Source organism: Semicossyphus pulcher, unplaced genomic scaffold (assembly GCF_022749685.1).
Source record: "Semicossyphus pulcher isolate SPU_LCO1_2020_fin unplaced genomic scaffold, fSemPul1.0.p SCAF_8, whole genome shotgun sequence".
Classification (NCBI taxonomy): Eukaryota; Metazoa; Chordata; class Actinopteri; order Labriformes; family Labridae; genus Semicossyphus; species Semicossyphus pulcher.
The window spans coordinates 11,408,874-11,460,563 of record NW_027211759.1 but is presented as its reverse complement, the minus strand read 5'-3'; the positions used below and the strand labels follow the sequence as shown (position 1 = coordinate 11,460,563).

Here is a 51,690-nt window from a genome sequence, read left to right as displayed (position 1 = left end):
TTCATACTGTTTCATAACTAGTGGAATGTGCATTGGACGCCAACCGATCCTAAACAGTATTTAGGCCAATATAATAAAACAAATCAAATGACAATATGGTGAAAGTTGTTTTGGATGTTGCATTCAAGAACATCAAGTTCTTTTCAACGGCTCTTTGGTACACACAAAGAGAAGGAGACAAATTTGGAGCCCTTATTTATAATTTGTGTCCAAATATCACTTCCTGTCGTACACCTGCTCCCCCTGTTCCACTCCAGTCCAGTTGGTGGTGGTATTGCATCTGTAAGCTGGTTTGCCAACCACTAAAAACACAAGATAAGATCATCCTTTATTGATCCCCGGGGGGAATTCGGGTGTTGCAGCAGTACAAAGACATCATAATCATAAGAAGAAGAAGAAATCCATTATGTTACATTTTATGAGAACAATCCGCCTTGTGTTTGGGTAAATAAAATGACCTTAACTTGCAGCTGAAAACAGTAGAAAGATGAGGTTGAAGGCCTCTCTGAAAAGAATAGAGCCTTAAGATCCGGATAAATTCAAAGATCTTTAATTACCATCACTAGAAAGGAGTCTGTGATAATTAAATAGAGAATAATCACCTGAATCTACAGCTCCTCTCGCCTTTAATTAGCTGCATATTGAGTTCCAGCTCATTGTTATATTGTAATATAATTTTACTGTTCGCTCTCTCTCTCTAATAGTGTCATTTTTGGCCACAGTAGTTTTTGTTTTTTACTGCTAGCTCTTAAAAGCTGCTGTATACTACCTGCTCAGCACTGAAGAGCTGACTGACAGTTAGCGACGGAAGGAAATAATATTGACTTGACAAGTAAAAAACAATGATGGTTGATTTTCCTGACTGACCTCTTCAAATACCCGACCACTTAACTAAAACCTTGTGGACAGAACAGCAGCATACTTTTCCTTTAGAGTACACAGTTTTGCTCGGACTTAATTGCAGCTATTTCAGTCAGTAGATTTCCTGATAGCTGTGTTAATTTCATCCAGACTTTGTTTGTTTGTTTGTTTGTGCTGATTGTGGCTTTGGCAGACTTAGATACCAATCTCAGTCCCACTACAAGGGAACTGGCTTACACTGAGAATATCTTATTTAAAAAGAAGACGTTTTACGGGACTCAAAACTCTCGATTTAGACACAAAAAAGACAAGTTTGAGGAAGAGTAACTTCACCACAACGGAAACAAGTGAAGTGACTCTATCCAAAAATATCAGACGGTCAGAAGGGTCTTCAATATAATGCCATTAGTTCTCAAAGTTGTTGAACACTGATTGAATAAATATCTTTAAGTGAAACACAAATTGATGACTTAACACTTGAATATAATACTGAAAAATACAAATGTACTTTTAATTAGCTTAAACCACTAAAGGTAATGTTATGTCTCTATAATGATCTTAAGATCCACACTGACCAACGAAAACATAAATTAAGAGAAGATAACTTACTGCACATGTGAAAATAAGTTGTATAAAGCATGTTGAAGCTCAAGAGGGAACTGTATCCTCAAATGGCCTCAAGTGATGTCACTTGAGTCAGCGTTGATTGGAGCCGATGATTACGAGTTACTCTGGATGTAGAGTCAGACCTCTGTAGCTCGATCCTTATCCCTGCCTGAAGGTGTTAAAGAGCATCAAGAATGTACAAAAACTATGAATGTAAGAAAACAGCTCGAGTGATCCTATTTTAAACACACATACAAGCCCAAGTGAACAGGTGTGTCGGCTCTTATAGGGGCATTAAATCAGCAGCAGAAAAGAAACACGATGCATAAACTTGAAAATAGATTTATTTGAAAATATTTCAATTTTCATCTTCTGATTTGGTTTATTAACATCAGCCCTTCAATGCCTTTATTGTCAATTCAACTCTTGGCTTAAACTATGAGTAAATAAGGATGATGATCAGTACTTTTGGCCTAAATTTGTACCAAAAAATGTCCAAATGCATCAAACTCAAGCTTGGATAAACGTTTATGTTAAAATGGTAACAGCTCCCTTTGTCCGTTCAGAAATCCACTTACTTGTACCACCATTCTTTCCCCAAGATAATATGTTTTGGGCTATTTAACCCGGCTCGCTGCAGTAAAGACATGGCTTTAGTACAAAGTACACCCTCGACCCAGGAGGTCGCTCCTGGACTCACATGCTTACATTAGTATTTCAAGGATAATGCTCAGAGATTTCCATCAGCTTAAACTGATGTTTTCTGTTCAGAACAGTACAAAAGTGACAACTCATGCACACTTAAAGTAATAATTTCGAAGATGTTCATTTAAATAAATGTCTGTTAAGTCGCTATATATCGCTGAATGAGGCACCACAATGGTGACTGAGCCTACGGCCCACTGATTAAAGCCTTTGCATTTGCAGTATTACAGACTGGGTGTCTGGGGCGACTTTCGCAGAAAAATTCACAAGCGGCGCCCAGTTAGTGACGCGTTTTCCATCAGCCAGCAGTGGTTGGTCTGCCAGAGAGGGTAGGCGGAGCTAAGCGGCTGCTTTTCCGGTCTCTGCAAGTGTTGCGAGTAAACAGTAATCTACTATGGCTGAACAAACAAAGAAAAGATCGATGACTACAGATACAACTTCAAAAATAAGTGAAAATCCAAAGAAAAAGAAACAAATTCGACGCTCAGATGAAGCAAACAGTCTAAAAAGAAAGCGACCGTCAGCGAGGAAAATCAAGAGTTACAACCGGAGCCAACCGAGGACGTCACACATGCGACACTGTCTGGATATCTGGGAAGTGTGCTCCCGCAATTACTGTATATCACCATAGGTGCCGCCAAAGAGAACGAACCTGAGATCTTCGAGATTATAACTTTAAGAATGACATGAATAAACAGTGTTCATGAATTGTTCTTACAGGTTTCACAGAGTTAAGATAAAGTTCCCAGTGCTACAAACACAATGGCTATAAGTGCTTCTTCACTACAATTACATTGTAAACATCGTCTCTAAGGCCTCCATTCAGATTAAACCACATTAGAAGTTGTGTTTTTTTGACCCTCGCGCCTTGTAAATGAGCACATGAAGGATTCAGTCAGAGTAAATGAGAGGAAGGGGCAGACAGGAGTTCAGGACTTGTCTTCAAACCTTAAACATAATAATTAAAACCTTTTCGACTACGAGAATATAAATATATAATTATCAAAACTATTCTCTTTAGCGCTTTTTTTTTTTATATAACCGACCAATCTAATTTTAAAACTGCACGTTCACATCATCAAAGGTCCCGTGTACCTGCCGCGCAGCAGCCCTGCACATTTAGTGAGCGTGGTGTGAAGACCACAGCAGATACAGAGTGTAGTGTGGTTATTGGTTATTTTTGGTTCCCAGTCTTGCTCAGTGTTAAGAGAAGGTAGCGGTGAGGATGGACTCTTGTTGCTGGTGATGGAGGGTCCCAATGCCGACAGCAGGGGCGGGAAGAGCAGGTCGGCTCACTAGCCGGAGCTGAGGAGGACAGAGGAGACAGTCGAGTATTTGTGATGTCATCATTTAATTACAGAGCTGTTTGGCTTTACGCTGATCATCTGCTCACCTTGCAGGCCAGCTGCTTCTCAAACCTGGGAGCCACAAACGACCAGGGACCCATGTTCTGAGGCTCCTCCTGACTCCATACAAACTCTGTGGAGGAATTTATTTTAATTTATTTAATCAAAAGTTAAAAAAAAGGGCACGATACACAGTGTTTAACAAGGCAAGCTCTCAACAAACAAACGTGCACGTTGTTCAAACAGTTTCGGGTCGTAGCTTCTTCTCTTTTATGACAGAGATGAGAGGTTCCAGATCACTGTGAAACTGGACTTACGTCCGTGTGTTTCAGGAGGGGGGAACAGTGAAATCAGAGAGGTTGAAGTGAAACCTGAACTTTCAGGATTTTGTTTGAGAAGTGAGAAAGCCTCATTCCTCGCAATGACCTCTGTAACAATGCAGATTACTAAACAGCCCAGCCTCGGAACAAACCTTCATAACAAGAGCATTTAAAGAACTTCAATCCGTATTTTGCTTCTCATATGTGAACATTGCAGGTTTTCTTGGTCTTCTTTTAAAGTCAGCTGAATATATTCTTTTGTTGAACAGTTGGTTGGACTATATATACTTTGTCACCTTCGGCACGGTAAAATTCTGGTTGTTTTTGCACAAAATTTTTGACTGATCCACAAAACAAAAGCCTACTTTACATTATTGACAATATCACAAACATCTAACAGCTTGGGAGACTGAAACAGGGATATATGAATGAATAGGAGGGGCTTACATGAGACCTGCATGATATGATATGAGAAAACTCTGATGTGAGATTACATTGATCAATAATGATATGAAATGCGATAAACAAATACTAGCTGTAACTCTTCTTCTCTCTGTCTATCTGTTGTTCTGCATGTTTTACATAGTATCTCTGTTTGCAACACTGCTTTACATAAATAATTTTTACATAAAATGATTTTTTTTATACAGTGCAATAAATTCAGACTTCTTTAATGTGTTTATGGTGAATGCTCATATTGAGATACAGGTGAAATTGCGATTTATGCGCAGACAGATGGGGCTATTTTTAAACAGTGAAGATCATAGCTGAAAGCTGGAAAGACGACATTTAAATAGAGTGTTGAAAAATATCAGTGATGCATGTATGGATGCTGCCATGCTTATAAAACTTAATAGTAATTTTTTTTAATACCATCACGTTTATTTTTGTGAACCCTTCTTCTGCCAGTGAGAGGAAAAACCCGCCTGCTTAAAGCTTCTTCTTTTGACCTTACAGTGATTTCCGAAGAGGAACAGCTTCACAAATAGTTATCTTTCTTCGTCACGTTACCTTTGAGTTTCTCTGTTGTTCTGAGAATCAGAAACTTTTGCTTTGCTTTCTTTACATTTTAAAAACCCACAAACAAAGAATGTTTGGGTTTGGGGAAGGATGTAGAGGCTGAAGCCAGTAGTTCCTCATTCGTGAAAAGTTTTGCATAACAAAATGAAGCAATCACAGTCAAAGTGTGGATTGACATTCACTTTGTTCCCCCTCTGTAGCTGACTAACAAAAACACTTAGTACAGCCGCCCTGCAGTGAATTCCAGTCTGCTGAGGTTCATGCTTCAGATTTCAGTTTGTCAGACACACTGTTTCATTAGCATTAACTGGTTTCTTTACAACATGTCTGATGTTGTCTTGAGAACTCACTAATCAAAGAGGTGACTGTCAGACTTCTATTGAAGCTGCCTCATGCAGCTGAACAGCATTCAGCTAACTATGACTCACAGCTGTGGCTGCTCTTCTAAATGTTTTTTTCGGCACGACACACAAAGTGAGGAGGATGTTTCGACTCTACAAAAAATCCTTCTCGTCTCTACTAATCAAGCTAAAAAATGTGGTCAATAAAAGGTCAAAGGTCACTGCGCACTCTCACTGAAGACTAAAAACTAAATCTTGTACAAATGTCTATTAATAGTTGAACGAGTGTCTCACTGGGTAACATGGCCAAAATCTAAGGAAATATGTCTCGGCTGGAATCAAAACATGTCCAAGAATGTATTTTTTATTGAGCCAGAATACTGAGATGGTAGCCCCTCATAGGCAAGATTATTACGCCTCTGTTACGTTCCGTCTCTATGTCAAAAGCACGGAGGCGGAATGGTGGGGTGAAGTCGTTCCACCTCTGAGCCGGCATCGCAGTTTCACCTCTGTTAGAAGCCTTACAGGGCCAAAAGTCATCATTAACAGCAGAGCCTGCAGGGCAGAACAGCGCCGTGTGTATTTGAACTATGTGCTGTTTGATTACACCTTGCACATGTTTTGCTTCCGCAACGCTGGAACGCTATGTAAAAACACACTGGAGCAGCTTCGTGCTGCCGTTGCGTGGTACAATGTAAAATGGCAAAGGCTGCATGATGGCGGAGCTACGTTACGGCGCAGAGGCGGAACCGCAGTGTAAAAAGGGCTGGTGTCAAACAAAAGCATGGAGACCTTTTTGTTTCTCTGCACCTCATTCAGACCTTCCAGAGAATCTAAAGCTCAAGATCTCGAGTCAAATCATCGGCTTTTTATGACATTTGGGTTTTTATACTTCTGCAATATGACTTTAATATATATTTTTTTCTGTTGTCATTTATGTTATTACATTTTAAGTTGAACTTGGCCAGCTCTTAACCTTATCTCTATCTGTCTAAATCAAAACCAAATGTATAATTGACTCATTATTGTCTAATGCAACAATATATGAGCCTGGGCACATTTGTTTTCACTGGGGGAACATTGTTGTTGCTGCGTCCTGTTCTGTGCTTTCTTTGTTTTTTAAGTGATATGATGAATGACAACGTATCATAAGGAGCACCTTTCAGTCATTCATAAGGAAATGTGAATTAGTCCAAGAGTTCAATTGGATTTGTGAAAGTGTTCATTTGATCATAAACAAGCCCTTTTTAAAATGTAAAATAGTAGGACAAGCAAAAACCTCGACAAAATATGCAGATATTTTTCACAATTTCTGAACTACTGTTATAAACTCAGTGTGTCTGCAGACTGTGACAGGCTGCCACGCGTACCTTTGGCGTTGGGGTATTTTTTGAGCTCCTGCTGCAGAGCCTCCAGAGGGAACGGACACAGCTCCTCCACACGGATGAGCGCAGTGTTCTGGTTGGCTGCTGATGCCTCCCTCTGCTTCAGCAGGGCATAATAATGCTTCCCAGAGCACAGCACCACCTTCTGGACACTGCGTGGATTACAAGAAAAAAACAGGATTCATGTCTGGATTACTTAGCTTCTGAAGATTTGTCCAAGTTGAAACAAGGTTTATTGAGGGTTATTCAAAACAACAAATAAAAAAGCTTTTCTTTCCATGAACAAAATGTTTCGCCACATCGAGGACCATCACAGGACGATAAAAAGGATCATGAAATGTTGTGATGTTGTACCTTTCTGCTGTGGCAGAACTATCGCCTAACACCGGTCTGAAAGATGTTCCTGGAGCCAGTTCAGCCAGACTGGACACTGCACCCTGCCAAGAGAACAAACATTACTCAGCCTCTGACATCAACAACCATATCTGTACAAAGTAGCTGGAAAAGTTTCTTATTTATAGTAACTAATAGAGTCACAATTCGAACACTTTTGAAGCACAGGCAGCTCTGCTCGTGATTACATTTATTACACTCAACGAATCTTGATTATTCAGTTAAATCCTCCTTAGTAAGAAGGATATAAAATCGGGTACTACAGATGTAAAATCAATATCCGTGTTAAAACAGTAACCGAGATGTAAAGCCTGTCAAGCCTGTCACATGGGCAGTAAAAAGGACAAGCATTATTCTTGTTTGCAGAGCGTATTCTGTTTGTTATCCCTATAACATTAAGCATTTTCTGATGTATCACTAATATTATTCGGATTTGTGTGTTCAGGGTCAGCTCTATGGGCTTAGGCTCGGGTTACTAGGAGTATACAAACCTGCCAAGAAAGCAGCTTAGTATGAAAATCACCTTTTTCAGAGTAAGGGCAATTTGAATTAAACACAAGATACTTGTGGCCAAGTGATAAGGATGAACACTCAGTGAAGAAACCTCTCCCCTTGTGCCCTCAATTTCATTGCATCTACCTTTCCTTCTCTCCATATTGGAGGACGGTTCCATACAAACGTTAAAATCAGTCCCTGATCCCAAGTATTGGAATAGAAATGCACGTTGTTTTTATGTCGTATGCTGTTTGTGAAAATTGTTAATTTGTATTGTTTTGATTGTTTGGATTGTAACGTGTGTTTTTTAGATCTTCCTGCCCAGGGACCACAGATATAAATTAGCTATATAGCTAACTCTGGCCAAACAGCTGTGTTGTGCACGGCCCCTGTCAAATAACTAAACTAAACTTATACTTAACGTACCACATGACCCTTAGTGGTCACCGCAACCCATTGCCAACTTCAACTGCCAACTGCCACCTATCACCGCCCGTAAGATCCTTAAGGAAACAATGCAACTATTCTTGGTGGCAACGTAATTTACGAAAAAGGGACGGCGTAGAATAAAAGATTACTATTACATTTGTTTTTGCCCCCAGCTGACATTAAATCCACTGACTTGTTTTAACTTCTTTGTCTGACATCTCCTTTTCTGCCTTTCATCAACTCTGTCCACGCACTCCCAGCTCTCCCAGTAATGAGATAGCTGCTCGTGCTACCGCTGCCGTCCAAACGCTAACCGCATTTACTACATGTTTTGTCGACATTGAGTTATAACTAACTTATAATTATCTACATCAGCCATCATGGTTTGTGGCACATACATTACCTCATGAATACATGAACAATTAGTACAGTTTCACTCATGTACCTATAACACATTTGGCCAGTTAAAAAACATTGAAGCCATCCTCACTGTTCAGCTTCTGCTCCCAAATCTGCATATCTAAGCTTTTTCCTTTCATACGCTTCCTCCTCTGAGACCTCCCAGGGCAGCGTCAGCTTTATAAACAAAAACATGCAACACTTTGTGCAGGACATTGAAGCCAAAACGTGACCGTTAGACCATTTAGCATCATGAGGAACTAGTTTTATGTTTATTTCTATCATGTCTGAGACTGGCAATGAACTTGGTGTCTCTTTAAAAATGCATATGCAGGTGACTGGTTGTGTCACTTGTGTTTTCCCCCCCCATTGGATTGTCACAAAAATGAGGGGTGGAGAGAAAAGATACAGAGAGAACTGCCCATCCTGCTTTTAGAGTTTAAAAAACGGAAGCTCTTTTTCATCAGTTTTCGATTTAGAATATAAAATCGTGACACCCCTGGTGTCGTCAGTGCTTACAGAGAATCTGAGCAGCGTCTTTGGTCCAACCACGATGAGAGGTTTGCGGAAGTTGCGGATCATTTGTCTCCTCAGCAGGTGGAAGTACTGAGCAGGTGTGGTGGGGTTAACGATGGCCATGTTCACACTGTCACTGTCCACACCCTCCACGTTACTGTCACACATCTACGAGGCAGAAGGGGAAAAGTCAGAAATCATTAACAACACAGGTAATGTGTGACACGACAGAGAGAACAGACAGTAAAACACAACTTGTTGGATATTCCTTCGAGTGAACAATAACAGCAGAGCTTGAAGACGATGTTCCTCTGAAGCCAGGTGGGCTGAAAAGTTCTACATCAGCAAACGGGGATGGCAGGCTGGGAATTTAAAAAACAAAGGCCCCATCCTTCTTTGAAGTATTAACAAATTATGTGTCGGTGCAGAGCATGAGTCAACACTTCTTTTTTTATGTGGCTGTGTGGAATAATGAGTCCACTGCACAGGTTAGAACAAATCCTACTTTAAATTCAGACATTTAAAAAGTTGTTCACACTTTTATCCCACTCTATTTACTACCTATTCAACTATAATTCCCCTCCATGATTTTTTCAAAGTGTTTTTAATTCTGAATGTGAAATGTACGCTCTCTATAGTGTCCTCAAAGCGTCCCCTTGTTGCGATGAGTCACATGTAACGATCAAACAATTACAGCTGCATGATGCTAAAGAAAATGACTATGATTCTCCCGGGTCTAAAAATCTACTACGATATTCACTGCTCACAATAGTGTAAACTACAGAGCGCCTATTATGAGGGTGTGCTGAATAAGGAGGTGATTTCAGACAGATTCAATCTGATGTCCTTTGTCTGCTGATTGCTGCTGGACAGTTAAGAAATCTCTGTGGATTTGATATTGATTTCAGCCTGTAAATAACCTCCTCTGTGCTGCGTCGTGTTCCTCTGTACTGAACACAGCTGACATGGACTGACATGTTTGTTTCATGACGTATTTTGAACTATTTCTGCTTGGTAAAGTGATCATCTCGAAGTCTTTCATTTAAATAAATGTCTGTTAAGTCTCCATCTATCGCCGAATGAGGTAACACAATGGTGATTGAGCCTATGGCCCACTGATGAAAGCCTTTGCATTTGCAGTATTACAGACTGGGTGTCTGTGGCGACATTCGTGGAAAAAATCACAAGTGGCGCCCAGTTAGTGACGCGTTTTCCATCAGCCAGCAGTGGTTGGTCTGCCAGAGAGGGTAGGCGGAGCTAAGCGGCTGCTTTTCCGGTCTCTGCAAGTGTTGCGAGTAAACAGTAATCTACTATGGCTGAACAAACAAAGAAAAGATCGATGACTACAGATACAACTTCAAAAATAAGTGAAAATCCAAAGAAGAAGAAACAAATTGGACGCTCAGATGAAGGCAAACAGTCTAAAAAGGAAAGCGACCGTCAGCGAGGAAAATCAAGAGTTACAACCGGAGCCAACCGAGGACGTCACACATGCAACACTGTCTGGATATCTGGGAAGTGTGCTCCCACAATTACCGTTTATCGCTGTAGGTGAACGAAACTGAAATCTTCGAGATTAGCACAAATACAAAGCATTTCACTAAGTATTACTCCTCAGTTCATTTCTAACTTCCCAGTATACAGGTGCTATTTTGCTCATGTAGATCTTTACATCGGCACGTAAACACACATGTAATAGTTTTGTCTACATTTAAAGGGGTCAAGGAGCACTGGTTTACATGTTTCAGTAATAAGTCTTTTCATGTTAAAAGTGCAAAAGACCTCAAAGCTACAAAACTTCACCTCTGCACTAGCTCAGGTTAAACATTAACACCCATGAGCATCTCTACTGTGGATTTGGTGTAACATTAAGCAACAATCAATAAACCTGCAGGACTTTAACGTGTAGTTAAGTGGCATTCACATTATACCAGCTGCAGGTTTTTCAGAACTGGGAAGACCTGCTAATAGATGCCGATTGTCTCTGTTCCCATTTCCAGTGGAGTATACTGCTTTAGGTCTCTTTTCTGCTGCGTCACTGTCTGACGTCACAAACGTGCCCAAAACAGAGTTAGTAAACAGTGAGGATGTTTCGGTGGTTGGGTCTTTATTGTATCTTTTACTCATTCAGTCTGTTTATCAAACTCGGCGCGACAAATTTGGAATGATGTTTGAGCGCTGCTCGGACGGAGATGGGTGGAATTTGTAGCTGAGTTGACGAGGAGTCGAAGAAGTTACAGACGGAGCATAGCATCGCGCCGGAAAGGGGGCGGAGGTTAGCGTGTCGACACAGGTTTTGTGTTCCCATCAATGCCGATTGGAGCTTAGGAGATAATTATCCAGGTCTACTGCAGAGTCATTTGACCCGTGTATGAATGCCGATAGTAACCTTTCCCATTAAGCTAAAAAGCCGGGTGTTAGCAAGTTTTTTGACCAGTGTGAAAGGGGCTCTAATGTGTGTTGACAATATCGCCCCATAGCTGCTAAATTTGAATTTGAATGACTTTCACGGCCATGTCTGTTTGATTTTCAGGCAGCTATGTACATGTTGGAGCTTTCAGAATCAGGGATGTTACATTTAATCAGAAATGATGAACTTTGTTTGACATGGATGTCACATGACAGTCCCACAGACCTGCAGGAAGCGCTCCATACGGCAGGACGAGTGTTCAGGTCCGGCTCCATCGTAGCCGTGAGGCAGCAGGATCACCATCCCACACTGCAGCAGCCATTTGGCTTCACCTGGGGACAGAGCAGGATCTTCTTCTGATGTTCGGAACTTATAGAAAAACTTTAATCTAACGACCCTGATCGTGAATCTGTTGAAAGTGTCAGAGTGGTCACAAGTTTACCTCCAGAGAGGAAGGTATCAAAGATGATCTGTGCGCCATTAAAGAAATCTCCAAACTGAGCCTCCCAGATGGGGAGCAGCTTCGGCTGTGCGATGCTCATACCATATTCAAATCCAAGCACTGCCTCCTCAGACAGCGGACTGTTACACACCTAAACACACACAAAAAACCTCTGTTAATACGCCATTATTTAGTTATATTCACACTGATGTTTTATCTGGCTTATGAGGAGTTTACCTCCAAGAAACCGGTCTGCTGGGGGCTGATGTGGTTCAGAGGAATGTACATGTCGTTCGTTTCTTGACACACCACCATGGCGTGTCTCTGACTGAACGTGCCTCTTCCAACATCCTGTCCGCTGATTCGAATATCAAAGCCTGCAACCACAAGAATATGAAATATATAAATACATTTCTTGACAGCAATAAAAATGATTGATTTCTTAATATGATTCGATGTATTTTCTGCTGACCTTGTGAGAGGAGAGAGCCGAAAGCCAAAGCCTCTGCTGTGGACCAGTCCAGTTTGGTTCCGTCTTCCAACTTCTGCAACCGAGCCTGAAAAATAATCACTATGTAGCTGCAGCCATGTCAACAAAAGACAATCTCATAGGAAGGGACAGAGTCAATAACCCTACCTGTACATGTGTCTTTCCTAAGTGGCTGTGCAGCTGGATCTCCTCGGGGATGTCCACAGATTTTGCTCCCACAAACTGCAGCAGGGGAACGGGCACACCCGTGTCCCAGGTGGTGACTCTGGTCTGGGGTTCGACCAGGTCCCCCCAGCGGCCCTGCAGGTTGGTGGGTGGCGGGCTGTACAGGGTCATGTTGGACAGCTTGTCGTTGAGAGCGCCGTAGTATGTGGACTTGATCTGGTCTCGCTCGGCTTCAGTCATCAGTCCCTCAGAGATCAGCTGGTCTGAGTAGGAGTCAGGGACGCTCTTACGGGATCTGTGAGGATGCAACAAAGTGACATTGTCTGTTTTATTAAAGACAACACAATGTATGCACACAATATATCTGAAAATCTCCACAAATTATGAAAACGGTTTCAGAAGTTACCGAATTTTCAAAACCAACTGTCTTGGTTTAATTGTCTCACAAGCTGAGCTAGAGATGCTTATCCATGCTTTTGTTTCTTCCCGGCTCGACTCCTGCAATGCCCTTTTCACCTGCCTCAGTAAGCCCTCCCTCGATCATCAACAAATGGTCAAGAACGCTGCTGCAAGGCTGTTGACCAGGTCCAGCAGGTGAAGTCACATTACACCCATCTTATTTTCCTTACATTGGCTTCCAGTTAAATTCATTTTAAGGTCCTTGTTTTCATTTAAAAAGCCCTGCATGATCAGGCACCTGTGTACATCTCTGACCTGCTCCATCCCTACATCATCATCTACGTCCCTCGTGTCCAACTGAAAACAAAAGGAGACCGTGCCTTTGAATTTGTAGCTCCAACACTTTTGAACACCCTACCTGCGCACATACGCTCTGCATTTTCTACAGACGCTTTGAACTTTACCTCTTCGATGAGAGCATGAATGGGTAACTTCTGTACATAACATGAAAAAAGCATGATGCATTGTTGCTTACTTTGCAGCAGTTGTTTTTGGGGTTAAATTTAAGAGTTAAACCATTTTTGATGTCTTTAAATACTGTTTGGACATCGAAGCAAAAACAAATGTGATGTTTTTCTTATGTGAACAAGCTTTCCAAGCAACATAAGAGAAGGAACTTAGGCAGACAATGTTATAGTGTTTGGAGCTTAGACACATGTCTAGTATTGTTAGTATAGTTAATGATTATATCAATATGCTTACTGTGAGATATTTGACGCCTTTCATACAAAAGGCATTGGCTAATACCTTCTGATACATTAGTTTCTAAGAATTTAATTTGATTACAGAGAATTGCTTTATGTGTTACAGTAAAATGGTAAAAAGGAGCTGTGATATTCCACTGACCGGATGATCTTGTACATGGCCGGGTTGGTGAAGAAAGGCTCATCCAGCTCGTTGTGGCCCCACTGCCGGTAGCAGATCAGATCCAGGATGACGTCTTTCCTGAAGAGCCGCTGGTACTCCACAGCCAGCCGAGTGGCCCGCAGCACCTCCTCTGCATCATCGCCGTTAACATGGATCACAGCACAGTTCACCATCTTACCTGTGACACACGTGTGAGTCAGATTAAAGGAGAGTACATGACGCCTTTGTGAAGTTGTATTTCGCACATAAGCACGTGTGTACAAGATTTAACAGAGGTTTTTATCCTTTAATAGAAAGAAAGAAAATATTTAATACTGCTGTTAACGTGTTTGACTGACCGACATCACTGCAGTACAAAGAGGATCTCGCTCTCTCGGACGGAGTGGTGTATCCCACTTGGTTGTTCACAATGAGGTGGATGCTCCCACCGACTCTGTAGTGAGGCAGGTTTGAAATGGTCAAAGTCTCTGGAACGATCCCCTGGCCAGTAAAAGAGCCGTCACCGTGGACCTGAGGAGGAGGAGGAGAAGTAGAAGAAAGAAATTGTGTTTTAGTAACTTTACAGGAAGGTTTGATATGGACCGGTATAACTTCATTAAGGTGAAGGCCCAGAGGGGTTTAGTGTCTTTGTCTCCCGCAGAGTCTGAGCCCTGGGTCAAGAGTACAGAGAGCTGACATATGGTAGAGGTCCACAGCTTTGGGACGACAGTGTATGTGGACACATTTTTAGATCTCTGCGTGTTTTGGCAGCAAACACACTTGAGCCACTGCTGCATCTGATACATTTGTTTAAAGAGGAAAACGTCAGCTTGTTTCTCAGCAACGCAAGATTTAATTATAGGCTGAAAATGTTTTTTAAAAAGCTGAACAGGTTTGTTAGCTGTAGTCATTCCTCCTGGTTCTGTGTAAATATACTTTCCAAAGTGAACTTATGGTAATATCTTTAGAAGTTTGTTTTAAGACACACGTGACAAATTGTGATCCTTTCCTTTATCTTGAGAAAGAAAGAAAATAACAAGGGAACTATTTTACCTTATAACAGCTTCAGAATCATTTTGGCATTACATTCACCTGAAATAGGCAGAGGGACGCCTCTTTATCACTCTTACCCCTTTTTGACCAATGCAAACCTGGTTCTAGTTCTGCGCTGGTGCTAGTGCTGGTTCGGAGCTGGTTCAACTTGCGAACCAACTCAGCACCAGTTTGTTTTTCCACCTTCAAGAGCCACATGCTCTGAACACCTGTTCTTGCACTATGTAACATGGCATGAGGGAGTATAGTTTCCATCAAGAGGTGCTTGACACTTTAAGGCACTGCTCTCTGTCAGAGGGCCCTGATAGCAAACACTTCCCATTACCAATCTTAGCTCATATTCTCTGAGTGTACATCATAGCAGAGGCAAAGGGACTGAAGAGGACGTGGGAGGAGGAAGACAAAAGAGAGAGTGACAAAGACAATGGCTAGGCAGAGTCAATCTCTGACTCACGTTAGTGAGATAGTGAACTTTCCAAGCCAAGTCGCAAAAAACATCAAATCTGGCAAAATGTCGCTTTAAAATAAAATCAATCCTTAAAATTTGTAACTTTATTTATAGAAATTTTCCAAAATGTGTTAACTGGATCACTCAAAAAAATAAAGGTGAGAATACTTCCTACTACTACTTTACTTGTTGTGACATGTACCTGCAGACAGACGACCTGGTCCCCCGGCTGTGCGTTGTCTTCAGGTGAATAGTCTCCCTCCCTCCTCAGCTGCTGCCTGGCTCTGGCCTTGCCCTGAGCCACGGGGTTGATCGCCTCCAGGTGAGACGGGTTGGGCAGCATGGTCACGTGAAGAGGGTGTGCGGCTCCGAAATCCAACTGCACTGAGGAGGTGAGGTGGGAGAGGACATCACCGATGGCGGGCGACGTGTCGGGGAACTCGCTGAGGCCGCGCATCTTGCGGAACATGAGCTACAGAGGAAGATTATGGAAGAAAGGCACGGTTTGACCCTTTGTTCTGAGACTGTCTACACATGCTGCTGATAACAGTAGTGCAAAATAAACAGTGTGATCTTGTCACATCATGGATAATTAGAAAGTATTCATGTGCGGGATTAACCTCTGGCGGGAACTTCAGCAGGCCTGTGAGGAGGTTGAGGCGGCCTCTGTGCGGCATGCCGATGATAATATCAGTGACTCCGCTGTGGGCAAACTGGTAGAAAAGCTCGTGGAAGAATCCCATCATGCTCTCTGCTCCTTCTCCTCCATAACGTTTCACAGTAGCAAACTTAGTGGCCAGAAAGTGGTCAAATTCCTTCAGGTTGGAAGAGAAAAGAAAAGAAGCTGATGGATTACAAATGCATCACATTAGAAAAGAAATGTGACAACATGTGACATCTTTCTTCTTCGACCTACCTGGGACTCCAGCATGATCTTGGCCAGCTGCCTTCTTTCCTCGATGGAGAAACTGTTCTTCTTGAGTTCCTCGAAGCGGTCGGCTAACCACTCCTTCTCCTCCAGGCTGCTCAGCTGGCTGGTCTCCACTGACAGGTGGCCACAGTACACTTCTTTCAGGTAGGCCTGAACCTCCTCTACCGAAGCCTCCGCTTTGCCAAAGTTTCGTAGACCTGCAGAAGTGCATTGTTGGAACACAGACGTGTGAGGTTTTAAATGTTTTTAATGTGCAAGTCATTGGTCTTAAAGGGGCCATATCTTTTAAATGGATATTCTCATATTTTGCATGGGTTTCACGTTTTAGTTTTTTTTTTGTTCACATTAAAAAAGGGAAAACTGCATAATTCAGTGTTTTTCCACAATTACATTTTTAAAAAGGTCGCCTCTGAAATGGGCTGTTCAGAACAGCTGCAGGTTTCTACATAGAACCTTGCTTTTGCTGAAATCAACCAATCGCGGTTAAAATGTTCCCTGTGATTACATATCATATAATTTGATTATTATTACTCATGTATTCATAATAAAGCAGTATCTAAATGTGTAGTTTGATGAGGTGGAGTGAATTTTTGAACCTATTTGTAAAGGACTGCAGCTAATTAATATTTACACTCTACATTAAGCTTTTTTTGGTTAATCAGTTAATTGTTTGGTTTGTGGTTTGTTCTGGTAATAGCGTAAAATGCTGTCACATTTACTCCAAAGTCCAAAGTGACACGTTTACGAAGCTTGTTTTTTGCCTCCAAATATGCTGAACTTCAAAGTTATTGAACATAAAGTCACACAATTAAAGACAGTCCACTCATGTTTGAACCTGGAAGCTAGAAATCCTATTTCTTTGGTGACTGACTTGAACATAATATTGTTTCAGCTGTAATTGTTTACATTACACTGTTGGACTGTTAAAATGTTTAACACAATATCAGACTTAAAAGCTCTTAATATGTTATTTTAACAATCAAACGTCAAATACATTTGTTTCCCCAATTTCCCCTCGAACTGTAGTGAAAAGTAGTAGAGAGTGGCAAGAAAAGAAAAGGCTCAAGTATAGTGCAGGTACCTTGAATTAGTACTCGAGTAAATGGTCTTTGTAACAAATAAACATGTTAAGAAGGAGCAGACTTTGTCATTGTTGTGATGTTCATTGTTGTGATGTTTTCATCCACAGATGTCACCTACCTGAGGTGTTCAGTTGTCCTCTGATGGTGCCAGTCAACATGTCTATTTCCGGGACGGTGTCAGCAACAGGCTTTTGAGGTAGTAAGGGGTTAATTTTAGCAGCCTTGTGCCCGTGTGCTCTGTATGCCTCCACCAGACGGGCAAGACCATGATCTGATCACAAAGCCAAACAGGATCTGCTGTTAGGATGAGCTGTACTAAATCACACACCTGCCACTGGATGCAACTTAGGCTCAAATAAACATTCCTCCACATTAACAATATACCAAGTGACAACTAAGTTGGGAAGGGCACATTTTACACAGGTATAATGAGGGGTAGAATAACCAAACAAATAAGACTGGCCGTATATTTAACAAAAACATTTTTGTCGTGTGTAGTTGTGTTGTCCGTACAGTGAATTAACCCCATACTGACCTTGGTTCAGCGCCGCGATGCGATCATTCTGCAACTTGTGCTGGCTCTCGGTCTGTTTGGGTCGGTAACCGTAAACACCTTTCTCTGTGTGATAGCAGCAGCTGACAACCTGTCGAGCGACACTCGGTGGCAGTCTTCTCAGTGACTTTTTCAACAACAGTACGGCCGACATGCTTTAAAAGTGTAAGGCTTTGAATATTAAAGACAGTAGGCACCAACGGCTACAGGACGGCGGCCATACTGCCGAGAGAGGGACGTAATGGGAGGAGACGCCGCATCGGAAGCCTATTGGCTGGGGTTCCTGTACTTGTTTCACAACACTGTGACGAGGGAACGCGTCTGTATTAATCTTTTATCTTAAATCCCAAATGAAGTTTTATGTAATTTTAGAATAATAGAATACGTTTTGGAGCAATGGTGCATAAACTTTTAGCTAGGTAAAAAATTCCGAAGTAACTGAAGTAGCACGCGTGACGTAGCGCAACAAGTGTCAAGCAACGAGATCTGTGCTGCGTTCAAGGTTTCTTGTGAACTCCAAACTCCACTTTTAAAAGTTGGAAAGAAGGAATTTCCAGTGTAAGAAATTGACCTAAATCCAATTTTTTTTTTAAATAAAATTTGCTTTTGTATGTTGATGGTTGATTTGTATGGTTGCTCTAAAATCACCCATTACCCTATATATTTCAGCACATAAACAAAACACAGAGTACAATTATCTCAAATTGTACAATAGTTTAGTTAATACACTTAGTTACTTTCAATAATTGGCAAATGTATTTGAGTTTTCACACAGTTCACTTTTTAATCAGATGTGTAACCAACATTCCCTGCAGTGTCTAAAGCTTGCACATAGGGCCAATATTTAGAGCCAATGAAGCATGGGCCTGCGATTTTCTACTTTATTGAAGGATCCTTACCACTGGATGGAGACATTTCACAGCATTTCCTAATAGAAGGCAGAAGTTAAAAACATACATGTCTAGTGAACATTTGCTCCTTATATAAAGTCATAGGTTCATTCAAATTTCATCCATGTCCATGGATTCTGTTGGAGAATAGACAGACTATATTTGTTGCTTCTTCAGTACATTGTTTTCATGATGAAATCAAAGATTTGGTTTCCAGTTTTCCATGTCAAAAATGTTGGTTTTTGTTTCAAACCTCTGAATAGTGTATCTCTACTAAAACGTTATGTTTAGACATAACATACATTACATTACCGAGCAAGGTGATCTTATTGAAAATGTTATGAATAATGACATCTGTATTACTTCTGAAATATTACAACTGAATCCCCAAGCTCAACTCCAAAGTAATATTTTAATACAGAGAAAGGTAGCTTATTTCATATAAATTCAGCAGCAGAGGAAACTGTTTAGTAAAAGAAACAGAGACACCAGTGTTATCAGACCAAGTTTTAATGCTGCAGAACATGTCGTCTTGTTTAGAGGGTGAGGCTCTTTCATTTATTCATTTTATTCCCGAATTGAAATAAGTCTCTTGTCTTTAATATGCCATATTATTTTTGGTGCTTGAGCTCATTCTCTCTGCATACAGATGGTCAAAGGTGCTGCAGAAGGGTACGCTGGGAAATAAGTCTTGAGTAGCTGAGGCAGGTGAGTAACGTCCAAACTATAAACAATTCACTAATAATAACCTGAGGAAGATAACATTGCAGGCTGATAATATTTATTATGTGTACAAGGAAAAGGGAGTCTTTACTGCAATGACGATTGTTTGAATATTTAACAAATGACAGTTTGATAATGATTGACCCCAGTATGAGACGAGTTCATCACCGATGAGCTGGAAAACTACACGAATCAGGGAAGTCTGATCTGTCGGCAAGCTGCACCTCCTCACGTACGAAGTCTCTGAACATTAGAATTTTTTTTTTAAGATTTTCAGGGTTCTCTGAATTTTATTAGAGCTTTTCTCTGGAGGAATGCTGCAAGTAGTATTTACTTACATTACCAAATAATGTGATTGTCATTTCGTCCTAGGATAACTCCAGTGACAAACAGATGCAAAGCCTCATATTTTGAGGACTCAGGCAGCAAATGTTTGGACCCTTACTTGATAAATATTTCATTATTGATTTAATGTTTAAGTCAGAAATTCTGTTAACAAGGATCCAGAGCCCAAAACTATGAAAGTTTCATGTCACAATTATCCTGTCAAAAATGCTTTTACAAAATTATCCCAATAATTATCTTAATGTTTAAAATACTTAATAAAGGCACTAAAACATAATGGAGTCTGTGTAGCTTAACTTTTGTTGAACATTTTTATTGCTTTTTAGGGGGGAACACCTGTTAGTGAAAAAGATTACCTGATAAGCTAATCAGTGATCATAGGCTCCCCTTGCATAAATAAAGGATAAATAGACAAACTGATCCATATTGGACTGTTCGTCAGCAAGTGAGACAGCTTTTAAAAGTCACTCGTGAGGATATTCACAATCGTCCCAATTCACGATTACCCTGATAATCAAAATTCACCATGATCGATTTATAGTGTTTTTTATTGTGATCTTCAATCATATCCAATGTCATCCCAGGATTTATGTAAACACCTTAGGGTGCAGCTTCACAGATGTGTAAGAGACCCATTCAAGAGGTAAAATGGCTTTGTTAAGTGAAACACAAACGGACACCTGGGAGTTCACATAAAGATTAAAATAATCTCCCACATCTGTTACGGCTCAGAGATAAGCAAAGAGAAGCACAACGAAGAGAAACAAGTTAGCGAGACAGGACACACTGGGGGAGGGAGGGGGGGTTTGTAAAATGCCTTTACAACACTGGACAACACAACGCACAAAGACACACAGTCCATATTAGGGGATATGGTTTAATTTGGAGACAGAGGCAAAGAAACACACCACACATGAACAAACATTGACCAAAAAAGAACACAGAGTCTTCGGCTACACACTCCGCTATGGGAAAAAAAAACCGGAAAAAAGTCTACACAGGTAAAAAGCAAGGCTCAAACTAAACAGATATTAACTCTTCAACTAAGACAATTATCCACACAAGTAGTCGAAATCCTGACGACCATTAAACTATGTTGTGGACAGCACAAATACTAACATGAAACTTACCACGATTTTAGAGGATCCCAACCCCCCCGAAATGGAAACTGATTAACGAGGTGAGAAACATGTAGTCAAATCAAAATCAGGCATCTTTTAGAGACGACAAACAAAAACAACAACAAAAAAAAATTGCTTGACACCACCAAGAGGCCAAACTCGAGACCTGGTCAAGGCGAGGCCACATTGAGAGGCCAGACAATTTTTTTCCAATATAGATTTTTTTCTTTAATTTCCAATATAAAAAGCTCCACTGGTACAAAATACATATGAACAACCAGTTGTAGAAATTGGAAAGCCTGTTTTTTTTCTTCTTTTATCTTTTTCAAAGCCCACCCAGTTTCAAAAAAACGATATTGCCTGAACAGAAAGAACTATTGTATGTTTAACACAGATCACATCAAGATGCACCCACTTTGGCTTTCATCAAGACAAGGAAAAACATCTATTAAATTATTGGTGGAACATGAACAAAGTCCTACCGATTATCAGACAAGAAAATAAACACGAGATTTTTTTTCTCTCCTCACTTTTCTTTTGGATCAAGACAATATCTATAGAGATGCAAAGCTACCACACTGTCAAAAAAAAATAGCACTTCAGAATATGAAAACACAGAACAAAGAAAGTGATTGTTAGAGCTTGAACAGGATTTGTGATGGAAGCCCCTGAAGTGAGTCAAGTTCCTGTTGAGACCGCTGTGGACTGTACATTGTGCTTTTTTATTTTTTTTAATATTCATTCACAGTAACACTTCACCATACTCTGCATATCGCCCCACACCTGCACTCGTTTCAGTGTTTAGACACAATATCATTTAAGATCTTGCTAACATGGCACCCAAGTCGCCTTTTTCTTACTTGAGCTCGTTCGTGACTTTACTCGATACAATAAAATCCCCCTCACGCATCCGATCACCAATTGTTTGTATCGCAAAGTGTTACAGTACACGTGTTCACACTAAGAAAGCGGCTTAACCTTCAAATGTATAGGGAAGTTTATTGTTTATCTACAATTTCTTGAAACAACTGTTCAAATTGAGTACATCACAATACACATTTACCAATAACTCAACACACAGAGTGGGAGGGGGGAAAAGGGGGGGGACATGAGCAGGTGACAAGAGCGTTCATGACACTGGCATAAATAGACAAAAAGGCTAACTGCAGCAATCTCTAAACCAAGGCCTAATAAGGATGTGTAGGCAGTTTCTAGACGTATATATGGCACTTTGAATATTGTATTGCATTTGGATAGAAAAAACACACCGTAAAAAGCACATGCCCATATTAAAAAGTGAAATCAGTGGTACCTTGAAAGTTTTGGGATTATAAATCACACACAACATTCTGCAAAAGTGATTAGCTCCCACAATTGTGCTTAACGTTTCTCTTACAAAACTACAACACTTTCTTCGAGCACTGTTTCAAATTTGGTACCTTTTTTGTTTTTTATTCTTTTTATTTTTTTGGATTATTTATATGTATTTTGAATAAAGAAAAAAACAAAACAAACCCAAACAGAAAAAAGGTCAAATGGTGACAATTGTGCACTGTGTCATAATCCTGTGTGAGTGTCTAGTTTCACACACAAAAAAAGCCCCTGAGTTGACAACTCTTTAGCGCCATCAGGTACGTAGTTTTAGGGAAACCTTCTTTGGGGGGGGAGGGGGGGTGAAGTGGCTGTTATTCTGTAGTACAAACAGACGAAATACCACCCCAGTAAAAAAAAGTGTAAACTTTGTGCTGAAAAAATGGAATGTATTTGTAAACCAACACTACTGTGGTGATTTTAGAAGTATTAATGTGCTGTGCATCGTGTACGACTGAAACATGAGACTGGAAGTCACTTAAAAAGAACAATCAGCGAAACGTAAAAAAGCGTGTGAGTGTGTCTATAAAATGTGCAGAGACCCACAGGTCGTGTGTTGTGTGTCCAGGTGATCTCTTCTTCAGGGGCTCCCACATTTGCAATCACAGAAAGTTTATTGTTGTGTGCTGCAGTGTGTGTGTGTGCGCGTGTGTGTGTGTGTGTGTGTGTGTGTGTGTGTGTTTGTGTGTGTGTAGAGAAAACTAGGTTAATATTACAGGAAAGTATCTCGTGTGAATTGAAAAAACACTGAGTTTGACACATGGGCACTTTAACAACAGAAGAAAACAAAGAGACATTGTCTGGCATCTGTATGATTAACAGACATTGTAAGTCGTCATCTTTCAACATGAGGCATCCAAACTAAACCAAAGTGAAACATCCATTAATTAAATTATTAATGAGAAATTCACAGAAAGTCTACAAGACGTACCGTGGAAGTTGAACACTTAATTTTCTTTAACGCAGAAAAAAACAAAAAAAAAACTCTACATACTGTGACCCTTTAAAAAATTATATTTTTTCCCAGAAATTGAAATTACAATTAATGCAGAGGAATTTTTCACTTAGTGTGTTTTTAATTTACTAGAAACTCAAACGTGTCAAACGGTCACATTGATCAAACTGATTTTTAGTCCTCTTTAAAAATGCAATACACTGAAGACCCCCCCGACACAGATGACATTACAACATAATCTACAAAAAACCCAAAGTTTTGCCTGGGTTCTGTTAGTTAAACTTCTATAGATTCAATGGTATAAAATATAGGTAATCTAAGTGTGCATTTAAACCACAGATTGTCTATTTGTGAATCAGTTCTAAAAAAGTTGACTCATGTAGGTAGTCATTTCTCCGAACAGAGCAAATGTACCTTTTATTGTGCCATCAATAGTTCAAAAAAAGGTAAATACACTGGATATTTTCGCAAATGAAAGAAAATATATCTTTAAATAGCCTTGGTTTAAGTCTTCACACTGCCTGCTAAATGTAGAGATCATTACAGAGCACTGAGAGGGCTTTTACTGGTCAGACTTTCAAAAGTGTTGGAAAGTGGTCTGTTTTTTTTTTTTCTTAAGAAGCCACCATATTGCTAATGGCACCAAATAGCACAGCTGTGTGCCAATCCCTGTATTCAACTTTCAAGTGAACTTTACTGAGAGAGGTAAAAAGAAAGCAACATAAAAAAACAAAGCTAAATTAAAAATAAGAAATCCCACAGGTTTTTAAAACATTCGCAAAAACAAACAAAAAGGTCTCTTAAATGAATTCAACGCAGGTACGTTTTCACATTGATTTGCTTGACCTCTCTCCCACCTGTCACATTTCTATACAGAAAAACAAAACCAAAAAAAAAAAAAAGAATATACATGCAGAAAAATCAGGTTGAGCTAAGGTCAAGGGTCAGTGGGTGGCCAGGTATTGGTCAGGCGAGCTTAGAGAGACATCACAGACAATGGTGGGATGATGAGGCCAGGAGTTTGGCTTGGCTTTCAACATCATGAAGACATGCTAGGCTAATGATGAGCAAACAGGCATGGAGATTTGTTCTAAAAAAGGAACAAAAACATGAAAGGAAGAGACAGAGAGAGAGAGAAGACAAAGAGGAGAGAAGAGAAAGTTAGGGGCACAGCACAAGAATCGTTTAGCCATGAGGCACAAAAAACAACAAAAACAAATCACCACATACAGTAAGGACAACGTGATAAACATTTCCCCCCCTTCTCTCCCGACACACAAAAACAATACACAGATTTAAGGAAAGTGACACCACCAGGACATATGGCAGAGACTCCAACATGCACAAACTGTATACTTGGCACCCAAAGAGATCCATCTAGAGCCAGTCCCTTGAGGGAGACTTGGATGATGGATGGAATGACTTGAAGAGGTTGTTAATAGAGCAAAGAGAGAGAGAGAGGTAGCCTAGCTTGACATGGCTTACAGAACGACAGCGAGAATGAGTGGGAGACAGAAAGGGGAGAGATGGAGGGGGAGCAAAGATTGAAGGATTTAGAGTGCAAAAGATTTTCACATTGAGGAATGGGAAACGAACGAGACAGACTACATGTAGGAAGCCAAAAGCAGGTTGAAGCTCTGGGCTCAGGGTCTACTTGGCCTGGCTGCAGCCCTTCAACACAACAGCTGATCCTTAGTCAACCTGTCTCACTTGACCTGAAGGCAATGAAATGGTATGGAAACACACCTGATGCTCTCCACTACTTACAGTGACACAAAATACCTCCAGCGAACACTGACTCCAGTGATAGTCATAAATAATCATATACATTAAAATATTTAATCCGACTCAAATTACATGATAAAACCGCAGGAATGAAATACAGCAAAATGTGGAAAGATCATTGCAACCACTTTTTTTTTTAGGAATAGAGCGAGTCTCCCTCCTGGTGTGGGCTCCTTTCCCCCTGCCCCCCTGAGTCTCTGCTGTGTTGACCTTGGCTGGAGGGTGAACTTACCCTAGCAGTGCTAGCATTAGAGCTGGGGAGGGGGGGAGGCCCCGGGGCTAGGATCAGTAGGGTTTGCTGTCGTTCTTGGAGCGCTTCAGCTGAACCTTCAGCCTCTTCATTCCGATCTGGAAACCATTCATGGCCTGGATGGCGGCTTGGGCAGACACAGGATTGTCATAGCTGACGAACCCTGAGAACAAAAATGTGGAGGATATACATTAGATACACTTAAAGAGGAACTAAACACCTGCTTATCACTTCAACGCAGACCACTTATGTGTTAAGAAGTAAATTAAAATGTTTTGATTTTCTAAAATTAAAGTTGTAAAGGTGTATGTAACAAAAATTCTATGTTATCTAGATGACCAGAGACAGCATGTAGAAGCTGAACGTCTTTCATTTGTTTTGGTCAGAGAGAAAAAATAGAACTCCTCACACCCCTGAGAGCTGATTTCTATTTTTATGTGCCTTGTAGGAGGGGGCTTCCCAGACTGCAGTTAAGGTCACATTGTCTTGTACTTCAAGGACAGATTGTTCAAGGCAAGATCACAGATTTTACACAGATTTCTTTTCTCTTTTTGTTCAGACTCCACTCCACTAGGACATTTATGGTGTCACAATTAAAACCTAATTTCCACAATACAGCATGGCAGGGTGGAAAGGTTACATACAGGGAGCTTCAGAGGGTCACTGGTGCCAACACACTTACCGAAGCACTTGCTCAGATTGGTCTGTTTGTCAATGAAGACTTTGGCGGAGACCACATTTCCAAAAGGCATAAACATCTGCAGGAGATCCTGGTCCCCAAACTCCTGGGGCAGGTGGTAGATGAACAGGTTGGCGCCCTCTGGCCCTACTCCATTTGGTAAGAAAATCATGAACTCAAGTTAGATGCCTGTTTGGTTACAGTTTGTATTATTCAGTTTGAAGATGTGATGGCATAGCACGTTGGTGGGTTCAGGGGAACTTCTCACCTTCCTTCTGGCTGCCAGCAATGCTCTGCTGCAGCAGAGACTGGCCGTAGAGGGAGGGCAGGGCGGAGGCTGTGTACTGCTGCATCCCTGAGTAGGCCTGGGTCAGAGCGTCCATGGAGCTGGCTGCTGACCCGTTGGCCATGGAGGCTCCTAAGCCTCCATTCATGGCCCCCATACCTGAAAAAACAGAAACAGATTTATGTGTTGTACACACAGAACTCAACCATTATATAAGCTACAGAAAATGTCTGTATTTAAAGCTGCAGTAGATGTTTGGGAACACCAGGGGGCAGAAAAACAAACTTTACTTGTCACGTTGGACTGCCTGGACACTTTATAAAAGGTCCTCTATTAAATCATGTGCTGTGCATTCTTAAACAATCCAGTACAACAACTTCGACAAATGCTCAACCTTAACAAAGCTTATGATGGCCAGTTGAAATAACATATTTGTTATTACTATGTTCTAAGTGAGTGGTGTTTTACTGGACTGCATCATGTTATTAAATGAATGATCTCCCTCAGATTCTTAAATAGGACAAATGTTAGATCCACCTCCCAATACGTCATCACAATACATCTTCAAATTATAACCACTAAAAAGCTTTGTGCTTTGTAAAATCACACAAGCTCACATCCGTCTTTTCAAAAGGACATTCTTACCACCGACGCCGCCGGTGAGCGCGTTGAGGTTGAGGCCGACTGAGGTCCCCGTGAGACCCTGCAGGGTGCCCAGGGATGCCAAGGTGCTCATGGCAGCTCCAGCGCTGGACCCTGCTGTTGAACCGGCTGTTCAAAGGAACAATAAAAAAAGAACATATGGGTTATCACAGGGGGCGACTTCCTCATATTCACAATGTCCTATATCCATCTAAGTGTCTGGCATCTTTACCACAAATTGTTATGGTTATGAGAGGATGACACAGCAGAGGGGGCAGTTAAAAATCTGTCTCTTAACGAGAAGAGGTCATTACCGCAGCAGCAATATGCTAAACTCAGACAGATGGAGCCAATGTATATTTACACAGATTAAAGGGAAATGGGGGCTCTCATAAAATTTGATATGAGGGTGATTAACTCCCATAAAATAAATGAGGAATGGCCGATGGCCGTTAGGCAAATAGCGGGTAAGATGGTTTGCAGAGCAGTTAGTACCATCACAGCAGCAAGAGGGCCAATTGTGATATGCATGTTGATTTTTATTCAGAATTAGATTTAAGTGTTATGTGTTCATAAACATACATATCAGACACAATTAAAACCAAAAGAGGAAAAATCGCAGTTCTAACTGAACTGAAACAAACATGATCAGCTTCACCTTCAAACTGCACGTGCAGTACATACACAAAGTATAAATGCAGCTCATGTTAGTGTCTAATTACCTGGACTGGCCAAGGCTCCCAGTGCTGCACTGTTTGTAGAGAGGGCGCTGGTGGAAGTCGGGCTGCCAGAACTCTGGGCTGCAGCCGCAGCGGCAGCTAATGTGGCCAAGTTCTGCAGCTGAAGGGGATTCACACCTGCATGAAGAAGAGAAACAGAGGTGATTATCAATGACTTTGAAACAGAGGGAACAAACTTCTGCAGAGTAAAAGCAGAAAGAAGACACCTGAAGATATGATGTTCTATTGGGACTATGCAAACTGAATCTATGCAAACTTCTCCTGGATTCAGCACGGCTTTCTTGCAATCACCGTCACTGCCTAGCAGACTCCTGGTGGTCAGGTTAACATCTGATCCAACCTTAGACAAGTATCTTTGATTATCTGTATGAAGCCAAAGCACTCTTTTGTTTTTCCAATCATATTTGGGCCATTACGTTTGGCATTATTGTACTAAAAATCATAGTAATGCTTTTTGTATCTTCACATGGGTTGTTTTGGATAATGCAAAATCTAACCTGAATTTATATTTCAACATATAACAGCTCTATAGCTATGGAGTGTGCCCTTTCTTGGTTTAAACATTGGTCCTTTTCCTCACAGGTCTATTGCTCTTCAAATGGACCAGGTCATGATTATATGGGCTGTGCTCGTCTCAAAGTAGCCTTCAGAGAGTTAGAATAGCAGTGCTGATTATTACTGAGCTGCTGATCTAAAAGAGCAATGCCATTTACTGCAGTGAAACCATGTGGGCGTACAGCACTGAGTCACAAGGTTGGTGACGTGAAAGTGCCGGTTTGTTCTTTTATAAAAGGATGACTTAAGAACGGTTGACACGACATGTGAAGAGGAGAACTCACCTCCTAGCCTCTGAATACCATTGAAACTGCTCTGGTTACTGGTGGATGTGGCCTGCTGGAGCAGCTGTGGAGGACAAAGAAGGAAGAAATTAATTCAGGAATCAAATAGGGGGACAAATCTTAAATGATCTACCGTTTAATTCTTATCGCTCATCTTTCTGAATATCAGAAAAGGGTTGACAATTTAGTGTTGTCATTATACATTTAATGTTATAGAAATGTTAGAATCTTGGACTTTATACGCTCTTAATTTTGTTTTCTTAGTGATTTTTATTTGTTTATTGAGAAACAGAATTGATTGGTGATTTAGGACCCTTTTACACCTGCCATATTAAGGTGTGTGTGTGTGTGTGTGTGTGTGTGTGTGTGTGTGTGTGTGTGTGTGTGTGTGTGTGTGTGTGTGTGTGTGTGTATTTAGATTAGTCTTTGTTTCCAGGGCCACATGCAAAACAGGGTTGACTCTCTTCCTCTCCATGAGGAATTGGTAATGCACCACAGGATGTTTAGCAAAGTGCAGACCTAATTTTTCTTCTGGCTGTTAATTTAAGTCATGGATAGTCGTTGTTAGTGTTAGTTAATGCTATATAATCTAACACTAATGCAAGCATGAGTCGAACAGCAAGCGAGACAAACGTTTATCGCCCTCCCGGGCACTAAATCAAGCCGTTCTCTAGCCCACACAGATCATCCTGTGGCTGAACTGCTCAAGGATCAGATTAGATATCGCTGGAGCTTTTTCCCTTGATGCTTTAATGAGATGGAGAACCGTGACTAATTTCTGTGTCCGTCGTAATCGAAAGGAGAGATGTGGATTAAGATTTCTATCAACTGGTAAAGTTGTACTACAAGAGGGCCAAAGATTACATATGGAACAACTTTTCAAACGCTATCCGGCCCATTCAAGAGGTAGAAAGTGAGGAAGTGTAAATCAGGCCTTCGTTTGAGGTGCACGGCAAGGCAACTTTATTTATAGAGCATCATTCATACATAAAGCAATTCAAAGTGCTTTACACAATGAAAAACTGAGTATTAAGAACATTAAAAAAAATGCGACACAAACCAATTAGATTAGAAGAATTAAGTAAAAATGTAGGTGGGGCGACAGGGCAGGGGCAAGGTTTGTACAGATACTCAGACACTGTCTGGTATGTTGAGAAAATATCACCAAATGACGACATGAATTTCATGAGACGTATCCAGTCCAATAGTTCAAACTTCTTTTCTTTCTCTACTGAAAGCACAAACCAAAAGGCTTTATATCTTTGGTTTAGCAGTTCATGCTCTGTCCGTGTTTAAGTCACTTGTTCACTGGTTTAGAAACAGAGTAGCACATGCAAGTCACATGCTGGTGTCCTTGAGCCAGAACACAAACTGAAAAACACCATATATTATGTCAAGTTCTGGTCTTACCACTGTGTTATACATCAAATGATTATATAACCTTTTATTTATTCACTCACCACACTCTTTATATGCATCAGGCCTTATATAAGCGAGTGGTAGTTTAATACCAATTACAACATTTTCACAGTATCATAAAATGGCTGCTGCATTTCCATCCAGAACCATCACAGTCACCATTTAACAAACAGCAGGTTTCAGGAACACCTGACACTAAAACTTGAAACACCACGTCACTAAGAAAGAAACCAGCCTCTGTGACAGCTTTCCTGTTTGTGTAGGGACTGGTTGGTCTGTTTGATGTGGTGCATTAGTCGTGATCTTTCAAAGTGTTAAGGTCCATGTACAAAGTACATCCTCACAAGTCAACATGAATTAATCCCATCTATCTGACCCCCTCTATACAAACTTCACACATTATACAGCTTATATATAAAAAGCATTGCCTGATATGACTTCTTTCATATTGTCAGGTAGTTGGGTTTGTCTGTACACTTGAACTTTGTAGGTCAAGAGGCCCATACAGTCAACAGAAAACGAGGCACATGAAAATACATGAGTAATTGTGCAGCACAGCAGGGCTGCATGTTCGAGAAACACTTACTGCCAGGTACTGCGGTGTGAGGGTCCCCAGGCCGGCCAGGTTTCCCCAGGTGGAGGCGCTGTTGAGCTGCTGAATCTGCTGTACTAGCTGCTGCTGCAGGCGTCGCTGCTCCTTATCTCTCTGTGTGTCTGCGAACTTCACCACCAAAGGTGAGGAACAGCCCTGAAGCAGTGAAGAGGTCACACACGTCAGAACAATTCACATGCACAGAGAGGAATTCAATATTTGTTGGCCAATGCAAGGACACAGTCATTGCTAGGAATTTTTAAAAACCGAGGGGGGGTCTCATCTATGCCTCAAGACACTTTCTCTTTATGCCTGTTGCATTCATATCAAAGCTAACACACAGAGGACATCTGCCATGCATAGCTGAGCCAGGCTACATTCCAGAGAGGGGCACGGGATAATGCTGCAGACAGTGAATCTTTCTAGCACTATGAGGAGCTGAATGGAGTCCACAGACAAGCAGACAACAGATGGAGACAACACTCAGAACATGACATTCAAATGAAGATATATCAGCAGACAAGAAAAATGCATTATGACACACACACACACACACACACACACACACACACACACACTCACACACACACAAATAAACAGTCACATTCTGTTCAGACAGACGCATGGACACAAGGCATGCGGTGCAAAAGTCTACAGAGAGTTGAGAGCTAGACAGGGACGAGGCCGGACAGGGAAAATGGCTTCTGCACCAGCAGCACCTCCCTTGGCAGCAGAGAATTTGGGAGGCTTTGATACAGCGGGGTAAATAGGTGGCACCACCACTGGGGCCTGCGTTTAATCTGGTAGGAGAAGTGTTATGTTTGGTTAGGCTGCTAATTAGACTTGGTCTGATGCTTCACTGGGGAGCCTCTGACCTGCTAGCTGTCAAATTACTGCTGCTCCACTTCCACTAAGACACCATTGGCTACACAATGACATGGACCCAGTTTTTGAAGAAATCTCATAGGGTAGATAGCTGCTCCAGAGTGGGTTAATTCATTGTTAACCTATATTTGATGGTGTGGGCTCTTTTCCCTGTGGTCCAAAATATAGATGTGTTATGGCAGACCGAGGTGGCTAGGCTCCAAAATATGATCATCATCAATAAAAGAGATGCATTTAGTTCAGCCCAAAATTAGACATGACAGCAGTTCTCATTGTGTCCTGTTAGCTCCAGTTTCAGCAGCTATATAAGAGGCAATGTTTCAAGTTTTATTCAATTATTTTGCAGACGACAATGTAATTTTGTAATTGGCAAGAGTGGTTTTTTGGAAATGACTCATGCTCTGTGATGAATGGACGCCATCTGCTCGGACAGGCTCTTCATCTTTCCAACACAAGGGGGCAGCAGAATGTATGAGGGGGGGAAGGGGGGAAATGAGAAATAGGTGCTAAGGGGTACAGTACCTCCATAGTCTGAGAGTGATGCATGGTTTTGATTGCATTCTGTGCCATTGCCCTGGTAGCAAATGTGACAAACGCACAGCCTGTAGGGGGGGAACAATAGGAGAGGGGGAAGGGGGGAGGAGGGAGGGACAAGAAGAAACAAAACAAGACAAAAGGTTTGGACAACTCGTTATGAACCCCAAAAAAACACATTACAGTACAGAAAATGGCAACTCCCAAGCACACAGAACCACCCTCACTGGTTAGCACACGGAGAAAGAACACAACAAGGAGAACAGTAACACATGTCACATGAGCACAGTGATCGACGGATTAAATTGCCACCCAAAGAGGCTCGATTATGTGGTGAAACAGTCAATGTGATTTTAAACACATAAAATGCAGACATAAATACACACTGGAAGGCTTTGATTTGCTAAAATACGCGAGATCTCCGAACATCAAAGGGGTATTATGGTCCATTTCAAATCGTTGTTACATTGCGTACCTTTACTTAAAACAGCAGAATGTTACGGGCTACTATCTCTGCCGTGAGGTTATATCACATACATCAACACGAGAGCCTCGTGCTGCCTGCTGTCTGAGGCTTTATGCAGCAGAGAGGTATGTAGGAGATGCAACGACAGGCTAATTCTAGCCTTTGTAGAGTGTGATGAAGGAGGCGGTAAAGGAGGAGCTGAGCTGAGCCGAGCCGACTGCCAGCTGAGCCCACGAACACCAGCAGCCAATGGTTGCCAGGGCGACGGGCCATTGTGTCGGACAGCGAGTGCGGTGGCCCTTCAATGTGAGATGTGGAGGCTGAGTGTAACAGTGACGGGAGGATAGACTTTGGGGATGGAATGGGTGCCACTGGAGGTGAATAGCACTTGATTTGGGGGCGGAGGGGGTTGATGTGAGAAGTAGGGAGGGGCCTGTATGAATACTTGATTAGAGTATGTACTCTGCCTCACTGAAGGCGGCAGGCGGTGAGGCCAAGAACAAACTGCCTGCACTGAGCGCACACCTACCTCGGCTCTGACCATCTGGTCCCCGGAGGATTCGGCACTCTTCGATCTGTCCGAAAGACGAGAACATCATTCGGATCTCGTTCTCGCCGTATTTCTTTGAAACCATTCCGATGAAGAGTTTTCTGTCCTCTACCGCTGCAGACGGATGAAACAGAACAGGTATTCAGTTAAACCCAAACAATCATCGAGCTATAAAAGGGGCAGTTAAATCAGCCGATAAATCATGCACATCCTTTCTCATGCTGCCACATTTTCTACCTCTTACTCAAGGTACCAGCTACTTGTACAAATCTCTGCAACTAGCAGTTTGCCTCAGTGTCGACTTCTTCAGACAGATGACTGTATCCTCCATTTGTGCTGTCCTCCAGATCCTCTGTACCTGCTCCACTCTTCTCCCCATGGAGCCTTTTAAAGCCCTTAATCCCCCTAACCCCTGACTCCATATAGAAAATTGTGTATTGCTGTGCATTCCCTGAACTAAGTCCCTCTTAGGCCTTCATTTTGGCATTGAATAGACATACAATCCAGCCCCCACTTCCTTTAAAATCTCACATCCCGCTTGTCAGGGCTGAATCTTGCTCTTCCTATATTTCTCCTACACAGACATCATCTCTGTAACCTCCCTTCAATTGGCGTCACCCTGCATTTCACTTACCACTTGTTTTCTCACTGTCAGCGGGTTTCATCTGGATAGGATGATGCATCTGAAACAAAAGGGTAAAGAATTGGTTAACATGGCTCATGTCACCATTATAAACTATGTAGGTGCTTGGCCTCGTTATCTCTCATCACAAGGGTCTCATAACTTCACACTCAACCCCTCCAACCACCTTCAAGCACACTCTCTGCCTCCCGTCTTGTTCTCTCACACTGAGACCTTCATCCCTCACCACGGCCAGATTCAGGAGGAAGTGTCTGAGTTGATGGTGAGGATCAAATTCTCTAGTATCCAATTTCACATCTCGCTGTATTGTAGGCTTGTGATTGAACCTATCGATTGTCAACTTTGCTCTTCTTAAGTACAATCTTTCGTAGCTGGTTGAGCCAGCTCTGGACGGCTTTCAAAACATACAGAGTTTTTGTTTGAGTTAATACGTTTCTTTTACCCCCTGTTTAACATTATATCACACACAGAACAAGGTGCAGCAAATGGGAGCAGTTAAAAATGTCAGTTGTCAGTCCAACATCTCTGAACATGACGAAGTTTAGAAGCTGTGATCATTGTGCGAGAGATAAAAATGCAGAACTGCTTTAAAATCTTTTATTTTACTGACGTTTAATGTTCCCTCTGTACAAGACGACTCACATAACCTGTGAGTATATATCCAGCACATTTACCTGCCATGCTATGGGAAAGAGAAGGAAACAAATGTGGCTCGTGATATGCCTGAGCAGGTTGTACTTATGAAAAAGTGGTGGGTTTGTTTTTGACAAGCACTAAAGACAAGCAGACAGATGGCCTGCTCAGTATGGGCACTGGCTAGCGTTGCTGACCAAGGAGAGCGAGGCACAGAAGGGAGAGAAAACTGGAACAGGGAAACAAGCTTTTGTACTGTCACGCAAACCAAACTCAGTCACCTGCAGTCAGTGCCAGTAACAGTATGGCTGGGGATTGGGATTCGAGAGCTGAGCCGTTAGACCACACTTTATTTGAAATGTCTGGCTGATGGATAGTCCTCCGCTGAAGACGAGCTACGACTGTATACTCAGCCCGATAAGCTCATTTATCAACCCGGTTCAATATTTACCTGTAACCTCACTGACAATGGCTCCTTCTCCAATAGACTAGGCTATTGATTTAATTGACTGCTGGAGTTGTTTGGTATAGATTTAATTGATTCGAAGGGAGAGTAATTTAGAGCGCTGTATAGGCAGGGAAGATTTGTAGAGGTTTAACAAGCTATTGCATTTATTCCAGTTGACTGGGCTTTAATCTCTCTGGATGAATCAGGTAAGGCATTAAGAGACCACAGGCCGCCTATCCTGAACCTGCCTCCTTTTATTCCATTAACTTTGGGAAATAAAAATGTAGATGTGCATCAATGATTCATGAAGACAAGCATTAATAATTTGTTCCACTTTCCTACAATAGGTACCTTTGCCTGAGAGAATAACCTGCTGCCTGGTCAAGCACAATTTACCTGATACCTGCATGTATGTGTGTAGGGTCAGCTGGCTTATCAATTGAGTATGCTGGGGTTCAGGGCAGTCCTCTGTGTGGTGTTAGTGCATAGTGGGGGCAGAGATATTTCTCAGGCCAGACATGCAGTTCAGTGAGCCGAGAGCTCATTATCGGCCGGCGCACGGCTCACAGCCTGCACCGGGGATGTAGAGGGGCTCAAGCAGCTAAAAGCAGCCCATACAGTGCTTACTCACCCCACTTAAGGTCTTTATGTTGTGCAGTGCATTCTGGGCCTCCAGTGCAGCTTTCCTTGTATAAAAAGTTACAAAACAGCATCCTGCAGAGAGAAAAACAGGGACAAAGAAAGGGCGGGGAGAAGGAGACAAAAACAGCATTAAGAACGCAGCACATACAGACAGTAACTGTAATCCAAGGACTGCTGCAGAGCAGGAAAGAAGCTAAATGGGATGATGAGGGTATGTTCTCTGCATATCATAACAGAAACATGTGACAGGATATTCTTAGCACCATGCTGCACACAGCTCGTGTAGGAGCTTGCAGCGAGGACACAGGAGTAATGAGATAGTTGAGGGCTGTTGTGTGACATAGCCATAGAGATGACCACAGGGTTGGAGAGCTGTCAGGAGGCACTGATGCACAGTACGCAGGTCAACAGAGCCCAGGCATGCCAGGGCACAGTATCAACACATCAGAGGGAGTGATGCGGCATTACATAAGAATCCAAATCACATAGAAAGATACATACAGGAGGCATGAAAACAGCACAAAGAGACAAGAGGGAGCGGGAGTGGGAGCAAGGAAAAGGAATCATGGGAGGAGGGAGGTGGTGGGGGAGGGGGATGAAGAAAAGAAGAGCGGAGGAGGGGGAGAAAAAAAAAAAAGCCTCTCATCCTTCCGTCCCAGCAGACCGCCAGTGGCGTTCCAGCCTGTCAGTTTCACTGGGCTGGGGAAGTGGAGCACTGCAGCGTCTCTGACCTACATAGTGTGTATTATGCTGTTACTGGAGCTCCCAGGCCGCGGGGAGGGCTGTTGAACTCTAATATGCATCGAGCTGCTCTCTTCTCTCTCTCACAACCAGCTGAGCTCTCTTTCTCTGCTGCTTAGCCCTGCCTCCGATTTACTGGGGCTAAATAAACCATCCAGAGAGGCGTGATAGTTATCAGATGATTTTTTCATGACCTGCAGTAGATGTGACCTAAAAAACAACTGCAAATCTGATGGCTCCTCAATAGATCTGTGGTAAAGTAAACAACCAAATTGGAATGGGATTACTGCACTTTCAACGTCAAATCAAACAGAAGCAAGATTGACCAAAAAAGAGGGGATACTGTGATTTATCTGCCATACAAATAAAGAAACAGATTTCATCAGGCCGTCCTGCTCTGATAAAAACTTCCACCATTTTCCCACCACTGGAAGAGGAGGATTGATGGGTTTGGGGGATGCTGCTGCAACAAATTCAGCTCACACAGACCGGGTGAGCCAAAGACTGCTGTGATCAGGCCAGATTATCCATTAGAATACATTAACATTGCATTAACATGTCAATAGGCTATCACAGCTGACACCCCACATAGAACAGGGGAGGGTTCTGCTTAAAAAAGGGGGGCTTTGAACTCTTCAGCCTCTACAGAGAAGTGCACAGTGCAGGCTGTATATTAATATACACATAGCACAAGAAGCACCCTGGAGATTTCCTGGTATACCTTCAAACAAAGTCAGAGTATCTGATTTTGTTTGATGTGTGCATTTCTTTGTAAAAAAAGATCATGTGAATCAAGTGCTGTCCTAGTGACAGGTTATGATGCCATTAGGGAACGCTCTTTGACCAAAAGGCACAGAATTGAGGAGAACAAGGAACCAAATCTTAATCAAGAAATACACATTTTCATTGGCATACTGTATGAAGACAGAAAACGATACAGCTAACCAGTTAAAATGGCACTTGACAAGACAACAAAGAGTAACCATGTTGCTCTCTGTCAGCTGCATGATTGACATTTGAATGTATGCTAGGGAAAAAAGACAGAAAGGCAAGATGTCTGTCTCAAAGTAGCAGCATTGCTGTAAGTATGGGGGGAGGGGAGTATAAGAATATACTGCACTAAATGGGTAGAATCACAGAGCAACTAGACAACACTCTCGCAGACCGTCTGCTATGAAGATTGTACAGACTCAATTAGCACCACAGCTTGTTACAGGCCCAAACGAAGCCAATGCTTCTGGAAACACCTCAAAAACTACAGGTGAGGTTTGGTCACAGCCCTTTAATGGCAGCCAAACAGCTCCATTTAGACACAGAGTCCAGCATCAAACTGAGCCCCAACACATTAAAACCCTGGAGTGGATTAGTGCCTTTAACCACGGTGAGTCACCCAACCATCAAGGGAATTGAAATTTGGGCGATGTTGTAAACCCCAGACAGTTACATCAGGGAAAATGTCGTTTATTTTATTCACCTGCAGTTAGTTACGGGAGACTGAGCACTTGCAGTGGCACTTTGCAGCTCTCTGCAGACAGCAGGCTTCCACTTCACTGTCTCCTCTAATTGCAGCCTAAACTGAATCGCTAAACTCGAGCACCATTTCTAAGTTGAGCGCATCGATAGATGTCTTGATGGAAAATTGCAGTTGAGTAACACTTCCTTCACAAAATGCTGCATTTAAGCCAGTGTGGCAAAATAAAAAGGGAAAATAAATTCCATTAAAAAAATGTAAACCCTAAACAGAAGACTGAATCATATAATCTGTGAGTACCAACACAGCTGCACTGCATGTGCAAACAAGTAATACTGTGCATTGCCTAAGGGGACTGTGCTGAAATATGATGGTAGATGTTGCAATAACAGGGTTTTTTGTATCATGCTTGACCACTTAAAGACAAGCAGATACAGGACCATACAATGGTCTGGGTTTCTCAGTACTTCTGGCCACTGACATGTTACGAACAAATGTTTAGATTTGTTAATTTATTAGTGGCGTGATAAATGTGAAGTGAAGATTATTTACTCAATTTACTAAAATGGAGAAAAAATAAATCCCTTTGTTAGTCATGAGACACAGCTGCTTCTACATCAAGACCCCAAAACAAACATCCTTTTTACCAAAATGGTAAAAGACTACTTTAAACTTTAGACTACTAAAAACATTTGTGTATTACGTGTTAATCCAAGTGATCACTCTCTTTAAAATCAATCAAGCATCCAGCTTTCATCAGCCTCTGTGACCTTACCTTTGCTCTGAGGGGGATTCTGGGTGCGATCACGGAGGATGTTGATTTGGTGCACGGCTCCAAAGGGCTCAAAAAGCTCTTTTAGTTCTGTTTCTGACCAGGAGCGCGGGATCTGTCCCACAAACATCTTGATGGAGTCTGGGTCCGGCTGGTCCAGGTGCTCCAGTGACCCGTTCATCTTGCTCCCGTTGCCGTTGCTAGGAAATAACAATCTCATTAGTATATTTGTGGTTGTACAGTATTTCAACATGGATTACAGAATGACTCGACACCTTGATATCAAAGATAATGTTATTGCCTAATACTTTGGGCATGACGCTTTGGCACAGTATCTTATCTAAACTGGAGGTCAGCAACATGACCTCTAAGAAACAAATGTAATTCTTGAAGATAAGGTAAATTCATTTGGTAGAACAGCAGAGTTTTAAAAATGTCTAGAATGTGACAAGGCGGCCTTTAAAGCTACAAAGTGGTTCTAGGGGATCTGACGGGATGTTAAGTGACATATGTCTTTCAGAGGGCGCAAACAAGAGTGTTACTGAGTTAATTAATTTTAGAAGGTCACAAAGACATGCAAAACCAGTTCTGTTTCAAAGGGGGTCAGGACTTTCTGCATGTCACAGTGTAAACATAAAGTTTTTTAAAAAAGGCAGTAAAAAGCATCAGCATTGTACAGGTTGTGAAAAGAGTCATACAAATTCTATTCAGTTTTGGTCTCAGTATTTTCCTTTAAGTGAATTTAGTTTACCATTACCCTTTGAAAAATGCATCATCATTCACCATTATGCATATTAATTTTAACAATTCACTTAAATGGAAATCAAGCGGTCTGGCTGATGAAGAGTGTTCAGATTCGGAGAACCCTTCTTTGGCAAATTATTTGTTCAACATAAATCCATTTTAGAAACTATTGTTTGTGCCACTCACTGTCAAAAACATTGACATGCTCTTCGTGTTGGAACGTACTGTTCCAAATTATTGTAGAAACATTTATATAATGTAGCTCTTTCCAAAAACAACAACATTATTGAAGAAGGCAGTTTCAAGGCCAGTTAAAATCAGTTGTGACTTTTTGTGCTAAGCACAGCAGTATGGGACTTGGCAATATACATGATTTTAGTTACAAGAATTGCATAATTGTATTAGTACCAGAAATACAGAAATAAAGCTACAAATGATCATTTTTAAAACCCAAGTACTTCCAAAAAGGTGATGCAACTCTTCACATCAATTATTTACATATACAGTTTAGAGAAGACTCTTGTGAGCTTGTTTGTTAAATAAAATGGCCTGCTCACAGAATGATTCTGATCATGTGCAGTCTGCACATGTGAAACAATAAAACCTACCTCTGACATAAGACAAGGGCTTTAAAATGACTGATGAATAAAAGTATGCTTCAATAGCTTCTATACATCTAAATATAAGCCAAGCAACTGAATGGTTTTTCAATAATTAAATCATTGTACTGTGAGTATTTATGTGTACAATGAAGTAAATGATGAAACAATATGTTGTTTACAATAATAGACAACAGTAAATTGCGCAGCAAACAACATATTGAGCAACACTCGGAGTGGTCGGGGCACTAGGGCAATGATGGAGATAAGTGAACAACTAAATCGTGCCATTTTCCTCTGAGGCAAGCCTTAGGGACAGAGAATCAATACCCACCAGTGTACCTACGACTACAGCACCTCGGTCTCACTCACAAACAAAATCGAGCACACAAACACTTTCTGACAGGGCTCCGCTGAAAACCAGGAGTGAGGCCAGAGCTACAGCCAACCACGGGTGTCGAAGCAGAGAAAACATGTCAAGAATTAAGCATCACTCCCAGTACATAATGTGGTAGCACACAAGATCAAGTGGGGCCAAGGACCACAGGAAAAGCTGGTTGTTAAAGACATTTAGCCTTGCACACACATCCAGTACCAAAATGTTTACAACAACACTGTAAAATCAACAAAAAGATACACTTATATATAAACAATTTTACACAGACCTTTGGACGCGAGCCATCCATCTCTTACAAATTGAGCCCAGCCGTTCAGCAGAAACACCAAACTCCTTGAGGGACTTAAATGACATGCTAACAAATCACACTTCAGTCCTTGTTCTTCTGAAATCCAACTCCACACCTCAGAATGAGTGTTTTTCTTTTCCTGAAGGCTGTCAATACATAGGAGTAATAACATATAAACAGAAAAAAAAGCCTTAGTGAAACAAAAGCATCTCTCCACCCAAAAAGGGGTGAGTGCTCCCCTCCCACCTGCTCCAACAGCTAAATGAAAACAGCACCGCAGAGCTCTAAACCTCCAAAAATCGCCAGTTAGCAGACAGAGATTTTGCGGTACATCTCTTCCTGAGGCGCTTTGGCGATGGTACAGAGAGTAACCTACAGCTTCTTCACCACAGCAGGGAAACAATCACATATTGTTCCCCCCTGCTGGAGAACACTATTCACCGTTCCTCTACAGCACAATGGGCCGAGTCAGAGCGATGCTTTGGAACACATCGAAGGCTACGTCTGCTAAGGCCACAGCACTGGTGGGTGACACCATTTATCCAGTTTAGCCTGTGGCACTCCCGACGCCATTTTGCTAAGGGCCATTTGATAAAATTTCGCTGTAGAAAGCAGCAAACCACACTTGAAAAACTGGAATTGTGTCAAAGTATTCAAAAAGATGAAGGCACAAAATCATGTCCCTTTGAAAACAGTGTCTATTTAATGTTCATTAAACTCTCAAGCACCCTGCAGCTGTGCATTGTCTCTCTAGCTGAAGAGACAGCTGACGAGAAATGTGACTGCAGTAACACATTCCTCTGCCTGGATACCCGCCCCAGGAAAAATTTACAAAACGAAATAGTTTTATGTCCTGGAGAATGTGCTGATATTTCTTGCTTGGAGTTATCATATCATAATATATCAAATACACATGTAGTAAATATAGCATAGCTTAGCTTAGCATAAAGACTGAAAACGGGGAAAACAACTAGCCTGGTTCTGTCTGAAGTATTCAAAATTCATCCATCATTGCATTTAAAGCTCAGGAAGATACTCCACTGCCCAAAAAATAGTCAAGCTTCTTATAAAATTCTTTGTAAGAAACTAGAGAAGAGAACCACCCACAAATGTCAAACCAGTCCTCTAAATGCCAGTTAGCAGTTATGGCTAGCCAAAGCATAGCAGCTGCTTATGAGGATCAGTATCTGCCAGTAGCATAGTCGTTATAAGTGACCTGCTGACATTAACTAATATCTACCAGTGGACATAGAGTGACAAGCCGTTAAAGCGGCATAATGTTATGTCAATACAGCATTGGCATTATTCCAATTCAAAGCTGCTGGCATGTGCCTCAAACAACAAAATGCAAATTGTTTTCATACGGGGGTTTTTCCTTCAGTAGAAAAGGTTTAAATGAAAACTGGTCACAAAGGGTTCTGAGAGTTTAGAATAACCAGGGCATCACTGTTGGTGTATTTTTTCCTCTGTGGCACAGATGAAATTTCAGTCATCTCTCTTGTACTGGGGTTACAGAAATCTAAAGCGGGACACTGTATCTCAAAAGCTGAAATATATAACCAATGCTATGTGGACAGCTTAATACTGCTGGTGGTAACAACATATTTCTATCATTGGTCAAACCAACTTTCTTTGGAACAAACTCAACACTGCAAAAAAATACTGCTTGAAATTGTATCCACACAAGCACATTTTCCCCCCACACATATAAAAATGTTATTGATGAGGGTGCCGACACAAAAATACAGGAAGTGATTCTGTCAATATTGCCCAGATCTGCACCTTACACCGGCCAGCAGAGTGCTCCCAGACAGTAGTGATGAAGTCTTTTGCTGAGGTTCCACAAACAGCCTGGCGATGTGGCAGCTCCTCGTGCTCCAAGACGCCCTGAAGCAGCTGACAAGTCATTCAGAGCCAGAGCCGCGACAGTTGCATGCTTACTGCTGCACCACCCATAAAAACAGGTGATTTATCTGGAGCATGTGTCTGTCCTGTTGGTGAGCTCTGACCGTGCAAGTATGCCAGCGACACCTTTGCTGTGCCCATAATAGAAAGCCAGCCAATTTGCCTAGTAATGCACATGGTTTTGAAAGCTCAGCATTGTGCGTTTGGCCGTTAGTCATCCTTTAACCATCAGGGGTCACAGCAACACCACATGGCACATGATTTGTTTCTCACTAATGCAGATGGAAAGCAACCTCACTGCTGTCCATTACTTATAATCCCTAACAATATTAAAAACCCTGCTTTGGTGACTACTAGCCATCTGAATGTTATATGGTTCTTGTAATGTCAATGTAAACATTACAATGTTGTTTTAATTATAATATTGATCAAACAAGCCCTGTTAGCGCAACACTACACATAAAGCTAACACTCTTCCTGTTTTGAGTAATAGACTCCTTTGCCTTGGGCTGTTTTGGCAACCAGCAGCATACTGCTGTCATCCTTTATTGGGGATTAAAACAAAGTCAAAGTTCACATGGACTCTCGTAATGTCTCTGAGGAAAGGGGAAAATCAGTCAACTGAAACAGCTGTTTGCTAGTAATACCTTCAGGAAAAAATCATGAGTTGCTTTTTCTTTCAGGAAACTCAATGGCCCTATAAGCTGATTCAACGAGACACAGAATGCCTCTAATGCCATGTTAATATCTCAGACAGCTGTCAAGTACAACATAAAGGCTCTCTCTTCTTCTAGCTTCTACTTTCTTCATTTCTACTAAAAGAGGCTGAATATTCTTTGACAGGTTGAATAACATTTCATAAGCTTGGTATAAAAATATCCTCCTGACAGGCTTGAAGTTTAAACTTTAAAAACTGGTCACAGAAAACAGCAGGAGGATTTACAGAACATTTGCTGGAGGACCGCTGAGCAAGAATCACTCAAACGCAGGGCTCTGGTTGGAAAATAAATAAATACAAATACCAACCAAGGAGGGATTTCAGTTGAGGCCTGAAGCACTAAACAGGAGGAATTTGTGTTATATGATTTCCATACCAAGTGCTCGACCCTAATCAGCACATTGTGGTTCTGATGAGAAGGTATTAAAATATTTCCCCCCTGGAATTAACTTCAATTCAGCTCAATATGGTCTGATTTCTTTGTTGCATCTCCCCTGATGAAGACAGACGTGTTCAATCAGCCTCTGAATAGGCCGCGTGTTAACAGACGGCCAGCATCTGATGACAAGGCCTGCCCCATTAGCTCCATAATCACACCAAGTGTCCCTGGCGGTTATGGATGACGTTGCTAAAGTGAAGCTCGTGTGAACGAACAGTCAAACATCCAACTGAATAAACCCCGTCACGCCTGCGTCAGTGTTGGATGGAGCAGGGATGTAAACCTTCAGGTGGAGCTCACCGGAACAGGCAGCCGCCTTACCACTGCATCTCAAATGAAGAGACAAACAGTGCACTGAAAGCAGCAATTACACTTGATTACTTTGACAGAGTGTGCTTACTTCCCGGACTTACTGAGTCATCCATTATCCAAACCTGTGATAGGCACGGAACAGCTTTAACTAATACCAAACTCCTCTTTTGAAAACATGGGATTTCTTTAGCTTTCTGTTTTCTGTTTACTTGACCTTTTTCCATGGTTATGTTCTAAATCACTCAATCATTCACCACATCCTATATGATAGATACTTAGTAGAAAGGCTGCTAATAATTATTGTCAAGATTAATCGTTGAGAGAATGTTTTTTAAAATGTGCTCAGGGAAAATGTGAGGAACAGTTTCACCAAGTGCCATCTTCTAAATGCTTCGCCCTAAATTAGTCAAAAATCCAAGCATCATTAACTATAATGAAACTGAAAATCTTTACATTAAAGAAGCTGGAAATAGGTAATGTGTAACATTTTATTTGAAAATGACTAAAACATTGAATCTATTCTCAAAATAACTTTTAACTAACTATTAAATTACCTTTTACTCACCTAATAAATATTGTATTTAAATGGTTGCAGCACAACTAAGTAGTTTACACAAGGGAGAGAAGTAAAATTAGATTTTTAACATTTAAAACAGCTGTATTGCTAGCCCGCGTAATGTGTGGCCACAGTGGGTGTTGAAGTACTGTACACACTATGGGCCCTTTGTTGTTGCACTGCTCAAAATTTTTGAGGGCAAAACAGAGGGGAATGCATAAAATTCTCACTCAGAATTGGGTCATTAAATTTAGTGGCTAACATGTATATTGCTGACTATAAATTATAATTATATACAATTCGAATTTCTGACACAGCAAGCCTACAACTGCAAACAGAAGCTTTCTGCTTCAGAAAGGTGTCAATTCAAAGGAGAGGTCCTTTTATTGTCACATCCTCTCAATCCAGTCCATTACTGCTTGACTCCACTCAAGAAGTGCTTTTTCAACCAAACAGCTGATTGCACTTGATGTGGACTACAGTCACTGACTTCTAGGTCACATGCACGCTGACCTGAACAGTGCATTAGCTTAAAAACATTATGCAAATTGATATCCAATGTGAGAATCATAAGCACAGACGTGCCATAGCTTATTTTGCTTTTAACATACCCCTGGAGTAAATTTTGTTGGTATCTCAACAGCCACACAGTACTGACTATATCATGGACACAGTGAGCGCATATGGTATTATGCAACTCTGTCCTACAGTATCTTTTGTTTGCAAAGCTTGCAGAGGAATTTGCTCAACCTTCGATCACACCACCACACATAGAGGACGTGATTAGGACCGTTCCAAGGCTGTGCACGAAGCTCCAGGACAGTCAGTCTTGTAATTAATGCCGCGCCAACCTAGCAGCAGGGGCAGAGAAACAGGTGACAGACCAGATCAGAGCCCTCCTACTCTCTTGGGTTTCAACATCTGGCGGTATGGCACTCACCCTCTACCATCCCCGCCGCCACCATCACAGTGAGGTGAGAGAATCAAACAGCTGGCCCAAGCAGCCCTCCAGACCCTGTGCCAAGATACTACACTTTGCACAGATCAACAGCTCCCCAGCCACAACAAAAGGGATCACTGTGACGCTTAGCTTACTGACATAGCACTACAGCTGTGTTGGCTGCCAATAGATCACACTTAAGCCCTGATAGTCACTCTTACTGTCAACAATCAAGAGGGATAAATCAATCAAATACAGATGGGAACAGATATAATCACCACCTCACTGTACCCAAGTAACACAGATGAGAAATGCTTCAAACAATTCCCCTCAAGTGTGAAAACTTATAAAAATTATGCCATTTATATGATAAAAAACTAAATAAGTGTGCAACTAATTATCATTAACAGTGACACATATGTTCCTCCCATCATAATACCAACTTTTTAGTCTACAAAACATTGAAACCTAAGGTTATGTTTACACGTTTTTTGGACATCAGTTTAAATATATATTTCATTTGTGTAACATCAGACATATCAATAATTAAATCCATACATTTAATTTTCGGGAAGTGTCCTTATTGATTGAAATGTCTTCTGTTAATAGTCAATACGCAAAATAGGGTGTAACGGACAGGTAAAACTAGTTTTAAAAAATCTGGTTTTGCAGCTATTCAATCCAACCACGCCTCCGTTATTTCAAAGACAAAGCTACTGTAAATTACTTAAATAAACACCCTTACAAAATAAGTTTGTTTGTGAACCTTTCCTTAAGTGCTGGACCATCAAATTAAACAACCAGAGCCATTTTGCTGCAAAATAAAGATAGCACTTCTAAACAGTCTTATAAATGCAGGCACTGGTGCTGGGAATGTTTTTGTCAAACATGATTTGCTGTTCTGTCAAGGACAGTTACAATATGCACCTCTGTGCTTGGTGAATATCTTTCCCCCCTTGTTTACATGTCCTGTCACAAGGTTTCCATTAATGGCTCAATAATGTAGCAAACCACGTGTTTTCTGCCGTTAAGCAACCACTCTACACTCAACATGGACGGGGGCTCCGCTGCCTGTGAGCGGCTGCTGCGGCTAACGATGTTAGCTGCTAGCAGAGACACAGGGAGGGTCAGGGAGTCCAGCCAAGCCGAGCTGATAGCCCGTGTGCTGCCTACAAACATGATGCACTTTCACTGCCAATAAAACTGAAAAACAAACTGGTATTACGTCAGCAACAATTTAAATTATTTGTGAACTTTACCTTAAGTTAACACGACGACTCGTAATTCAACGCACTTCCCTGTACCCTTTTATAACACAGTTTTAAAACCGACCGTTTACCTCAACGAAAACTTGTTCAGCTAGCACCAACTGATACCCCAAGAAGGTGGCGTTTGTACAAGTGCAGTAACACACAGCAACACAGTGTAGGGCTGTTTCTCAAAGCTAATCGATGCTGTTTTTCTGTACTGATACCGAAACGTGTGTTCTCTCCGGAAGCACATGTCACTTGACTAATATAGCGCGCCTTGTATCCGATACCGTCACTAGCAAATTTACTTCTAGTCACTTCGAGTAATGGGTTAGCCCACAGTATGTGTACTCGGTACTCGTTATGAATGATATAACGTGCACTTAACCGACGTGTTATGTAGCAACATGCCTTATTATCTAACTTAGACGAAGTACTTCAACTCCAGGTGAGCGTGGCGTCACTGTTCCTCATGATTAGCAACGTTAGCATCCAGTTGCCAGTTAAGCTAACGTTAGCTAACTCCCAAGCTCGCTGAACTGTGTTGTTTGTCTCTTTAAAAAGCTAACAAATGCGTGACTGGCGAAGCGAGGTGGAAATGCAATGTCTAACGTTAGTTTGGTTACTTACATTGTGTCGCCCGAAGTCAGTAACCGACTTTCGGTTAAAGGGTGGAAATCCAGGTTGTACGTCGAAGTCATGCTCAAAACAACGTCGAGCTATCTAACAATGAGAAGCAACGTTCGCTCACTCGCAAGAGGCTCAACTCCGGCGAGACGGCGACAACAAGACGGAGCAGAACAGGTGCAGGGAAGGGGCGTCTTCTTCAAAACTGCATGAGAGAGAGAGGGCACCGATATCCGCCTTGTTCCTTCCTCCTAATTTCTCTCTCTCGTCCCCGTCTGCAATAAAATGAGGCGAGCCGCTGTCACACGGCACACAGAGCTGCAGCAAACCAGAGGCGTGGCCTCTTCAACAAAAGTCTGAAACCATGCTGCCTCACAGCGCTCCTACCCCGATGTAAAATTACCGTAATATCTCTATAGGGACTGGCACGTGGTGTCCTATAGAGAGTTTATCGGCCTATTTCTAGTTTATGATGTTTTATCTGCTGCAGGATTCAGCATTTTCTCTAAAGGAGAAAAATCAGGTCCTATCCGGCTTTATTGTGAAGGGAGGTGAGTCAGTGGATGAATCAAGAGTCTAATGATACTGATTAGAGAGCCATTTAAAATGTTTAAATATAGTACCCTTGTCATTATCATCAAGATTAATAAAGCAGCTCCCGTTTCCATAATTTCCCAGGAGTCTAAATAAGGCACCTGGCCTTTTAAAAATTGGATTACTGGTAAACAAATAAATAAGACTATTTGCGGTTTGTTTATTGTCGTACATGCTGAATGGTCTGTAAATCTTTTCCAGTCCAAAGTGACATGATTAAAATGCAGTTTTTCTTGCTGTGTTGCTTTTCCCCAGGGTCATAGGTCATGTTCCCCTCTGTGCTGGGCTGTTGTTTCCCTGGGGGAGGGGGAGCCTATCTTCTTTTGTTGTGCTGGACTTGCAGGGCGAGGCCTCTACACTTGGGGAGTGAAGGTAGGGGGGCTGTTGTCAAGTGCTGTTTGTAAAGCAGAGTCAGGGGAGGGGAGGGGGGAAGTAGCCTAATTATCAAACCAATTCATTACGGCCCCAGCAGCTGCACAATCCTAAAATATTATTCATAGGGAGTGTTAAGAAACATCCTATTCATGACATTCGACATAATCCCTGTATCCATGGCAATTTTAACTTGGCACCAGAGCAGAGTTTGCTCTATTAAACAGTGCCTAAAAGAGGCTTGTATGCATAATGTCATATGCGACCTATTTTGCCATACATGCCGACAAGCCCACTTTGCAACATGCATTTGCCTTAAGCTGGAGGGGCTGCTATAAAAAGCTAGTCAAAACCTCTCTGGAGGATCAGGTTTCATTAAGATGGAGGAAAAACACAATAATGTCATCCTATCTGTGGCATCCACATATTTCCTTTGACTCAATTAGATCTCAGGGGATCATATTGAATAGATTTGTCGTAAAAGGAGCAGGATTCTTGTATAGAGCAGCTCCTCTTTTCTACCTGGGTATGTACAACACTACAGCACAGTTTTAGTTTATTCTACCTTTTGATGTCACATCTCCTTCGCTTTTCTAAGAGATTTTATTGGAGTGGGTTCCAGAGGCTGATGCCTAGATGCTGGCACCTTCTAATACTAGCCTCCTATTCTTAATCTCAGATTATCACTACTGTAATCCCATCATAATCCTCCCCATGTACCATGCTTTTGTTGTTTACATCAAATGTTTTCCCCTCATGCAGCGGAACTCAAATCATACTCGCCCATCCTCATCATCCAGCATTTAAATTTGCACCCTTTTCGTGACAATCTGCCGAGTGTAAAAATAGGCCAGCCTCAAATCCAACTGGGCCACATCATTTCTTCTTTAACGCGTCGCCTTGAACTTGGAGGCACACTTTTTCTTAGCTCAGCCTTTTCGTGGAAGCATTTGCAGAATGGCGACCAACTAAAGGGCTTTCAAAATGGAGAGAAGTTCTACTGTGTCAAGATGTACAGAGCACACATGATAACACGGCCTTATCAGGGTGCAGTTCCACTAAATCAATGCAAATTTTGAGATGGATGTAAATGTTCCTTCCTGTTCTTTAAAGAGAATTATTATCTCTTGTTTTTGACTGAGGGGGTGCAGTGAGGCCGGAAATGGTTTCAAAAGATATCTAATCACACCCTTTTTGTGTTTTTCATTGGCCTGTATCATTCAGAGACAAACACCTGCATCACTGACACAATCGTCTCTCTCCTTAATTTATGGTTCAGCAAACGTCTTTGTGGAACTTTGAAAAGAGGAGGAACGTAAATTAAATGACACCAGAATCCTATAAGGTATTGATTTCTCTGTTCTGATACAATTTGAAACTAACACTACATCCTGATTGAATAATTTTTGTCAAGTGAAGATGGGATTGATGAAAATATCCATATTCATTAGATAGTTTCTAGGTTCCCTAAAAATAAAGACCTATGGGGACAGCAGAGCAACACCACCCTCCCACAGTCACAGCATGGGAGAACGCCTCAACTGGAAACAATACATCCTATCACAATATTCAGCCAGACAAAGAAGCAGTCCAAACACGGGCTGCTCCACAAAAGCTAGCCCAGATTTGAATGAGGGGCCAACCACAACGTACCTCATAGGCAGGTCCTCATTCCTGACAGAGATTCCGGCCGCAGAGGGGGGACAGCGCATGCTGTTGGCATACAAACTCTGCACCAGGGCCAGCTCAGAAGAATGTTCCAACATCGGTGCTCTGGAAAAATCCACCCGGTGTAATGGACACTTTCTTCTCTTTCCCTCTTTCCTCTATGTGTTTCTCTCCCTTTCTCTTGTCTCCCGCCCACTCTTTCTCCTCGGTTTAGTGCAGCAGAGCGGCGCCCACCCCCTTCGCTGACTGGCGTGGCTGAAATAATCCTCTCTGACAGCTCATCGTGCGCTAATGCATTGTGCTGCCTGCGGCAGCCCAGTTTGCAGGCTGTAAAGCTGTGGCCACAGTAGCCCTCTTGCACTAATTGACACCCATATTAGGAAAACTTCAGGAAATTGGACATGGATGATTTATTCCCACTGGCAGATTGGGGAAAATTAGGGGAAACATCGACACAGTTAACACAAGATCTCATCCACAAGTCCTGGTTCAGTGGCACGCTTCTGTGCATGTTGGCATGTATTTGAATCAGGAAACTGCTCCAGATAAAGGCAGAGGCCAGGTGCACTCCTGGGAGTCTAGTGTCCTAAAAATTAGCCCATTATAACTATTTTAATGCTAACCAGTCTGCTCATCATTAAGCACCTGTACATATAGAAGGCAAATATTGTAATCATTCTCAAATCAGCCTGTGGGGATGTACATGTCACTGTCGCTTAGTGAGCCGGCTGATAACGAACCTGGTGTCAGGTAGAGAGCTTTCTTTGACAACCTCCTGTCATTATCCTGGAGTACGTGGGCTAAAGATAGCCTGCATGGATATGCGCAAACTTCATAATCAGCATTGTTATATAAGGACAGATTACTGTAGAGCCACATTGTTCCCAATTTCAGACTGTTGTCCCATCTATGCTGAAATACTTGTAGTGGTTAGAAGTGGCTTCAACTGCCTGTGACTCTGTTACAGGCCGACATGTCGACCTACTTAAAGTACTCTACAGTATAATGTACCGAGCCTCACATTAGTGCTTGTATGTAAATCTACAGCGTGATCTAAGAAAGGAAGGAATATAATTAAATTACTGGAAGTCCTATCATCAAACATTTGTATGATGCAGAGTGAATTGAACAGGCTGAACAACCTAGTTTGATCAGACATGTCTTGTATGTTAATTTGCATTGAACAAAGCTCATTTGCTTATTTTCTAGACCATGTATTTAGGAATACGAGGAAGGCAAATCCGTTTTGAAGCTGGTGAACATTGCAGAACTCGTTCTCTCATGTCTAACATATTTTCCTGTTCTTATGCAATCCGATTAAAATTTAAAAGTATCTTGTCACAATATTCTTTGCACAAAACCCAGGAGAGATTAAATCTAGGTCTCATTCTCCCATAGGTGTTGTGTCCTGTTAAAGTGACATGACATTAAGCAGGAAAGTCATCTGAAACAGGGTCATGTCGGTGTGTGCGGGTATCATAGCTGAGAAGAGCAGCATGAAGGGGCTCTACTTCCTCTGATCGTTGCGCAAAATCCTCTTCATTTCATCCCCGCTCTCACTTCTGACATGAATATTTTAAACACTGATGTTGAAATCCAGTTCTTTATGGTGTGTTGCTGCTTAGTATGACTGTCAGTGCCACGGGCGTCATGCAGAGCACAGAGTTACCGAAGGTTTTTCTTCCTGCTCTGATCTACCAACATAAGAGTACAAAAACGCTCAGTATGATAGCGTTGCAGCGTGCATTAATGCTTGCAGTTAAAATCTCATTTAAAAGCGGTTTAAGGGATAAAATATAACAACACCTCTTATGAACTAGTGAAAGCTGTTAAGACACATCGCTGTAGGAAAACACATCCTGTTCACATTCACAGCGAAGAGAAAGGCTGTGTTTGCGGGTCTTGGTGTTTACTGCGGTTAAAAAAAATGCACTCAAGTGTTTCATGTAATCAGTCAAATAGGTGCACATGTTCGCAGCACTGCAGGTGGCCGCGTGATGAGTGAAAGCAGCCATCAGCTTTCCCTTTTTACCACCCGTGAGGTCCCGTGGGACTGATGGCGCAAACAGATACTGTCTGTGTTTTTGTGTGTTAAAACTGAAACTGTTACAGCTCGATGCATATTGTGCACTTTAGTGTGTAGTAATGCAGAGTGGGGCTTTT

The 51,690-nt window shown here is 41.7% G+C and overlaps 2 protein-coding genes across 4 annotated transcripts; both read right to left on the bottom strand.

Annotated features, from left to right (window-relative positions):
* Window positions 1-1,840: 1,840 nt before the first annotated feature.
* Window positions 1,841-17,905, bottom strand: dhtkd1 (dehydrogenase E1 and transketolase domain containing 1). Its single transcript, XM_069686222.1, has 17 exons — window positions 17,678-17,905; window positions 17,261-17,413; window positions 16,046-16,257; window positions 15,750-15,944; window positions 15,332-15,601; window positions 13,988-14,159; window positions 13,629-13,827; window positions 12,306-12,618; window positions 12,141-12,225; window positions 11,906-12,045; window positions 11,669-11,819; window positions 11,452-11,558; window positions 8,820-8,984; window positions 6,939-7,021; window positions 6,570-6,736; window positions 3,566-3,651; window positions 1,841-3,477 (listed from the first exon to the last, which is right to left on the bottom strand). The coding sequence occupies exons 1-17, from the start codon at window positions 17,847-17,849 to the stop codon at window positions 3,376-3,378; spliced, it is 2,772 nt and encodes a 923-aa protein (XP_069542323.1). The 5' UTR covers window positions 17,850-17,905; the 3' UTR covers window positions 1,841-3,375.
* A 2,607-nt stretch (window positions 17,906-20,512) lies between these two features.
* On the bottom strand, window positions 20,513-49,770 carry LOC138612869 (CUGBP Elav-like family member 2). 3 transcript variants are annotated; one of them, XR_011309714.1, is made up of 14 exons: window positions 49,513-49,770; window positions 38,121-38,317; window positions 35,123-35,205; window positions 33,402-33,450; window positions 32,747-32,881; window positions 31,740-31,819; window positions 30,327-30,488; window positions 28,322-28,385; window positions 27,465-27,599; window positions 26,746-26,871; window positions 26,083-26,259; window positions 25,818-25,964; window positions 25,118-25,298; window positions 20,513-24,190 (listed from the first exon to the last, which is right to left on the bottom strand). XR_011309714.1 is itself a non-coding variant. In XM_069686361.1 (13 exons), exons 1-13 carry the CDS (start codon window positions 49,623-49,625, stop codon window positions 25,171-25,173), a joined length of 1,596 nt encoding a protein of 531 aa, XP_069542462.1. In that variant the 5' UTR covers window positions 49,626-49,770; the 3' UTR covers window positions 20,513-25,170. The 3 variants fall into 3 exon arrangements, 2 of the variants coding, with proteins under 2 accessions (XP_069542462.1, XP_069542464.1); XM_069686361.1 differs by having other exon boundaries at window positions 20,513-25,298; XM_069686363.1 differs by lacking the exon at window positions 49,513-49,770 and adding an exon at window positions 46,897-47,153 and having other exon boundaries at window positions 20,513-25,298.
* Window positions 49,771-51,690: the final 1,920 nt, after the last annotated feature.

Bases quoted from the DNA above. Each gene is read 5' to 3' on its own strand.
- dhtkd1 (XM_069686222.1), bottom strand. From the start codon at position 17,849: ATGTCGGCCGTACTGTTGTTGAAAAAGTCACTGAGAAGACTGCCACCG. The intron at 15,945-16,045 runs GTAGGTCGAAGA...TCCAACCTGAAG, and splicing joins AGATCATGCTGGAGTCCCAG to GAATTTGACCACTTTCTGGC. The intron at 3,478-3,565 runs GTGAGCAGATGA...TGTCCTCCTCAG, and splicing joins AGAAGCAGCTGGCCTGCAAG to CTCCGGCTAGTGAGCCGACC.
- LOC138612869 (XM_069686361.1), bottom strand. From the start codon at position 49,625: ATGTTGGAACATTCTTCTGAGCTGGCCCTGGTGCAGAGTTTGTATGCC. The intron at 25,965-26,082 runs GTGAGAAGTTCC...TACCAAATGGAG, and splicing joins TGCTGGCAGCCAGAAGGAAG to TAGGGCCAGAGGGCGCCAAC. The intron at 25,299-25,817 runs GTAAGTGTGTTG...TTTTGTTCTCAG, and splicing joins CAATCTGAGCAAGTGCTTCG to GGTTCGTCAGCTATGACAAT.